This window comes from Leucopleurus acutus, assembly GCF_964270905.1.
Source record: "Leucopleurus acutus genome assembly, chromosome: 14".
NCBI classification, from domain to species: Eukaryota; Metazoa; Chordata; class Mammalia; order Artiodactyla; family Delphinidae; genus Leucopleurus; species Leucopleurus acutus.
Genome location: NC_139156.1, coordinates 27,299,472 through 27,366,864, shown reverse-complemented (window position 1 = coordinate 27,366,864; position 67,393 = coordinate 27,299,472). Strand labels below are relative to the sequence as shown.

Here is a 67,393-nt window from a genome sequence, read left to right as displayed (position 1 = left end):
TAGTTCAAAGAGCTTTGGTGATGGGGGAAGTACTTTTCCCTTCCCCCATTCTTGCTATTCCTCCCTGCACCCTCAACCTTCCTTTGTGCTTCTCTCATACGTCTTCTCACTGCTCCTTCCTCCTTTTGCCCCTTATCCCCCAGGCAAGCCAGGAAGCAGACAATGTTCTGATCCTGCAGGACAGGAGGCTGGTAACTGGGCCAGGGAAACGGTATCTACAGGTGTCCAAGAACCGCTTTGATGGAGACGTAGGTGTCTTCCCACTTGAATTCAACAAGAGCTCTCTCACCTTCTCCATACCACCAAAGAGCAAGGCCCGGCTCAAGAAGATCAAGGATGACAATGGGCTAGTGGCCAAAAAGCCCTCTTCTGGCAAAAAGGGGGCTGTGCCCCAGATCTCTGAGACTCACTCTGACCAGGCCCCCAACCCCAACAAGCCAGACCTCTCCAAGCCTTCAAGGTGAAGGCATTGCAGAGCTGGATGCTGAAATGAGCCTGCCAGGACAGGCTGGGGTAGAGACTCTTAGTCCTCTGCTAGGGCTGCCTCTGTCCTGTAGTTGTGACCTATGGGCCCTTCTCAATCTGAGGGGCCTAGCCTAGGGCAGGGTTTCATTGCAAGAGAATTCAACTTAGCAAATATTTGAGAACCTGCTGTGTGCCAGGTTTTGTTCTGCATCCTGCGAATATAGCACTGACAAGACAGATGAGGTCCCTGCTTCCACAGAGCCTGTAATGTGGTAGAAGAGACAAGATAAGCAATGAACAAATACATACAAAACATAGTTTTAGATAGTGAAAAATGCTCTAGAGGAAAAAATACAGTAATGTGATAATGCTTACAGGCTAGTTTAGATTAAGATCTGAAAAGGTGTCTCTGAGCAGAGGACATTTGAGCTGGGGCCTCTGAAGAACTAGGATTGAGCCATGCGAACATCTGGAGAAAGGAGTCCAGGCAGAGGGAAAAGTAAATACAGAGGCCCTGAGGTGGGAATGGGCAAGTTGAGGTAAAAGCAGTGGGGAAGCTGGAAAGGGGATAGGGGACTTCTTGCCAAAACTCCAGCCCAGGCTTTCAGAGCCAAGGGGCGACATGGTGGATACCAGTCTCCTCTGCTCCCCACTCTGGAGCCTGCCCTGAGGTAGTGCTTACTACCATTGGATCTAGGTGCTCAGCCCTTATAATACCAGGGACAGCCACAAAGGTGGAAGCCTGGAAGAGAGCCCTAGAAGGGAGCTGTTAGCCCAGGGTGCCTGCCACCTAGACACTCATTCCATGGTATGCTGCCTTGGACTGCTGGAGTGGCTGCAATCATGACGTTGTAGAGCCTTTTCCAGTTTTACTGAAGAAAGTTTCCATTGCCTTTGTTTCTGTGCTTTTTCTTATTTGACCACTGGGTGTCACCCCAGTCTTTAACTGGATTTTCCTCTCACTTTGAATTGGGAGCAGATAGGTCCCCTCCCCCACCCTGTCTGAGCTGCACACTCCCAAGAAAGCAGGGGTATTAAAGGGTCTTCATGCATGCACACCCTTACATCTCTTTGTGGCCTAGGGAAGACAGGATGGTGCTTCTTTATCTGTCTTCCCTGAGGATCTCCATGTGATCCCTGGCAGAGGTGTGGATCACTGGGCCCCATGCCTAAGGCTTTGCCTGACCAGCTGTACCTCTGTGACATGAGCCACTCACTGACCTCTCTTCGTGGACCCAAGCTCATCATATTCTTATCTGGCCACCCCCCACCCACCCCGTACATTTCCCTCCTCTTGTACCCTCTCAGCTTTTCTCTTATGTTAGTGTGTGTCAGAACTGGGGCTCTTGTTTAAAAATGCAGAACCTATTTTTTTAACATCTTTATTGGAGTATAATTGCTTTACAATGGTGTGTTAGTTTCTGCTGTATGACAGAGTGAATCAGCTATATGTATACATATATCCCCGTATCTTCTCCTCCTTGCATTTCCCTCCCACCCTCCCTATCGCACCCCTCTACGTGGTCACAAAGCACCGAGCTGATCTCCCTGTGCTATGCGGCTGCTTCCCACTAGCTAGCTATTTTACATTTGGTAGTGTATATGTGTCCATGCCACTTTCACTTTGTCCCAGCTTCCCCTTCCCCTTCCCCTTCCCTGTGTCCTCAGGTCCATTCTCTACATCTGCATCTTTATTCCTGTCCTGCCCCTAGGTTCTTCAGAACCTTTTTTTTTTTTTTTTTTTTTAGATTCCATATATATGTGTTAGCGTACGGTATTTGTTTTTCTCTTTCTGACTTACTTCACTCTGTATGACAGTCTGTAGGTCCATCCACCTCACTACAAATAACTCAATTTCATTTCTTTTTATGGCTGAAGGACTCCTCATTTTTAAGAAACCCTGCCAGAGATTGTAAGATAACTTACCCAGAGACCTGTCAGAAATATTGCTAAGGGACTTACCTGGTGGTCCAGTGGCTAAGGCTCTGGTGCTTCCAATGCAGGGGGCCCGGGTTCAATCCCTGGTGAGGGAACTAGATCCCACATGCTGCAATTAAAAAATAAAGATCCCACCTGCTGCAACTAAGACCCTGTGCAGCCAAATATATAAATATTTTAAAAAAGAAAGAAAGCTTCTAATGAAAAAAATTTTTTTAAAGAAATATTGCTAAATGGTGACACTTTCCCATCTCACTTCCTCTGATATCCTAAAGTCTGTTTCCCTTTAGATTTGCCTGCAAGCATGATGAGAATGCAAGATGTTCTAAGGGGGCTGGGGAGAAGCCTTTTGTAAAGGGTGGTGGGGTCAGTGGGATTCCTGCTTCCTGAAAGCAGGGCTGCTTTATCAAGGTTTCCCTGTCAACCTAAGAGGGGGCTCTGGAACCCTGTGGAATGGTCTGGGGTCTCTCTGGTCTGTGGTGTGTGAGAATTGTGACTACAATTGTCTCCTGAAACACCCTGGAGCAAAGTTGTTCTCTGGGGGGGAGGGAGGGGGGACCTCTTCCAGGACCTCCCTTCTTGGGGGTCTCTCCCAGACTGGCTGGAGCCAGGCCTCCTAATCCTGCAGTAATCATTCCCAGCCGCTGGCTGGTCTAGGCCTCATCCAGGGTCTATAACGTTGAACATCAGCCATGCCTTCCAGATGCACACCACCAGGTCAGTCCTACCTATAAGGATGTGGGTTCCATATTCTGGTCTCCCTAGGATGCCTGGTGTGTTCTCAGGAAATCCTTTAGGGATTTCCATTAGGGGACTTTTGTGAGGTGTCTGTGTGAATTGGAGTTAGAGGGATAGATACACACTTGCCTGTCTTGCCCCACCCTCCTAGCAGATACCCCCCACACTGCACAAACCAGAATGGGGGAGAGGGGAAGCTAATGTTCCCCCAGCCCCACCCCCTATACAAACACCTTCCATTCCACACCTGCCTTAAACTCCTCACATCAAAATTAGTCCAAAGTGTGTTCAGGAGTCCCTGGAACCTAGAAAGCAGTAGTTAATCCCTGGGTCCTGTGTAAGATCCCTGAGAATCACTGTCCCTGTACGTAGCCAGAGTGTATTGAGGCAAATTGCCTGTGCCCAGCTGGACATTAAGAATCTTCCTGAGAGCTGAAGAAGAGCCTGGCCCAGCAGAGTCCAGCTGGATTTGCAGCCTTGTCCTCGATTCGTTGTCACACTTGCCTGTGAGGGGCAGCCTTGGTCCTCCATCCCTTTACTGGGAATGGGTTTGAGAAGGGACTAAACTCACAGGACTCCTGCTCCCCAAGTACTCAGGCTGCAAATATGGCCCAGATACCTGTAGACATCACAGGCTGCCTGAGTGCCATGGAGGGTGGGAGCCCTTTGTGCCTCCCTGCAATACAGGTCAACTTCCTGTTTGTGCCTGTGGGTGGAACTTTATGAGCCTGAGAGAAACCTGGCCATACTCCGTAGGGGCCAGAACTGGCAAGCCTGCTCACCTGGGCAGACACCTACTCCAGGGGAGGGGGAGACGCTGGTTCTGCTCGGGCAGCCCCAGCCCCGAGGTGTGTGTGAGGAAGGGCGGGGTCTGTTTTGGTGAAACCCGAGCCTTCTTTGTCTGATTCCCAGGGGTTTCCCCTGTGTCTGGGGGGTGGGCTGAGAGTGGACCAGGGTGGGCTCCCTACAAAGCAGAGGAGGGTGGCAGTAAAGCCCTATAGCCAACTTGGTTAGCGCAGCCAGGTAGCTTAGCTTGGCTGTCGCGCCACTGGCCCCTTCGTAAGTCAAAAGCCAAATCCAGTAAGCTGTGAAGTCAGAGGCCAGAGGAGCAGTCTCGGGCCACCGTCGAGCCACAGCTGGGCTGGGTACTGGGTCGGCTGTTGAGGGGGTGCTGCGCAAACCACTCCCCTGCCGGGGTCGGGGGCGCGGCCTCAGCCGCCCCGCCCCGCTCCACCGAGCCCGGCCGGGCGGGCGCTGGGAGTCCGCAACCGGGAGCAGGCTTGGGAGCCGGCTGGTCCGCGGCAAGGAGGTACCGGCTCTGGAGCAGAAGCCGGGCGGAAGCTGGAACGGCGGTGCAGGTGGCGCTGGGTGAGTGAGTGGTGGGGCCGCGGAGGTGCAGGAACTCTCGCCTGCCGCACACCGCCCCGGAGCGAACTTTCCCGATCTGGGGAAGCTGGGGATTGGGGTTGAGGAGGGGGGTCCCCGGTCCGGGGGCCGCAGGGCAGGAGTCTGAACAGGGAACCTACACGGAAACTCACACTGACGGCGTACTGGAGACACACGAACACACGTGCATTCCGGGGCGGACGCGCCCAGTGAGTTAACGCTAGTAGTCCGTGGAGCAGCGCCACTGGCCCGCGAGGACCCCCCAGCGGGCAGGGCGCGCTGCTGTCGCGTACTTGATGGGGGTGGGAGGAAAGAGCCGCCCAGCGACCGCGCATGGGGGCGGGCCGGGTGGGACACCTCCGGAGGCTCCTGCTTCCCTGCCGCCCGCAGGTGAAGACTAAGACGTAAACAGGCGCTGAGCACGTGATCGCTTCGCCCACCAGCGGGCTGTCCTCCCCCCACCCCAGCCTCGGGGCGGGAACCTCCCTCCGCGGTACTCAGCAAGTTTGCCAGGTATCTTGCCGGGCTGTATTTCATTCTCCTCCTGGAGGTGATCAGCCCTCCCCCAGGAATGGGAACACAACGCCCCCTGGAGTTGGGGTAGCGCAGGAGGACCAGAGACTGTTGCGCTGGGGTGGGGTTACCTGGGTTCCTCGTCCTCCTTCTCCGGAACATGGTGCCCCCATCCCTGAAAGTATCCCTGAAGGGGGTGCTATTCTGGATGGCAGTGTACAGCAGCCCCCGCCCGGTCCTCCAGCCCAGGGAGCAGCTGCGGGAGCGCCTGTGGGTCCCCTTCCTACTACCACTCTTCCTTGAAGAACTGGGAGCTCCTACCCCCAAAGTAGAAGCAGAAGGCCCACTCATGCAAGAGTGGGAGTCCCCCTTCCCCAGAGGATGCATGAGCGTACACATCACCTCAATACCAGAGTGGGCCTATCTCCCTCTGGTAGAAAGGAGGACGGCCCCCCTGCCCCCAGGGAATGAAGTAGTGGGCAGCGGCCCTCGGCTTCCCTCCCTGCCCCACCCCCCACCTCTACACACTCGCTGAGCCCAGCTGCTGCCTGAGCTTCTGGGCAGGCTGCCAGAAAGGGGAGGAGGCTCTTGGTGTCCCAGGAGGCTGGGATCAGGGTAAGGCCAGCAGAGGGGGTCTCCACGGGGGAGGGGGGGCTCAGTCTGTTCTTGTAAGGCTGAGGGTCTAGGGTGAGCCTGAGGGTGGCTGGGCTATGTTTCCCTTTACAGGGAAAAAGAAAGAAAAACAACCCTTTCCATAGAGCTAAAAATAGAGCTGAGAGCCGGCCAGGGCTGTGGCCTGGAAGGGGGGGAATGCTCCTTCCTGGGGCGGAGGAGCTCCGGCGGGCCTTGGCCCTGGGGGGCGGGGTTAGGGGGCAGGAGGCTGTCCTTGCCCAGGGGTGCGGGCATCAGCTGACCTGACTAGGTCACAGAGACCCCTACGGGCAAGTCTATGTGTTAAAATGTTTGTGAAATACAACGTGTATGTGTAAGAAGTGGTCTTTGTGACTGTGAATAAGACTGTCAGTGTGAAACATACTTAGGAGACGGAGACGAAGTGTATTTAAGATTGTGACTGGGTGCGAAGGAACTCGAGCTGTGAAAGCTTGTGCACAACTAGGCGTGTGACACCGAGTGTTTGTGCACAACTAGGCGTGTGACACCGAGTGTTTGTGCACAACTAGGCGTCTGACACCGAGTGTTTGTGCACAACTAGGCGTCTGACACCGAGTGTATCTCTATGAGTTGGCCTGAAGATTATGGAAAGAAGGGACATGGAACCTTGTGATGGACGAGACAGACTGTGTGATTGTGGCTGTGTGAGACTGAATGTGGGAAAGATCGTGTGGGTGTTAAGACAGTGTTGTTTGCCAGAGGGTGAGAATATCCCTGACCCTGAGAAGACAGTGGAATGTTGTCGGCTGTGAGGCTCGTGTAGGCTTGGCCTGTAAGTTTGGACCAGCTCACCCCAGTGACTTTTGGGGGCTCAGGGGCTGCCTCTCGATCAATGACTTCTCTCTTAGCAAATGACTCGGAGGGAAGGTTGGGGAGCACAGAGCCGCGCTCGGGGGAGGCCTGGGCTCTAGTGGGAGAGGCCTGGGCTCTAGTGGGAGAGGGCACAGTGCTGGGGAGTCGGGTAGAGACCCCCCAAGGTTGGGGGTGACTGGGCGTGTTCTCCGAATAGGCCGCTAGGTGGCGCCGCCTCCGCAAATCCAAGCGTGCCTCTTCCAACCCGCTGCGGGTGGGGCAAGCACCCACCAAACCTCGGCCCCCGACTTGTGCTGGGGCGCAGGGCCCAGAGTGGGGGGCAGCTGACCCTCGGCCTCCCTCTCTGGACTCCGAAGCCGGAGTGTGTGTCGGGGGTGGGGGGGGGCGGGGTTGGCATCGACCAGAGGAGCGGAGGGGGAAGGGCGGCCGCCGCGGCGCCTGGCCCTTTGTGCTCGAACAATGATCAGCAGCCGCTGGCCCCGGGGCTCGTGTTGGGGTACAGGGTGACCCGCTGCCGCCTAGTCCTGAGCCGACCGAGCCTCCAGACACACAGCCGCGGCGCCTCGGAGGGAGGGAACCTGAGTCCCGCTACGTAGCCCCTGCGTGCGTGCGCCTCGCCGGACACGCGTGACACGGGGTGCCTACGCTTATCCGCGCCCCGGGGGCGGGGTCGCCCCTCGGACCCTCCCCCGCGCTGCACCGCCCACTTGGGCCGGGCGGGGCCTGGGCCGGGTCGGGCCGGGGGCTCCCCGGAGGCGGGGCCGGGCCGGACCGGGCCGCTCCGAGTAGCGGCGCGCGGGCTGGAGCCGGTCGGCGCGCCTGTGGAGCGCTGGGGGCGGCCCGGGGCTGAGCATGGAGCAGCGCGGTGGAGGTGAGGGGGGGCCGGGGCTGGGAGGCGACCTGGGGGTGACCCCAACTTATGCACGGCCGAGGTCCCGTGGGGAGGCGGCATTCTACAGCTGCCCCCACTTTATGGAAGCGGCGGGGGTCGGAGGGGGATGGATTCCGGAGGGTGGATTGGGGGCTCCCGGCTTCCGGTCTCGGAATGGCAACTCGTGATCCCAGACTTGATCCCGCTGGATGGTCCTTGGAGTTTGGTGAGGGGGAGACTTTCCCGAACTCTTCTGCCCTCAAAACAGGTCTGTGGGAGCTCGGACCTCGGCCAGACCTCCCTCGGACCCCGGCTGGACCCAGCCCTCAGTAGTCCCCACTGGGCGGGGGGAGTGTGTGCTGTGCCGGAGCGGTTCCTCAAGGATGTTGGGGAGAGCTGGGGGTTCCCTTCCTACAGCCACAAACGCACTTCTCAAAATGGAGCCTCCACTTGCCCCTCCTTCTCTCTCGGGCTTCAAGAGCAGGAGCCGGGCTGGCTGGGCCTGGCTCTCCAGACGCCTGGCGCTGGCTCCCTGGGTGTCTGGCTCTCAGGGCCCAGCTCAGTGTCTCTTCTGGGTGTAGGGGCTCCTGGCTCCGTGGCGCGCAGGGACCCCGGCTCACTGGGTCTGCCTGACCCTGGGGCCTCTCTCAGTCTTTGTCTCTTGTCTTCTGGGTCCCTGTCTGAATCTCTCTGTCTCCTCCCCTCAGTTTCCACTTTCTCTGTGCTCACAGAAGTGGGGAAATGGAGACAGAGATGCCAGCCCCCATGGCCCCCTAAGAAGCCCCTTCCCCACTGTTTCCTCCAGGCCCTGGAGTGGTCTGGGAGAGGGCAGAGGAGGGGGTGTTCCATTGGCTTTGCTCAGGGCTGGCGCTTGTGGGGTGGACTCAGCCCCTGCCCCTGCTCCGTGGACACCAGTTACCCCGGCCCCCAGCTCCCAGCTCCTCCTTCCTCAGTCTGGACACCTCCCTGGTTTCTCCAGATCTTCTGACTTGAGCGGGGAGGGGGGGTGGGGGCGGACTTAACGGAACACACGCAAGAATGGAGAGCAGATCAAGCAAAGACTCAACGTGTCTCTCCTCTCCCCACAATCCAGTGAGTGACAAAAACCAGGCTCCCACTCACCCATTTGGCCCTGCGTGCCACCCAAGCTCTCACCCTCTCTCTCACATGCTCCCATGCACACACGGTGCTCTATACACACTTGTGCACCCTCATTTCCTACTCACACACTTGTGTAAGATACATAAACTCATGTATATATGAATGGACATCTAACCAAACATATTCTCTCACATAGTCACAATCATACACCACAAATTCACTTATGTATGCATTTGTAACTTTCACATACTTTCTGAGAGAGACACCCTATTTACACACACTTTTGTAAGATATGCACATATGAGTTCACATACATACGCATGTATATCTGAAGTACTAATGCATCTATCCAAACATAAATACTCACACATTCATTCATGGTATTTTCAAACACAGTGCTCAGATTCATGCTCTTGTACACACAGTTTCACACACACAAGTAAGTAAGATGCATACACTCCTACTCCTACGCAATTCTCTGTCCACTTCTTGGCTCCCGTTCTGCATGATGACTTCAGCAGATGCCTGAGTCCTGGTCTTCAGCCTCAGGACTGGGGAGGGAGTTCCGGGTGGAGACTTGCTGTCCCCTTCCAGGAAGGAGCAGGGCCTGGGGAGGTGGAGCCCTCTTCCCTGGGCTCCAGGGAAATGAGATCTTGGAGCAGCTGCCAGAGGTGATGGTAGAGCTTCTATCCTCATCCCCTTGGGGTTACTCTGGGGAATGTCCAAAGCTAGAAGGTTTCATAGGGGTTGGCAGTGGGTCTGTGTAGGCTTCTCTAGGCCCGACTGATAGGGTGTGGTGAGGCTAGTTGTCATGGAAACAGGCATGGGCCTGCATCCACCTCTTGGAGGCAGGAGACCCCAGAGGGTACCTGTGGGCTCCCTAAGAGCTCTGAGTTCTTGTTTGACCAGCTCCACCCTTGCCGCCTGTCTGTCTGGGAGAAACTGAGGCCCAGCTGGGGGAGGCTGGGCACTGGCTGGCCTTAGCTCTTTGTTTCCTAATTACCATCTGAGTTGCTGACTGCACCCCTGAGGTTGCCCAGACTGCCTCTAATGAGGCCACCTGTCCCAGGGGACCAAGGACTGGTGCTGGGAGCTGGTAGAGAGGGCTCCCTCCCTAACTCGAGTCCTGGCCTCTGTGGGGCCCCATTCCGTCATCATCCCTGCTTGGTAGATGCAGTCCTCAGCCATGTTTAGACCAGAATTGGGCAGTGGCCTGGGGCCCAGGGATGATTGAGGTTATTGCCAAGACTCGGAGGGGATGCCTTGTGGGGAGGGTATCGTTGTTTGTTACTGATGTCAGGGGGCTGTTTGACCTGGGACAAAGGACCAGGAGGAACTCGAGACCTTATATAGGGAGGGAGCTCAAGATGGAGAGACTGACACCACTGCCCTGCTCACAGGTTTCCCTGGAGGCCCTTGGCCAGGCCTGAGCCTCTGCTGCCATGGCCATTGTGCAGACGCTGCCAGTGCCACTGGAGCCCGCTCCTGAGGCCGCCACTGCCCCACAAGCTCCAGCCATGGGCAGCGTGAGCAGCCTCATCTCAGGCCGGCCCTGCCCTGGGGGGCCGGCTCCTCCCCGCCATCACGGTCCCCCTGGGCCCACCTTCTTCCGCCAGCAGGATGGGCTGCTGCAGGGTGGCTATGAGGCACAGGAGCCGCTGTGCCCAGCTGTGCCCCCCAGGAAGGCTGTCCCTGGCAACAACTTTACCTACGTCAATGAAGACTTCCGGACAGAGTCACCCCCCAGCCCAAGCAGTGACATCGAAGATGCCCGAGAGCAGCGGGCACGCAATGCCCATCTCCGCGGTCCCCCACCAAAGCTCATCCCTGTCTCCGGAAAGCTGGAGAAGGTGAGGACCAGCCCTTTCTTTGGGGCCTGGGTGGAATCAGGGGTCCCCTGGAGAAGCCAAAATTAGGAGACCTATTTAGAGGGAGGAGTGTGGGCTCCAGATTCACCAGACCTGGGTTCTCATCCCAACTCTGCCTCATTCTGGTTGTATGACCTCAGAGAAGTCATTTAACCTTTCTGAGTCTCAGTTCCTATATCTGTAAAATGGAGGTAATAGGTCAACTCTTACAGGATTGTTGGGAGAATTACATCTAATAATGTGTGTAAAGTGTTTAGCCTAGTGCCTGGCACGTAATATGTACTCGATAAGTGTTAGCTGCTTAGAAATACTGTTTTATACTTAAAACAATGTGTTTGAATTTGAGCAAGGCCCGTAACTCTGCTGAGCCTCCATTTCCTCATCTGTGGACGAGATAGTGATAATATTTTGCTTGTATGGCTGTTGTAATGATCTGAGAGGAACGTTTTAAATTGCCTGACATAAAGCTGACACTCATCAGGAGGCCCTCAGCCAGTGGGAGCAATTGTTATTAGTATATGGGGATTGGGGACCCCGGATGGGAGGGCAGGGGTATGATAAGGGCTTTGAAAGATTGGGCGGCCTCATCCCCATTGTCAAGTGGCACCTCATTTCAGAACATGGAGAAAATTGTGATCCGCCCAACAGCCTTCAAGCCAGTGCTGCCCAAACCTCGAGGGGCACCATCCCTACCTAGCTTCCTGGGTCCTCGGGCTGCCGGACTGTCAGGAAGCCAAGGCAGCCTAACGCAGCTGTTTGGGGGCCCTGCCTCCTCCTCCTCCTCCTCCTCCTCCTCGGCTGCCGACAAACCCCTGACACTGAGTGGCTGGGCCAGCAGCTGTCCATCGGGAACTCTATCCGACTCCGGCCGAAACTCACTGTCCAGCTTGCCCACTTACAGCACCGGGGGTGCAGAGCCAGCCACCAGCTCCCCAGGCGGGCACCTGCCTTCCCACGGCCCTGGGCGGGGGGCACTGCCTGGGCCAGCCCGAGGGGCCCCCACTGGGCCCTCCCACTCAGACAGCGGCCGATCTTCCTCCAGCAAGAGCACAGGCTCCCTGGGGGGCCGCATGGCCGGGGGGCTCTTGGGCAGCGGTCCCCGGGCCTCCCCTGACAGCAGCTCTTGTGGGGAACGCTCCCCGCCACCGCCTCCACCCCCTCCACCCCCTTCGGACGAGGCCCTGCTGCATTGTGTCCTGGAAGGAAAGCTCCGAGACCGGGAGGCAGAGCTGCAGCAGCTGCGGGACAGTCTGGACGAGAGCGAGGTGACCATGTGCCGGGTGTGGTCAGTGGCAGTGACGGGGGTGGCATGGCAGGACATCCACAGGTGCTGGGAATACAAGAAGCATTTCTGTCTGTGCTGAGGGGCAGGTGTCGGGCTATTGCACTGTGACCCCCATCCCCACCCCAGCTGTCTGGCTTACACTGTAGAGTGGTTGACACAGCACCACCATTTACTGTCCTTCAGACTTGAGCAAGTTACTTAGTTGCACTGAGCCTCAGTTTCCTCATCTATAAATGGGGATATTCCTGGCTTCAGGGTTATCATGAAGAGTAAGTAGGGTGAAGGGTGTAAAGTGCTTAGACTAATGCCTGGCACCTGGGAAGTGCTTGCTGTTATTATTGTTGTTGTGTCGCTTTTCATAAAAGTAGCTGCTACTGTTGGTATTGTAATTATTGTAATTATTGAATGGAATCTACCTTCCCTGAGCCCAGGATGGGAGCCAGGGCAGTCGGTGATTGGGGAGCTGGGGGTGGCCAGGGCTTGAGGTTTGGGGGAGCCACCAGGACCCAGGCCTACCCTCTCGCCCATAGGTGTACGAGGAACGGCAGCGGCACTGGCAGCGCGAGGCCCTGCGAGAGGACGGCATGGCCCAGGCGCAGCGGGCGCAGCGGGCCCAACAGCTGCTGCAGCTTCAGGTGTTCCAGCTGCAGCAGGAGAAGCGGCAGCTGCAGGATGACTTTGCACAGCTGCTGCAGGAACGTGAGCAGCTGGAGCGGCGCTGCGCCACCTTTGAGCGGGAGCAGCGGGAGCTCGGGCCACGGCTGGAGGAGACCAAGTGGGAGGTGGGCCACACCAGGATGGGCAGGGAGCAGGGCCTTTGGCAGGGGGGTGGGGGTGGGGGTGGGGAGTGGGTAAGCCTTGAAAGGAGGGGCCCAGCCACACCGCCTCACCTGCCACCCCCAGAGGGCCTCCCCTTCCTCACCTTTGTGAGATGAGGCTCCCCCTTTGACCTCCCTTTCTGGGTGCGGGTCTTCTTGGGCCTCCACATTTGGTCTCCTCATTGGTCTGGTCTAAGTGCGCACGTAGCCAGTAACGTTCCTATCCACTGCCTTCCCGCCATAATGAGAATGAGAATGTAGTGCTTACCGCTCAACAGGCACTATTTTAAGCGTGTAATGTAGAGTGTATCCTCTAATCCTCGTAACAACCCTGTGAAGTGGGTGCTGTTAACATCCTCATTTTTTAGGTGAGGAAAGTGAGACCCAGAAAGGCTAGAGCCAGAGATCACACCTAGTCAGTGGCTGAGCTGAGGTCTGAACCCAGGCAGTCTGGCTCCAGTGTCTCTGCTTTTCACCAGGATACTGTAGTGCCTCTCAACTGGAAATGTGGGCACTGCCCTCAGTTGCTTCCACTCCTACCAAACCCGCCACCACCCAGTCCCCAGGGCGCTACTGCTTTGTGATGGTTTAAAGACCCCAGCTTTGAAAGCAAAACATCTGGGTCTGTATTCCACCGTAGCCAATTAATAGCTGTCTCATTATCCCCATCAGTAAAATGGGTATAATGATGAAACCACCTCTCTCTAAATGCCCAGCATGATGTCAGGGCCTGACACCCTGGGAGAACACTTCTCACCATCCTTTCTGACTATCTCCCACCCCCAGGTGTGCCAGAAGTCAGGCGAGATCTCGCTCCTGAAGCAGCAACTGAAGGAATCTCAGGCAGAGCTGGTGCAGAAGGGCAGCGAGCTGGTGGCCCTGCGAGTGGCGCTGCGGGAGGCCCGGGCGGCACTGCGGGTCAGTGAGGGCCGGGCGCGGGGCCTCCAGGAGGCAGCCCGAACACGGGAGCTGGAGCTGGAGGCCTGTTCCCAGGAGCTGCAGCGGCACCGCCAGGAGGCCGAGCGGCTGCGGGAGAAAGCTGGGCAGTTGGACACCGAGGCGGCCGGCCTCCGGGAACCCCCTGTGCCTCCTGCCACCGCTGACCCATTCCTCCTGGCAGAGAGTGATGAGGCCAAGGCACAGCGGGCAGCAGCCGGGGTTGGGGGCAGCCTGCGGGCCCAGGTGGAGCGGCTCCGGGCGGAGCTACAGCGGGAGCGGCGGCGAGGCGAGGAGCAGCGGGACAGCTTCGAGGAGGAGCGGCTGGCCTGGCAGGCGGAGAAGGAGCAGGTGATCCGCTACCAGAAGCAGCTGCAGCACAACTACATCCAGATGTACCGACGCAACCGGCAGCTGGAGCAGGAGCTGCAGCAGCTCAGCCTGGAGCTGGAGGCCCGGGAACTCGCGGACCTGGGCCTGGCGGAGCCAGCTCCCTGCATCTGCCTGGAGGAGATCACTGCCACCGAAATCTAGGGCCTTGGCATCCAGCTCTGCGGGGAGGTCTACTGAATGCAGATGGTAGCCTCAGATCCACTGAGGGCCCCGAAGTCGGAGGGCCCCAGGGCCACTTGTCCCCTGTGATCCAGGCCTCTGGGCCTCTTTCAAGGACTCAGGGCTGCCCTGTGATTTGGATGAGCAAGATCAGACTCCTTGAAGGTCCCTGTGTTCACTGTCACCCCGAGGCTCCTACTCACTCAGCCTATTTCACTCACCAACTACTGCCATTGCCACTCTGCCAACCCCGTTCACCCCCAGCATTCCAGCCCACCCAGCCAGGGGGCTGGGAAGAGGAAGGGGCTCCCTCATCTCCACATTCTCCCCATCACACAGCCAGAGCGAGCCAAACAGCGCCAGCTGCTCCAGATGTGCCTGCCCCCACCCTGCCCGTTTTGGGGGACAGGGCTGGGAGCGGGGTCTGATCCCCAGGTTCCAGCTCTGCAGCCTCTCTCCTGGGGTAAGGGGGCTATAGTCAGACCAAAGGAAGAACTCAGAAATGTCTTGTTTATTTGTATTTGTGACCAAGTGGCCCCTCCCCAACACCCAGGTTTATGGCCTTGTTTTCACTTGTATATTTTTCACATTGTAAATTTCTTGTACAAACCCAAAGAAAAAAATTTAAAAAAAAAATTTTGTTTTTAGAAAATGATGAGTGTGCTGGATAAAGATTACGGGAACTTGTTTGACCCCCACGCCCTCTTTATTTGCTGGCTATTCCCCTAACCCCTCATGGAGGTCTTCCGGGGAGAAAGGGTGATGGGGGAGGGACAAGTCCAGCAGAAAATCTGAGTTCCTAGTGGACCACAACATGAAATGGGCTCTTGGGGTTTGAGAAACTAGAAAAAACTCCCATCCTGTCCCTTGCACAGAACACTGCTTGGGGCTGGGGCTAGATACAGTGACCCCCTTGAGGGCCCTATCTGAGAGTGCCTGTCCCTCACTGGGGGAATCATGAGAAAGTGCACACCAATCCTAAGCCCCAGACCTTGGGTTTCCCAACCCCCTTCCTGTCTTGGGGGGTTAGGGATAGTGAGCTGGTGACAGAGCTGCCCAGTAGCACCTTGTCCTTGACACCAAGTTTATCTGGAATGGGCAGAGCCTTAGTGACAACTGGGGAGGGAAAATGTGGGGGGAGAGGATCTGAGCCACCAGTGTGGAGCTTTGCGGGTAGGCAAGGCAAGCAGGAGTGGCAGGTTCTTGAGGCCTGAAGAGGTTAGTAGGTGAGGTCCAGGGGATGGCAGGAGGATTCTCTGGGGTCAGTGGGAAGAGTTACGGGGTAGCCGGGGAGAGTCTGGGATTAGTATCAGGAGGCTGGAAGACTGGAGAGGGCACTGGGCTGGGGGTCAGCTGGAGAAGCCTGGCATCAGCGGGAGGGGTCTGGGTATGGGTGGGAAGGGCATTAATGGGAAGTTCTGGGAGCCAGTGGGAGGTAGCTGGAGTACCATCAAGGGGTCAGCGGGCAGGGGAATGGTCACCAGGAAGCCGCTGTTCAGTGAGGGCTGATGAGTCAGAGGGTAAGGGCAGTGGGTCGGGCCTGGGGACCCTGACCACAAGCTCCATGGGCTCCCGAGCCTTGTTTCGATAAGCCCGGCGGATGGTGTCTACTGCCCGCTGGTGTGTCACCTGCTCCAGGCTCTCTCCATCCACGGCCACAAGCTCAAAGCCAGCCTGGGATGGGGGTGGGAGAATCACAGACCTCCCTCCTCAGGTCAACCCCACACCACCACCCAACCTCTCACCTCCACCAGCTAGGACACTCCTCCCCATCTGGGCTCTGGGCGGAGGCGATGGACAATGGGACTTTTGTGTCCAGAGCCGGTTGGGGGCAGGGTGGGGTGCAGACAATTGCCTTTTGTCCCTTGGGGCTAGCGGTGTAACAGGATGGGCCACCCTCAGGCGCAGGCTGGCATGAGGGGACAGATTTTTCCCTAGGTCTGCGCATCCTTCAGGCCTAACCCCGCTGCTCCCAAGCCTCTTCCCATGACCTGGTCTAAACATGTCTGGCTGGAAGATGAGCATGTACCAGCCCCGCCCCCTGCCAGAATTCAGCTCTGGGCCTAGGGAGTGGGCCTGGGTGCCCTTCACCCACCTGAAGGGCCCCACTGAGGAAGGCGGCGCCCCCAGGGAAGATCTTTTCTATCTTCACCATGGGCTGCACCTTGGACTCAATGCCCCCAGAAATGCTGATGCCTAGTGAGAGGGAGAAACACTGGGTTACCATGCAGCCACACCTCTAAAGCCCAGAGCTCCCAGGAGAACCCAGCCCTAAATAGAGAGCCCCCAACTTCTCCCAAACCCCCAGATTCTATTACTACTCAATCCTCAACTCACTCTAGACCCCAAACCTCCCAAATATGGACCCTCCCAACTATATCCTAATACCCCGATTCTTTCCCTAGTCCCAGGTCCCCTAGTTATACCCCAAAACCAAGCCCACCAACCTCACCCACACCCAAGAGCCCCCGCCCCCCAGCAGGTGCAGTCCCGCCTGGACTCACCCAAGGACTGCTTCATCTTGGATAGTGTGACGGTCCTCAGCTCCCCACTGGGGACCTTCGTGGCTGCCTCCTCGGCTGTCCCACCAGTTCCGTTCTCAGAGGGCCCTTGACTGCCCCCTGCCTTGGCCACCTGCCCATCCGTAGGTCGTGGCAGAGGAGGCCTGGCCTTCCGAGGCTTGTGGTAGCGCCCGCTGGCTGTGCTGGGAGTGGGGATAGGTGCCGGGGATGGGGAACGCCTGCGTCCGGGGGACTTGCCTCTGCCCCGGCTGCGGCTGCGGCTGCGGCTCTGGCTTGGGCCCTGGCTCCGGCTCTGCCGAGGGCCCTCTAGGGTCAAGGGTTCTGTCAGCAGCCAGTTAGGCCTCGGGGGCCGGGGAGCCACGGGGGGTGGCTGGGGAGGGGGTGTGCAGGCGCTTCTGCGTGAGATGAAGGCATCTACTGGCACATCCTGGAGAGGGGGGATCCCTTTATGAGGGTGGTGGGAGGCAGAGGCACCCAGGGAGACCTGGAGGCCCCCCAGACGCTCCCTCAGCTCCCCATCATCTTCCTCCTCTGAGAAGCCGTTCACAGGAAGTAGGTAGAAGCCTCCACGACTGTCTGGGGAAGAGGGCCAAGGTCAGGCCGCCTTCTCCTCAACAGCCCAGACCACCTTACCAGACCCCAGTCCTTGCCTTTGTTGGTGTAGGGAGACCCAGGCCTGGGTTTGCTCAGGCCCTGTGGCAGCGTGCCCGGGTTCTATTGCAATAGTGTTTTAAAACTTTCTATTGTCATAGTTACAGTTTTATTTAAGTAACTATTACAATAGCAAGTAAAAATATGACTCCCACACCAAGCTGGTAATTTCTCAGAGGTTATTGCATAGAATGAGATGATTTAAAAAGTGAGTGGATTTAAAACCCAATTATTAAGGGGCTTCCCTGGTGGCGCAGTGGTTAAGAATCTGCCTGCCAATGCAGGTGACACAGGTTCGAACCCTTGTCCAGGAAGATCTCACATGCCTTGGAGCAGCTAAGCCCGTGCGCCACAACTACTGAGCCTGCGCTCTAGAGCCCGTGCGCCACAACTACTGAGCCTGCGCTCTAGAGCCCGTGAGCCACAACTACTGAGCCCGCGAGCCACCAACTACTGAAGCCCGCACTCCTAGAGCCCGTGCTCCACAACAAGAGAAGCCACAACGATGAGAAGCTCGCGCACCACAATGAAGAGCAGCCCCCGCTCGCCGCAACTAAAGAAAGCCCGTGTGCAGCAACGAAGACCCAATACAGCCAAAAATAAAATTAATTAATTAAAAAAAAAATTTTAATTATTAAGTAAATAATAGTACAGATGGTGAGTGGACATGATGAAAATGGTTCTGGCAGACGAGGGATTTCCTTCAGGGAAACACACATACCTCTGAAGCCGCGACAGCCCACAAGGGGACAAGGATGGAAGGTTCACTCTCCCTCCCCCAGCCCCTCTAGGGTGTGCCCCCTCCCCGGGCTCTGGGACTCTGACTGACCAGGCACAGGAGTGATGAGGTGACGCTTGGGCGGTGTGTCCTGCCGGGCTGGTCGCAAGGCAGGAGGCCAAACTGGTTGGAGAGGAGAGCAGGTCAGGAACAAGGCTCCCTGATGGGCCCAGCTGAAAGGGCCCAGGCAATCTCTGCCCCTCTCCACTGGGAGGCCACGCCCCCAGCCCCACCTGTGGCTCGGGATCCACAGTCCTGCCCCCTGGCTGCTGACCTGCCTGGCTCTTGAGGGCCTCAAAAGCCTCCAGCTCCACAGGCATCACCATGCTGTCGAAGCGACCCAGGTCTGTGGGGGCCACCACACCCCTGGGGGAGGGCAAGAGACGAGGGGTGGTCAGGGCTCAGTTCTGGAGGTGCCCGGAGGGACTTCAGCCCTGGAGAGGTTCGGGGAGGTATCGGGGATCCCCTTCCTGCCCCCAGGCCCTCACCACCTGATGTCCCTCAGCAGCAGCAGCTTCGCAGGCCTGTCCAGAATGGCCAGCAGGGGCCTCACCAGGTCCTCCACGCCGCCCTCGTGCACGTACTGCAGAGAGAGGCACCACAGGTCAGATAGCAGCGGGGACTTCCAGAGCCCGGTGAGGGGGCATGCCTGGGCATGGAGGGACCCCACGTTTTGGAGAGGTTCTCCCCACCCCCGGGCTGTCTTATCTTGGTGACTGGGTGGAAGCCTGCAATAATAATGACAGAGCTGTAACAGCAATAACAATAACAGCTTTGGGCCTTTTTCTAGGCCTCGTACACATGGTCCCTCATTTAGCAACCACTCTGAGAGAGACGTCAATTATTCCCGTTTCACAGATGAGGGAACTGAGGCTCAGAGAGAAGGACTTTGCCCCAGGCCACACAGATGAGGAAGTGTGAAGAGGGACTGGAACCTGAGAGCTCCGGCTCCTGCCTGCTGTGGTACCGGAAAAGGATATGCAGGGCGTGGACTCTCCTCCCCACCCCACCTCCCGGGCTGAAGGAAGGAATTTGAGCCAAAGTCTAGGCTGTGCGCCTGGCTGTCCCAGCTTGTGTCTGCACAGACCTACAAATTAGGCTTTGTTCAAGCCTGGAATGGGGACTCTGGGGAAGGGGTGGCCCTACAGAAAGCCACTCCAGTCAATACCCAGGGTGGTGGAGGCCTTTCTGCCTGGCACTGCCCCGATGCCACCAGCCACACCTCACCGACGCAGACAAACTGGCAAACTGTATACTGGGAGCCACCTGACTTGGACAGCACACTGCCCCGTAGTGCCATGAGGGACACACATACTGGTTCCGGGACACACACAGAGCAACCCGGGCTTGCACAGACACAGGGAAACAGCACACCCTGGTGGCCAGAGTGAGACATTCATAAATATCTGGAAATTCAACTGTGTGTGTGGCCCTAAACCACACACAAAATTACAGGGACCCACACTTACAAATATGGACAATACACCCCCTTTTGTCTGGAGAGAGATACACGTAATTGCACAGAACCAGTCACATATGTGCACACACTTCAGGTCCACAAACCTGTGTTCAGCTTCCACTAAGTGCCAGGTCCTGTACTGGGCGGTGGGGACACAACGTCAGAGAGCCACATGCTCCAGTAAACTACAGACCACTGGCGACGGGGCAGAGGGAGTCTCAGAGGAGGGTGGGAAGATCAAAGGAGGCTGCATGGAGGAGATGGCCTTTCACTGACTCTTAAGGATAAATGCAGGGAAACAGCATGATAGCTGGCAGGAAAGGGTAGTGTGAAATAATGGGTAGATAGAGGTTGAACTGGAACATGGGGTACATGGAGGGCCTCCATATAGGCTGTACAGTTTGTGACTACAGTGTGAGTAGTGCCCCTAGAGTTGTGCAATTCGTAGGCTGTATAAACCAGTGTTATATGTTATACCAAGGGAAGAGGATGTGATGTGGTGACCATGGGAAAGCAGAGGTTAGTGAATTGGGGAATCAAATCAGGGAGGGCCTTGAATGTGAGGATAAGGAACTTGTACTCTCTTCTGCCAAAGATATGAGGCTGCAAGGGGGCTTGGGGAGTGTCAAGTGATCAGAGAGGTGGTTTATAATACCTGGTCTGGCGGCTGTGGGGAGATGGCTCAGAGGGGGAGAGAGAAGGGAGGCTTAGGGTTCGGGAACCACACATCCAAGTCACTAGCGGAGCTTTACTAATCATTCCAGCCAGGACTCCACCCCGAGGGTCTGATCTCTTGGTGTGGGTGGGGCTTGGGTCAGGTTGGGTGGTAGGCATTGCTCCCTAGGTGCTCTGGGGCACAGAGAGAGGCCCTCCTGGCCTGGGCAGGGTGGGAGGAGCAGAGGGGTGGAGGAACAGGAGCTTACCAAAGAAACTGACACAGAGCTCCACCTAGTGGCCAGGGCCTAGAGTTGCAGGCTCACAAAGGCTTGGTACGCACAGCCCTACATGGCGCTCAGAGCTGAGCGTGACACTCAACTGAGTTTAGCCCAGAGGCCTTTAGCTGCCCCCCAGATGCACCCCCATATGTAGCTCTGATGTAAACCAAGCATTGGCAAAAGGATGCATGAATTAGTGTGCCTCAGTCTCCAGGTGACATACACACAGATACAACCGTACAGTTAAGTCAACACAAACTCAGGTACCCCAGAGATTAACAAATGCACATGTCACACAGACATAACACAGCCCCACCGTGACCAAGGTGAGGGAGTCGGGGGAACCACAAACAATTTCCTGAAACTCCTCAGCTTGCCCTGGTATACAGGATCACGCGTACACTGATGCAGATCGAGCACAAGGAACCCATCACAGGAAACCTGCAGGTTCTTGAGACAGAGGGATAGGAGAGGGCCTTCCAATCCTCCTGGAGGGCGTGGCCTGTGCCTCCTGCAGCCTCCCCAACACCCAGGCTACAAAGACTCCCTCAGATCTACCCTCTACCTCACCGTGGGGCCCTCTGCTTCTGTCTGAAGTTGAACGAAACAGAGAGCAACAGTGCAGGTGTTGGGGGAGGCTTGGGGTATGTTGGGAGGACAAAAGATTACTGACTTGGGTAACAGGGGAGGGTGCTTGGCATGAGGCGAGACCTGTTGGCTGACCCAGGAGTGGAAGGAGGCATGAGGGGTGGGGAAGCCTGGGTTTAGAAGAGAACAGAGAACAGAGCAGGTGACTGCAGGGACTCAAGTCCCGAACTCATCACCTGTCTGGTCTGGCTCCTTCTTCGCTCAGCTTAAATATCACCTCCTCAGGGAGGCCCTCCCAGACCACGCCATCTAGTTTGTGCCTCTTAGGTTATTTTCTCATGTTCTTTTTCTTCACAGTACTTCACATGATTTGTCAGTATGGGTGCTTAGGTTTTAGTTACTGTCTATCTTCCCTTCCTGGCTGTGAGCTCAGCGTGTGTGTCTGTGTGTCTGTGTGTCCATGTGTCTGTGTGTCTGTGTGCACTCACGAGTTACAGGGGTAACTTCTGCTTTTATTTACCACTGGCCTCACAGTGTCAAGCCCAGATACTTGTCAATTGATAGTGGCCTGAATGAAGGGTTGGGAGACTGAGTGACCATGTACTAGGGCTGGGGACGGGCTGGAGGCTCACCCGGGAACAGTGGCGGCTGACAGCCAGCACCTCGTCGTCAGTCAGCAGCCTCCGGGCCAGGTCCTGAATCAGGGGCCTTCGGCTCTCCCAGGCCTGCACCCTCTCATCCACATTGGGCAGCTGGCTGGAGGGGCTCCTGGACCTGGCAGAGAGCAGAGTCCGGCCCCTCTCCCGGTCTGCAGGGCAGGAGCAAAAGGGTATGATGAAGGAGCCAGGAGCCATCCAGAAGAGGAGGCAGGGGGGCTCCCCTCAGTGGGGTCAGACTCCAGAACAGACTGGCTAAGGGGCCCATGTACCCCCGACGGAATCCCAGTCTAGCCCAGATGCTCCCCACCATGGTCTCCCATACAATCTGCTCATCATTGGAGCTCCAATCCAGGCCCTTCAGCCCCCAACACAGACCCCTATCCCAGGCTGTTCCTTAGTGGAGTCCTAGCCCAGTGCCCCCTGGACCCCCTGAACGTCCCCACTGGAGTTCTAGCAAGGTTACCTCCCTCATCTCTCCAAAAATCTGTCTTTGGGGAGACCCAACTCAAGCTCCCATTCCTCAAAAATGCACCCCAATATCTGTCTGCAACCCTATCTTTCTTAGAAAGTATAGTCCAATTCTTTTAGCTGCCCCCTAATGTGTACCTTCCTATCTGTCTGATCCCCCATACTTGACCCCAACTGAGTTTAGCCCAAAGCCCCTAAGCTACTACGCCCAATATGCACCCCATCTGCAGCTCTACTGTAAACCAGGCTTGGTAGAGGGATGCATGCATTACCACGTCTCAGCCTCCAGGTGACAAACTTCTGCACGGATCCCACTCCCCCTGCTATGAAGAAGAAAGAGGCTCAGTTGCAGCCCTGGTCCCCAATCTAAAAATGGGGTTTGGGGGCTCAGGACTGGCTGGATCACTGGCTGGAATGGAGCGTTCAAGGCTGGAAGGTGGTAGGACTGGGAAGCAGAGGCCAGGCTATTGAGGAGGGTCTTGAAGGCCATGTTCAGGCCAGGGATTCATTCACAGGCAATGGGGAGTCAGTGAAGGCTTTGGATCAAGAGAGGGTCCAGTCTGCACCCTGCTCATGGAGGTTCATTTGGAAGCAAATGAATGGAGGGAAGAACCCCAAGGGCAAATCACCTACCTTCAAGGGACAGAGAGAAAAAGAGGAGCCTTTGAAGGAGAGGAGTGGCCAGAGAAGTAGGAGGAGAACCAGGAGAGAGCAGGGCCCTGGGGGCTTTGGAAAAAGAGATGGCTTTAGGGAGGGGGCTGGCCTGCCCTGATTTGAAGGGGTTGTCTCTCCCATGAGACTGTCACCTTGAGACCCCAGGGAGGGGCAAGGCCCAGCCCCTCATCCCCTGGTTGTTTTTGCCTACCCAACATCCACTCTCCCTTCTGGAAACAGCACCCTGATTTTACTTGGGGACCACCCCCCCCACCCCATTCTCAGTCACTGTACTCCAGGGTGGACACATGACCCAGGCTGGCCAATGAAAGCACCTCTCTCTCTCCCAGATGACAAGTGATGTGTTGGGCGCCTGATCCCAGCTGGGCCAATGAGAGCCTTAAGCTGGAACTATTTAAGGAGAGGCTCTTTCCCCTGGGTTGCTAAGCGACAGTGGCCTTCTTACCTCCAAGTGGCAAAGCGAGCAAGATAATGAAGCCAACCCAGGGGAAAGAGGAACCAGAAGATGAAGGGGGCAGATGTCTGGGAAGATTGTTTAAACGTTTAGACCCAGCTTCCACCAGCAGCTGAGCCAAGAAGCGCTTTTTAAAGCTAGCTTGAGTTGAGTTTCTGTTACAGGCAACCCCTATAGTCTCTACTCATCCATTTTTGGTCCAGTCTCTAAATCTCACCAGAGAGAGATGAGACACCCTCTGTAAGTGTCCTTAGGAAGCCCCTGACGTGAGTGAAGCCTGTCTAGGCCTTCCTGCCTGCCCCTTGATCTACAAATGGCCTTGCTCAAGGTGGTTCTAGAATTGGGTAAAGCCTGTGGAGCTCTGGCCAGGGGAGGTGAAGCCAAATGCTCTAGAAGAGGAGTGCCCTGCCTCCCCTCAGTGCCAAGAGCATGGGGATCTGACCCGAGGCTTTCTCGTCTATGCTGTGACTCTCATCAGTTTTCCCTTCTGTAAAATGGGAAGATGAGGCAGTATAACAAGGACCATTATATTTTCTGAGCACCTTCTGTGTGTCAGACCATGTGCTAAGTGATTAACATACACTAATTCACTTATTCCTCATTATTCCCAAAGAAATAGGTATTATTACTCTCATTTTACTCATGACGCTCGCAAGGTGAAGTGGTGGCTCACAGCTAGGACGAAGCAGTGTGGGATTTAAGCTCAGACCTGCTGGAGGCCGGAGTGGACTTTTCCTCTGTCCTGCTTGGCTGACCTGCCCAGTACTTACCTTTCTCCAGGTCCGGGTGGGGGCGGGACTTGGCTGTGCTCCCACTGTCCAGCGTCCAGGCCTCTCTGCGCCCGTCCCCTGTCAGCCGCCCCTGCCGCCCTCCCTTGAAGAAGAGGTTCATCAGGGTCTTGGAGCGCTGCAGGGCCCCCTTCTCCCCAGGGGACCCCGACTTCTCCTTCCTCCGCTGTTTCTTCTCCTCTGCAGACACGAGGGAGCACCCGGGGGGCTGGAGGGGTGGGCAGAAGGGAAGGACGAGGGGCAGGGGTGTGGGGAGGGGCAGAGAAAAGGGAGAGTAGGGGGCAGACGGGATCTGCAGCCATGTGGGGAGGTGGGGATGAGCACGGGGCTGGGGTTCCTCTTTCAGCTTTCTACCCCTCCCCCACCCACAGCTACAGCTATGTGAGGAGTGTGTGCGTGAGTCTGTCTGTCTGTAGACAGGGCTGGGAACTCCAGGATGGAGGGGCTGGGCTAGGGCTGGTTTGGGGCCCAGGGATGACAAGCTGGGGCTGGGGCTGAGGGTAGGTTTGGGGTCCAGGGCTAGTTTGAAATGGAGCCCAGAGCAGGGTCTGAGTGTATTCCGCAGCTGGCGCTGGGGCAAAGCCTGGCGCAAAGGAAGCTTTGGGGCCCAGGGCAGGGTGCGGGACAGGTTTTGGAGCAGGGGCTTTGGAGAGAGCAGCAGCCACCCATCCCCCACATACCCCACAAGGTCAGGTGGCTCTGGGAGCGGGTGATGGGGGGCCGGGGTTGGCTGAGGGCCAGGAGCAGAGCAGTTTTGGGGGACTCAGAGAGCGCAGAGTCAAGGCGGGGGGCAGGCGGGGGGCCGTTGGAGCGGATGGCTGTGTCCCTGAGGATGACTGTGGGCCGCACGCTACACCAGGTCTCCACGTGGCCCCCCGCGTCTGGCTCCGTCTGTATGGCCGTGTCTGCCCGCCCCCGGCCTGGCCCCCAGCTGCCCGGTTCCTCAGGCCCCAGGCAGACATCCATGTGGTCCGAGGGCAGGGAGCTCCAGCCATCGGCCGAGCTGTAGGGGGCACTGGAGGCGAACGAGGAGGCGCTGGAGCTGCTCTCCGAGGCGGGGGACAGCTGCTGCAGCACCCCGTTGCTCACTGCGGGCAGTGGGGAGGGCAAGGGCGTCTCAGTGATCCGGCCGGGTGGCTTTGGGGCCCTGCCAGGGCTGCAGGCCACCCGTGGGCTTGGCGGCAGCAAGGTTGTAAGCATGGGGTCTAGGGAACCAGCTGCTCAGCCGTCCTGCCACTGACTGGTTGAGAGATCTTAAGCAAGTCACTTCTTCTTCAACCACCCCCTGCAACTCCAGACCCCAGGAGAGCCTGTAAAGGAACGGCAGCTTCTCGGAGGAGAGCCCATAAATGGCTCTGGGCGTGTGAAAGTCCTGAGGAGATCTTGGTGCCCCTGCCCACTTATTCTTCAGAGATTTCAGCCCCTTCCTTCCAACCTTGGAGGCTTGGCTACTTACATCGATCCAGCCAACAGTATTCAGAAACCATCTCCTTGTAGGCAGGGTACCGGCCAGTCTCCTGGGGAGGGCATGGTGGGCACAGGAGGGCACAGGGGAGTGAGTGAGGAGGGAGGGTAAGAATGGAGGAGCGATGGGACAGGAGTCAACTTTTCAACCTGATTACTCTCCTTCGAGCTCATCATGTTCTAGCCACACCAGCCACTTGTTTCTGAACGTGCCAAGTTCCTCTATACTTTAGGGCCTTTGCACTTGCTGTCTCTTCTGCCTGGCTTCTCTTCCTTTAGCTCATCTTATGGCCAGCTCTTCAGGTGTCACCTCCTCAGAGCTGAAAGGTCCTGACCCCCTGGCTAAAAGAGCCTTCCCAAATTACCCCATCCCACCTCTCCGTTAATTTCCCTACAGCAGCTGTCACAGGCCGCATGCACCTAGTTTGTCTGTTTCCCTCCAGTAGCAGAGACCTGGTCTATCTTGTTCACTGTTGTGACCCAGTACCTGGCATAGTGGCTGCCGTGTAGTAGGTACTCAAAAATATTGAATGAATGAATGGGGGCAGAGTGGGAGAGAGGAGGAGTGTTTGGGACAATCTGAGAGGAAGGAAAGAGAGAAACGGGATGTGGGAGAGGTGGGAAATAGAGGCGGTGGCGGGGGGGGATGGCAGGGGAGGCACTGAATGGTGAGAGGGAAGAAGTCTCACAAGGGAGACGACGGGGGCAGGGGCCAGGGTTGGGCGCTAGGGGAGAGTGAGACATCACCTCCTCCGGGAGCCAGGGTGAGAAGGACTTGATCCTTAGGCAAGTGTGAGACCCACATGAATAATGAATCCAGGCATATCCCCTGAAACACAATCTCTGGCTCCAGCCCAGACCTCCCTGCCCTGTGCCCTGAGGATGCCCACTACCCAGGTCCTGCCCAAAGCCACAGCTACCACCCCCCATTCTGGGCAGGACTCCTTTCTGGGTGGAGGCCCCTAGACCTCCACCACTCATACAAAGGGACACTGGCCTACGCATCTGGTGGGGAGCTGGACAGAAACCAGGCCCTCCTACTGATCAACTGAGTAATTGACTCTGATTCCTGAGTTATGTCGCCTCTCTGAGCCTCAGTTTCTTCTTCTGTGAAATAGGTATGAGAACAATGCCTGCCCTACCTCTCACGAGGCTGTGGAAAGTCATAAGTTGCACAGCGATGGGCAACATTAAGTGCTAGAGTGGCCTGGGAAGTCCTTCCTAGAGTCTGGCCTCTCCCTGTCTCCCACAGCCCTGCCCACCTTGATGGTCAACATGATGTGTGTTTGGCCCTTCAGCACCTCCACGGCTTGGCTGTGGCTGATATCGTCGAACCTGACACCATTGGCCGCCAGGACCTGGTCCCCCACTTTGATGCCGTTCTCCTCGGCCAGTCCACCATGGTCCACTCTGGGGTCAGAAAGGAGGCATTCTGATAGGCCACCTGGCTGCTCTCCCTCACCCTCTTCCAGACTCTTCACTTGCATACAGGGATACACCAGTCAAACCCCTCGACCCTCCTCCTGGTGACCCCCGACCCCCTTTCCAGATCCCATCCCTGACCTAGGTCATTGGCCAGGACTCACTTGCTGACCCATCCCCAGGTTCCAGCCCAACCCCGTTCCACACCCTGCCCCGGCCCTCACTTGGACACATAGATGCCCAGGCCAAACTCCTTGCCCCCGCGGATGTTGAAGCCCAGGCAGAAGTCGTCAGAGGTTGTGTAGAGATGGACGATGCGCCGTGCGCCGTCCTCTGAGCCACTGTCAGAGGGTGTTGAGCTGCACTTTTCCACCACCAGCCGCCGATTGACCACATCCACCCTGGACAACAGCACGGGGCCCTCAGCCTGGGCCCTCAGCCACCACCGGCCACCCCCTCACCTCCCAGCAGCCAAGACGATTGCATAGGAAAGGCAGGCTGCCTCTGGGGGACTCCCAGACCTGAGATCTTCACTGGGACATAGATTTCATCAAGCCAGGGAAACCATGCAAATCTCTCTTTATTGAGCAGCTCTAACTGCCAGGCCCCATTTCAAATCCTCCCCGGGCCCTGAGGGAGAGGCCCTGTACTGGCCCCTGGCTCATAGCCGCAGCATGGAGGGGCAGGGCCACTGGGGTCTGAGACAGCAGAGTGTTGAGAGGAGGGCTTGGGGAAAGAAATGGCCTTTTCTCATTTCAAGGTCAGGCTGTCGGATCCCTGTGTTTCCAGTGCCAGGGGATGGGAAGAACGGAAGCCATACTAGCCAGGCCCCCGGCTGAGCCCTGTGCCATTGGCCTCTCCCTCCACGGCTTTGGGTGGTGGTGCTGGGGTGGGTGGGGTGGGACCAGGCCTGCTCACCATGTGGTCTTCTCCTTGGAGAACTTGATGCCTGGTACGCGGCCCATGCGCCTCACCATCATGTGCAGGCGGCTGCTGCCCGTCAGCACCTTCACGGCACTGCCCATCGTGGTGCTCTCCAGGCTCAGCCCATTCACCTCGGTGATCTTATCACCCACGCACAGACCAGCCCGCTCTGCACCAGGGGAGGCATGGCTGGCATGGGCCACTTGGGAGAAGTCCCCCAGGTTGAGGCTGAGCCTCTCCCATCAGACTAGGCTCCCTGGGGTAAAACCTCTTTGATGAGATTGGGATCCCCAGGTAGGGTCTGAGTATCTGCCATCAGACAGGGACCTACCTGTTCATTAGCCCCTTCCATCTCCCCATTGGATCAGGCCCTCCAAAGCTGAGGGCCCTCTCCTCTTATTCTTGACAACAGCATCTCCACACCCCACCAAAGTGGGGGTCACGTCCGAAGCCAGGACCTGGGCCCCACTCACCTGCACTGCTCCCCTTCTCCACTTTGCTGACGAAGATGCCCAGGCCGTGCTCAGAGCCGCCCCGCACACTGAACCCCAGCCTCCCAGCTGGACTCTTCTCCACTCGAACTGCATGGATGATGTCACTTTCATCGCTGTTGGCTGTTGGCGTAGGGACACAGGCATGACTCCCCTGCCCATTCTGGGCAGAGAGGGACCCTGGCCTCCCCAGCTTGGGGCCTGCGAAGGCTGGGTTGCTGGGCACCGGCACCCAGGGCCCTAAATGAGGGGGTAGGTAGCTAATTTCTGAGTCCTCTCTGGGTGATTTTGAGACCATGGGCCAGGGAGGGTGTGGGAGCAGGCAGGACAGGACTCTATGGTAGAAGACACGGTCCTCCTTTCCTCATAATGCAGGGTCTGTGTGTGTGTGTGTGTGTGTGTGTGTATGTGTGTGTGTGTATCTAATCCTTACTAAGCTACCCATGACCACAGGCCTGGGATAGCCCAAATTCTGAAAAATGCTGCCACTCTGAGAGTCAGATGGATGGGAAAGATGTTCAAGATTCCATTCTATGAGGCACAGTTGAGGGAGTCTGGGCTCTCCAGCTTGCAGTAGAGATGAGTGTGGTAAGTCTATATTCAAATAGTTGAAGAGCTCTTCTATAAAAGGCATTAGATGTTTTTGTCTGTGTAATCCATAAGGCAGAACCAAGCCCACACAGTGGAGTTATATGGAGGAAGATTTAATCAGGGAAAACTTTCTAAAACCTTCAGTTGGCAGACAATGGAATGAATTTTCCAAGGAAAGGTAGTGAGTTTCCCATCACTGGAGGCATACAAGCTGATACCTAGTAAGTCCCTGTCTGGGATATTGTGGAAGGATCCCTGAGGCCCCTTGTATCTCATAGACTCTGTGATCCTGGATGTGAGGGCTCTAGGAGCTAACTGACTACATGAGGAAAGAAACTCAAACCACCATGCCTCAGTATGTGCCCAGAGCACAGAAGTGGTCCTCTCCATCAGTGATGGGGAAAGTCAGAGGAGGGGGTCCTTAGGGACTGGAGCTGTCAGGGAAGGTTTCTTGGAGGATGGGATTTGGATGGGTGGAGGGGAAGGGAAAGGCACTGATGAGGGGATGGAGTGAGCAAAGGCTCAGAGGTGGCCTTTTGGTTAGAGAAAAGTGAGGGGACTGGAGGGGTAAGTTGGGTCCCAGTTGGGAAGGTCAGAGTTCTTCTTGGGGAAGGCTTACTCAGAGGTGTTTGAGAGGAGAAATATCACACACACACACACACACACACACACACTTCTATTCGATCTAAGAGAAATCAGGTTACAGTACATGATCAGGGAAGCTCAGGAAGTAATCCCCAAGGGCAGCCTGTAGGTGGGGACAGTGCAGGACAGAGGTGTGGGAGATGCTGGGGCTTCCTAGCTGATTCTATCTGCACAGGTCCCAGGACTTTCTCAGCCCAGACAAGGAGGCTTTTGCTCTCCTGACCTCCAACCCTTTCTCCTCAGTCTCTCCTCGGGGGCCTCCCTAGGGCCCTGGGCCAGGGGGATGTCAAATCTGGGGTTTTGAGCCTAGGAGCTTGGGGCCTCTGAGGAGGGAAGATCCTCTACCTCTACTGCCCTAGCCTGGGGCCACCAGGCATCCCTCCAGGCACTCGGCAGCCCCTCACTATCTCCTCCCCTCCTGCCTCCTTTAGTCCATTCTCTACACAGTGGCCAGAGTCAACTTTCATACTAGATCATGCCTTTCCCCTGATTAAAAACCTCAGTGCCTACCCCTGCTTCTAGAAGGAGCTCCACATTCCTTCCATGCCCAATAACGCCCTCCCTGGGCTTTCCTCTGCCCACCTCTCTACACTCACCTCTGGCCACCCTCCCCAGCCTCATGACCTTTGGCCACAGTGACTGCCTTCCTGTTCCTCTCACCGGCCAGTCCTTTCAGTGTTCCCTCTGCCTGTGATGCCCTTGCCCAGACCTTCAAAAAGCCACCTCCTATTTCCACTTCATCCTGGCTCAAACACCACTTTCTCAGAGAAGCCTTCCTGGACAACCCTACCTAAGAAAGTCCCTTCCCCCTCCTCCCAGGTAGTCTCTGTTCGAATGGTTCTCAAAGCGAGCTCTCCAGACCAGCAGCATAGCAGCACCTGGAAAGTTATTAAAAATGTGAACTTGGGGGTTTTACCACAGACCCACTGAATCAGATTCTCCGGGTGTAGGGCCCAGTAACCTATCTAACAAGGCCCCCAGGCAATTCGGATGTATTCTGAAGTTTGAGAACCACTGCTCTATCATATCATCCAAATTAGTACCTTCAAGATTCTTACCATCCTTTCTCATCATTTGCTTATTTGTATATTATTTATCCTTGCTCTCTTTTCACTGGACTGTAAGCTCAGTCATGGTAGGGCCTTAGTAATTCTTTCCACCAATGTATCCCCAGTTTTGTGCACTGTGCTTGATATTTGCTAAGTCTTCTTTTAATCAATGAAATAATAAGTGGAATAATGAATAAATGAATGAATTAGGAGAGTGAGGAGAAAGGGCTGGTTGGGATTAAAGATAATAATATTTCTCTGGGACCCACTGAGTTTGAGGAGTTGGTGGGAACTCCTGGGTGATATGGGTGGTAGTGTTCCCCTTCCCACTGTGTCTCCCTTATCAGTTAACTTTAGGCCTCTGGAAAGTTCTAAATATTGATAATAACATGGGGGAGGGGCTCCAGGCTGTGGTGAGTTGGCAGATGTTTGTGCTCAGGCAGAGGGGATGATTCTGAGCTCACAGGCCCCCAACCCAGACAAGCCAGCTGGCTGGAGCAATGCCCAGTCCTTCCATTGCTAGGGGATGCATCTCTCCTGGCTGCACTAGGGCACTGGGGTGAGGCAGAGGGAGAGAGCACTCATGGAACTTCTGGAAGAGGGACAGTGTGCATAGGCCTCGCATCACAGTTGGGCATGGAGTATGTGGGCATGTGAGGGGGAGGTATGACGTAGTTCTTCCAATACGATGGGACTTGCAAGGGCCGTGCTACAGTACCTCCTCTCTCCCCCTCTGTGTTTCCTAGCTTATCTGGCGACTTCTGCTCCATGTCCAGAATGACATGCCGCCCTGCTGCTCACCTGAAGTTGAGGCCGGGCTTGGTGGACGATGGGGGTGAGCGTGATGGGCCACTGGTGCAGGAAAGCCTGCTCCCTGAGCAACATGCTCCTCCCCTGCCCTGGTGCCCTGGGTAGGGGACAGAGGGACCCAGCTGAGTCAGCGGGAAGGAGCAGGCTGAAAAGTCCAGTCTGGGATCCAGCCAGGGGAGCCCTGCTGGCTGAGAGAGAAGAGCGGAGCTGGAGATACTTATCTGGTCCCACCTACGGAAAGCCCAGGCCCAGGGGGCCCCACTCCCCTGCTGGTATTCAAGGTCCTGCCTTGGTCACCGGCTCTTTGTCGCCTCACATCTGTCACTGCAGCCAGGCTGTCTCCTAAGTGCCCACCCATCATATTCCATGCTTTCCGTTTCAACCTTGTCTGTGATATCTCCACCCCACCACCAGCTGCTGTCATTGCTCTGTCTCTAAGTCCTGCTACACTGGAAATTTCTGGAAGGTGAAGATTGAGCCTTATTTCTCTGTAGGTTCCCACAGGACCTAACGAGAGCTGGTATACAATAGGTGTGCAATGAAACGTTAAGCAACTACATAAGATTAGGTGTCCCCCTCCCTCAGGGCCCAGACCTGGGGCTCCCTCCCTATCCTCAACCCTCCTTTTCTCCCCACTCTTTGCAACATCTTCCACTTTACCTCTGTCTCCGTCCTCTGCACCTGAAGCCTTTAATTCTGTCTGTCCAGCTGGACATTCACTCCTCACAGCCCAGCACTGAGCTGGGCTCACAATGAATTGGTTGATGAAGAATGTCCCTCTCCATCCTGCCCACCCCCCAAAGTCATACATGAATGGGTCTAGAGAAAGGAAGGGTCCATAGGAGTGAGGGGACAATTTAATACTCTGCCTTGCTTCCTTGGGGGCTGGCATACCACACCCCCCTTCTCTACCTTCATGCCAGACCTCCCACCTCTGACCTCTCCACAATCCTGGAACACTAAAGGATCGGCTTAAAGGTGAGAAAAGGGTAGATGAGGAAGAGTCTATGGGTTGCCAGAGGCTCTCTCTCCCTGCATCCCTGATTCCCATTTCTTGAGTTCCCCCACCCACACTGGCTCTGCCCTCTCCTACCTAGTGCCTGCTGTCCCCTACCCCCCACCCGCAGTTCCCGGCCCGGTGGCTGGGCTCTGCTCCCACCTTCGATGGGGGAGTTGATGAGGATGACACGGCCCATGGGCGATGAGGCTCGGATTCCACGGAGGGGCCCATTCAGCAGCCGCCGTTGCTTTCTCAGCAGGTATCGGGTTGCAGAGCCTGACTCGCTGCCCAGGTGGCCTCGGGAGGAGAGGGAGCTCAGAGAGCCAGAGCTTAGGTCTCTGAGGCCCACTGGGTCGAAGCCCACTGGGAAGCCATGCGCCATGGTGGCTAGATGGGGGTGGTGCACTACAGGTCCAGAGGGAACCTGCTAGCCCTTGAGAGGAGGGCCCCACGTGTCCCAGGCTCCATGAGCCTTCTGTGCTGACTGGGATCTCAGGGACCTGGAGTCCCTGATCTCTGCTGCCTCTCAGGAGTGTGTGCTCCAGGCCTGCACAGGGAGAGCAGAGATTGGGGAAGGGGTGTGAATGCTGCCTCCGCTGCCCCCCAGAACTTCCACCCCACCCCCTGCTTGGAGCATCCTGCCTCCCATGCCTTAGGCCTCTCACCTCTCCCACCCCCTGGCCAGAGAACTGCCCAGTTCAGCCACCATTGTGGACTTCTGGAGCCATTTATACAACAAGGTGGGTGAGAACCTCTCTTTCACCCCTAGTTCCTGCTCTCAGCTGAGTCATCTACTCCGGTAGGTCCCCAGTCCTCAGTAGAGGTTGAGATAGTGGAGATGGGATTATTGCCGGCCCTAGGGCTGCAAGCAGTGTGAGAGAAATTTGGGCCAGTACAGTTCGCTGAACCACCCCTCCTGTGTATGTGGGTAGGGGGCCAGCCCCAGGGACTTGCGCCTCGAGGGGCTTCAGAACCTGGGACAGCTGCAGCCAAGGGCCCCAGAGATCCCCAGGCCCCAGGCTGCGGTCCCCTCTGTCCCCCCTTCCCTCCCGTCCAAAGAGGGGCGTGAACCTCTCCCAGCCTTGGGGGAAGGACCTGCTGGCGAGAGCCCCCCAACATCCTGCGCAAAACCTGGGCCAAATCCCTCAGAGCAGCTCCTGGACCCAGAACGCAGCACCCTACCCCCGGCTCGGTCCTCCCGGCCCCCCTCACCTGCTCGCGCGTGCTGCAGCCGCCAGCCTCGCCCGCCCGCGGGCGCGGGCGACAGCAGCAGCAGCAGCAGCAGCAGCAGCAGCAGGGGGATCCCCGCCCAAGCCTCGCCGAGGCTGAAGGAATAGGGCCGCCCAGCGCAGCCCCGGGCTCCCATTGGCTGGGAGGGCCGCCAATCACTCCCTCCAGCCACCTCCCTTGGGTGCCCCGGTCGGCCGTTTGTAATCTGGGCTGGGGCCTCTGGGTTCTACTCGCTCCAGTTCGAGTTCTGGTGCCCCACCCCGCACCGCGAACTTAGGCCTTTGGTCTCACTCAGCTCGCCCGGCTCCCGCTACCGGTTCAGCGCAGGGGAGCCCAGAACCACGTCTTCTCCAGGCCAAACCAGCTACCAGGACTCATGGAATTGCCACCCCTCCGCGGTCACCCTTGAGGCCTCAGCGAGGGAATGCCACCTGGGCAGAGCGGGGCGTGAGCCTGCGGTGGGCAGGAGCGCGGGCTGGCACCTGGGTGTGCAGCACGCATGCTCTGTATGGTGACTGGGTGAGTGCGCTGCCCTCATGCATCCTCCTATGTCAGAAAGTGTCTCTCTGGCCACCCAGTTCTGGAAAGGACGCAAGGCAGGGAAGCTGGTTCCAGGACACTAGAAGGAGGAAGACTCTTTCTGATCCACTTTCTTGATGCAGACAGAGGTACCTTGAGCTTTCTGCCCCTTCACATCCGGGGCAGGGACTGCGGCCAGGGTCTGTGATGCAGGGGTAGGGATTGGGGCATAAGGAAACTGGGGACCCAGTAGAGCTAGAGGTTATAGAGGGGAGCATAGAGGGGACTAGGGAGGAGGAAAAGCCTGGGGACACCGAAGAGGCACAGGCGCGAGCAGAACCGGACTGTGAAGGGGTGAGAATGCCAAGGTGCTGCGAGAGGACCTTGAGGGAACCGGGGTAGGAGACCAGGGGTCCAAGTAGGCAGAGGCCACTGCCAAGGCAGCCATTAAGTAAACAAGCCGGGCGGTAACCCGAGTCTCTCTGGGCGTACCGTCAGAGGATGCCCCTCCACGCTGCCCGCCTTCGCCCCGGGCACCTAGACCCCCGGTTGCAGAGGCCGGGTGCCTCCCGAGGCCAGCCAGGGGACTGCAAGCAAATGGGGCAGCTCCTTCCCTCCTCTCTCGGGTTGGGGACGTGACCAGAACTGATCCCTGAGGTCGGATTGGCTCTGGGAGACAGCGTAGGGCCGGGTCTCAGTGGCCCGGGCTGGGGGCGTCGCCCTTAAATGACACCCATCGCCCCCAGGCTCTGCCAATCCCTGGCCTCGCCGGGCGGATGCGCCAAGGGAGTCCCCGCCCCTCAGGCTGGCGAGCGTCACGCGTGACGTTACCCGTGATGGGTGTGAGGGCGGGGGCGTCGCGCGGAGAGGAAGGCGGGACTGAGGGCTGCAGAGGACGGGAGTCCAGGAGCCTAGGAAATCGTGAGTGCTCATTGTGCCGGGCGGGGTTCGGGGGTCAGGGGAGAGGGGCTTGAGGGCTGGGAGTCAGAGAGGAAAGTTGCCTCCGTCCTGCGAGATTCAGCATCTTCGGCTCTAAAGCACGAGGGGAGGTTGGTTGGGGAGGGAATGTCGGGGTGAGACTCTGTATGGTCACACATTCAAGTGTCTGCAACTGATGGATATGAGCTGTGTGTGTGTGTGTGTGTGTGTAAGTAATGGTCTTTGTATGCAGGGCATGTCCACCCTGTTTGCAGGTCTGTGTAGGGCGTGTATGCTGGTGTCTTTGTGTGTGGGTATGTGAATGTAAGTGTGTGAGAGGGGAGGGTGTGTCTGCCTGTGAGGGAGGAAGTGTGGTTGGAGAGAATTAGTCATTCTGTAGGATATTGCCCAACATGGCCAGATGAATGCTTCAGGCTTTCTTCTCTGTGCCGAGTGGAGGGTTCACTCACTGAATCCTGCTCCTTTAGAGGTAGGTAGCTCAGGGAGAGGTGGATGTGTGTTCCTGCCAGCCCTGCCCAGCTAGGGAAGAAGGAGAGCCTTGGGCCATTCAGTGTGGGCTGAGGAAGATGGGTCTGGAGAGGGGACTGTGCATGCCCACGAGCACACCTGGCTGGCTGGCATCAGAGTCCCCTGTTTGAGATCTGGAATAGGTAAGCCCTGGAGTTGCCAGTGAACCCTTGCTGTCCTCCAGTCAGGGCCTGGGGAGTGAGATGGCTTATGCCATCTTCCCAAACAGCCTTGGGGGTTTGTATGTAGGTCTCAAAGCAACTGGGGCCTAAAGCTGACATGAACATGGATGTGTAATGCATATAATCTGCATTTCTGTGCATACAGAGCACAAGAGTAGCTGCATGGGATTAGTTGCTGCTCATGCGTCAACCACACACATGTAAATCCTCACTCATGAAAATCTGTACCAGGCCAGAGTGCAAGGACATCTGTTTTCCTGGCCATGTTCTCTAGTGGCCCAGGGGGGCTGGAACATTGCCTAGAACACAGCTCCTCCCCACATCCTTGCTTACCTATCTAGAGTCATCTTGAGCTCTAGAAGGATTGGCAGGGACCAGGGCAGCACCACCAAAGTCTCCCCCATGTGGACCCCTTGGACCCCTCCTTGGAGTCCTCTGACTTTTGTCCCTGCCCTGCAGAAAATGGGTGAGTTGCCTCTAGATATCAATATCCAGGAACCTCGCTGGGACCAGAGCACTTTCCTGGGCAGAGCCCGGCACTTCTTCACTGTGACTGACCCCCGAAATCTGCTGTTGTCCGGGGCACAGCTAGAAGCTTCCCGGAACATCGTACAGAACTACAGGTGACCCCCAACCCCATTTAACACAGGGGCTCATTCCCTGCTGTTAATACAGTACCTTTTGCACCTGTCTCCCCTAACTTGAGCGTGACCCTGTTCCACTCCTCCACCCCCTCACTCCCTTGCCCTCTCGGTTGGAATCACAGACAACTAGGGCACAGAACTTTAACTTAAAGGATTTCAGGGTGTTTGGGTTGAGGAGGTGGTGTCGATATTTGTGGGTAGGGGGCTGCTCTGTGTTTCACAAACCCTGTACAAGGACCTGTCCCACTGCTGGGCCATCCTCTGCAAGGACAGAGGGGCTCAGCTGAGTCCCAAGGAAGTAGGAGGGCAGCCTCCTTGTCTCCAGGAGGAAAAACTCATGCAACACCCCAGCCAATGAGCCATTGACTCATTGGAAACCACCATTACCCAGCATTGACCTAGCATTTGGGCAGAAACAGAAGGGCACCCCTCTTTGTGTGGCTAGAAGGGAAATAGAAATAGGAGCCCTCCTTCTGGCAAGACATGATTCTTCCCCAGAGACATGTATTTCCTTTGTTTTGAGATTGGGAGCCAAAGTGCCTGGTCCTCTGCCCAGACTTCCCCTGAGCTGGGTGGGCAGGGCTTGGGAGGGCAGGTCTACCCCCTAGAATTGCCTGTCTCCTCCTTGCCAACCTCTGCAGGGCCGGCGTGGTGACGCCAGGGCTCACCGAGGACCAGCTCTGGAGGGCCAAGTATGTGTACGACTCTGCCTTCCATCCGGACACAGGGGAGAAGGTGGTCCTGATTGGCCGCATGTCAGCCCAGGTGCCCATGAACATGACCATCACCGGCTGCATGCTCACCTTCTACAGGCAGGTCCTATTCTGTGTGTCTCCTCCCTGGGTGCTCTGTTCAGGGTACAGTGTAACTTGATGACTAGGCACTTCCTCTCTGGGCCAGTTTGGGCAGAAAGTAGTAGGTGGGTGAGAGCTTGCGTTAGAATCCCTTCCATTCCTCAGAATTCAGCCCCCGGGGTCCTCCCACCCCAGAGACAATGGGTGTGTTTGTGTAAGGAGGGTCATGTAGGGGTCACCAGAGCACGTTCTAGGGGCATCAACAGGGCCCCTCCTGAGGGTTTGGGGTTAACCTTTGGGGTTTTATTATCAGTGTCCAAGGATGTGGGACACTGTGGGAGTAAGCGTCTTTGTTCCCTCAGGAAGACCCCAACCGTGGTGTTCTGGCAGTGGGTGAATCAGTCCTTCAATGCCATCGTTAACTACTCCAACCGCAGTGGCGACGCTCCCATCACTGGGGGGTGAGAGCTTGTTCCCAGGGACTCTTCTCCCGGCCCTCCATTGCTCTCTCCTGTTCCCCTGGGCCTATGCAGCCAGTGGCTCACCGGCCTCCTCTCAGCCTGCCCCCCACTCACTTTCCTGGCCTGACTGAGGGCCTGAGGTCTTCTTGTGTATGCTTTGGGGGACCCAGTCCTCTTCAAGGGTAGGGATTGGGGCTTCCAGACAAGTCTGCACTGGAGCAGGGGAGACGTTTATCTGCACTGAGGCCACCCTCCCATGCCTCACGTCCCTGAAGCAAAGAGCCACATGCTGGACTGTTTACCTCCCACCTTGTGTCCTGGCTCTTCTGTCCACAGGCAGCTGGGAACGGCTTACGTGAGTGCTACCACCGGGGCTGTGGCCACGGCCCTGGGACTCAAATCCCTCACTAAGGTAAATCCCCCCCATTCCACTGCCCCCCCTCAGTTCGTGCTTTATCTGCCTCCTTTTTCCCTACCACTCCTCCACCCCAACCTACAGGCTCCCCATCTCTCTCCTCAGAGTTCCTTACCACCCCATGGCCCTTAGGGTCACTAAATCAGCGGTCCCCAACCTTTTTGGCACCAGGGGCCGGTTTCGTGGGAGACAGTTTTTCCACGGACGGGGGTGGGGAGATGGGTCAGGCAGTAATGCGAGCGATGGGGAGCGGCAGATGAAGCCTCGCTCACTCGCCCGCCTGCCACTCACCTTCTGCTGTGCGGCCCTGGGGTTGGGGACCCCTGCACTAAATGACATCTTTCCTCCCCCAGCATTTGCCCCCGCTGGTTGGCAGATTCGTGCCCTTTGCAGCTGTGGCAGCTGCCAACTGCATCAACATCCCCCTGATGAGGCAGAGGTGAGTGGCCCCAGCTCCTGGCGTGTGCACGCCCAGGGTGCACGTAGGCACACCAGCCAGCCACACGAGCTGCTGGGCCTAGTCTCAGTCTGGTGCTGGGATCCTGGGGTGGGAGAACCAGCCTTTGAATGTAGGCTGTCTGAGGGGACTAACTGCCCGTGAGAGCACGGCAGGTCAGATTTGGGGCCTGTGATCTGACCCCCACCCCCTTCCCTTCTCAGAGAGCTGCAGGTGGGCATCCCAGTGACCGATGAACAGGGTCAGAGGCTTGGCCACTCGGTGGCCGCAGCCAAGCAAGGAATCTTCCAGGTGGTGACGTCAAGAATCTGCATGGCGATTCCTGCCATGGGTGAGGCAGGGGCGGCTCTAAGAGAAGGGGGTACCATTATTCGGGGGGTTTGAGGACTCTGGGGGGAGTGGGAGGAGCTGCAAAGGGGGATCGCCCCTTCCTTAGGGTCCTGACTTTCACTCTACTAACTCCCTCCCTCCTTGCCCTGCTCTCCCCTCAGCCATTCCCCCAGTGATCATGGACACCCTGGAGAAGAAAGACTTCCTAAAGGTACATCACTCTCACCTCTCCCGTCCTAGAAATAGTGGTGACTGGGGGCAGAAGTGACCGGTCCCCAACTTCCTCTCCAACCTGACTTGAGTCTAAGACTTGCTACCTGTTTGCCCCACCCCTGTGCTACCCCTTCCACCTTCATTAATTCATTCAGCAAGAATAAATTGAGCTGGAATGAAGGAACACTGAGGGTGCAGGAGGAGAAGGGAAGGGAAGGAAAGAAAGGGCTTCTGTCCTGAAGAAAGCTGGTGTCACTCCAGAGACCTCTGACACACATAGGGCTGGACTATCACAGACACGCTTGATATCGTGCTCGTGCTGTCAGCTACAAAAAACATTGAGACACACACACAGGCTCACCCGCATGCGAACAGGATGGAGAAGCAAGGCACAGGGATACAAGCTGTGGCTCATTTGTTGAATCATTTATTCGCAAATATTTATTGAGTGCCAGCCATGTACATGGAGCAACAGATCGGTGGCCTCTAAGGCTGGAGTAAATCAAGAAGGGTGTGCAGAGCAGGAGATGTGTTTGGAAAGGGACAGATTCACGCAGTGGGATGGGAGGGAGGGAGTGGAGGGTTAGAGGAGGCTTCCTGAAGAAAGCAGCTCCTGAAGGAAGTGTGGGAAGCGATTCAGAGAGGTGAAGATGGGCGGTGGGACGCTAGGGAGGGTGTCAGCAAATGGGCCTGGCTGGAGTGGAGGGTGGTGAGTCCCTGTTATGGGACTGGGGGAAAGAAAAGGGCCACATATCAGAGGCTCAAAGGCAGCGCTGATGGGATAGAGCCGCGGTGGGTGAATGTGTAGGGGTGAGGGGGGCCAGGGGACACACACCATTACATTCTCTCTCTCTCTCCCCACAGCGCCGCCCCTGGCTGGGGGCGCCCCTGCAGGTGGGACTGGTGGGCTTCTGGTAAGTGTGCAGGGAGTTAGCTAGAATGTGTGGGAGTATCCTTTCTGTGGTGGATGTGGGGGGGTCTTATTGCTTTTAAGATAAGATAATTAAGATAATTTAATACATTAAATACATCATTCATTCATACATTCAGCTGGTAGGGGTCTTGGACACCTGTAGGGCATACTGTGTGTGTTAGGAGTGATCTCTGTTCTTGAAGGTCAAGAATCTAGTCGAAGGGGTTCTACATCCACCACAGAAACCATGGAAATATACCTTTTGGTACCAGCCCAGAGTTTCATGCACATTTAATTCCTGATTCTGTCACTGGCTGTGGCGCTCTGGGTCACTGCTCTGGAGGCTCTTTCCTCGGCCAGAACCTAATGTCATCATTGGCTTTCATCAGTCTCCACCCCTAGGGGCTGTCTCCAGAGATGGGGTGGGGTGCCGGGAGGGAACACTCTTAGATCAGAGCTTCACAAACCTTTCCAACACTCTTCTCCCTCAGCCTGGTATTTGCCACCCCCCTGTGCTGTGCCCTGTTCCCCCAGAGAAGGTAAGTGTTGCCCCCAGGCTTGGCTGGGGGCTTCAGACAGGTCTCCACGTCTCTGGGAGCAGCTGATTTAGGTTCCTTCAGTGTGTTCCAGGAGGAGCCCTGGCAGGCATTCAGCTTATTCTGGGGGTGGGGGAATGACAGTGATCTGGGCCTCTGGCAGTCGAAGGAGAAGATTCAGCAACCTGGGAGGAAGAGGGGTGGTGATTGGGGGGCACCCAGCTGAGGGCGTGGGCTCAAGGGACATTCAGCCTGCCTGCGCTGTTCTGTTGCAGCTCCATACACGTAAGCAGGCTGGAGCCGGAGCTGAGAGCTCAGATCCATGAGCAAAACCCCAGTATCGAAGCGGTTTACTACAACAAGGGGCTTTGAGGGGGCGTCAGCCCCTGGCCTCCTCTCTCACCTCCTTGGGCTGCTGCTTTAGTGGAGCCTTGCCGTCCCTGCCACTTTTCCAACTGCCTGGTACTGGGCGGGGGCCTGGTGTGGGAGCAGCCGTTGAGACCAGCAATCCATTAGGCTGGGAGAGGTGCCCCCGTAGCCTTTTTCTCTCCTCCGATTTCAAAGAGCAGGGTCACATGATCCCTTCTGCGCTAGTGTGTCTACATATGTACATATGTGATACATGTGTGTACAGGTTGTCCTGGGATGTCCTCATGTCTGGCTTCCCTTCTTGGCCTCCTGTCACCTGCCAGCCGGCCAGGCTACAGGACTTTCTCGCCTAAACAGTTCCACCAGTTGAGTCGTTCCTGATGGAACCTTGCCCCTTCTGGACACAGGAGGAGACCCAGGATCTCAGGACAGAGACTGAGGGACACTAGCAGGCTAAACTGGGCTGAATCCTTCAGATTTCTGCTTCCTGGCTTCCAAAGCTGACTCAGGAACTGGGCTGGCAGAGGATGACATGGCAAGATAAGGGAGGCAGGGGGCTTGTCGCATTCCCTACATCCTGGAATGGGTCATCTCCTCTCCTCTTCTCTGCTAGAACAAAGGAGTGTCAGTGTCCTGTACTGCTCTTGCCATCTCCCCATCTCCCCCACACTGTAGCACGGGCATCTTCAGGCACAATCTTAGGAGTTCTTGGGCCGCAAGACATCATAACCTTAAGTCTAGAGTTACAATCCCAACCCCCTCCCCTAACCAAAAAGCCACAAAGGCAGAGCAAGCATTCCTGTTTAAGAGCCCCCACTGCACCCTCTTACGGAGGGACACAGCGTGGGAACGGTGCTTAAACTCCACAGGTGTCTGAGTGGCTGTAACTAGGACACCTCAAGGGCAACTAGGCCCTGAGCATATGATCTCAAGACAGGGGATTTTGTGTTCCACTGATATTGCTGGACGTTCAGCAGGATCCTGATCTTAGTTCCTTCTCTTGAGGCTTTTTGGCCCTGCTCCCCCACACCCCCACCTCCAAGAGGAGGAAGGGCCCGGCAGTCAACGGCTGGTCCAAAGGGGAGGTGGACTTGGGGATGGAATATGTGCTGGTGAATTCACGGAGTGCAGAGCTGGACCATGACTCCAACTCCTGTGACCCCTGGCTGAAGTGGGGTGAAGGCCCCAGTGCGATCCTCTAAGAGCACTTTCTTGCTCCCCCAAACAACCGCCACCAGTAATAAAAGCTATGGTGCCACTGTTACTCAATAAACCGAAAACCTGTCTACTTCTTGATCTTCATTCAATTCTATGTCCTGAGTGTCCAGGAAGAGCTTGCTGCCTGCGGCCTTCCATTCTCTCCCTACAAAGTTCAGTTCTTAGTCTCTTCCCTCCCCTTCTGTAGGGAGCCTCAGCTCCCAGCAGAGGGAGCTCTGAGTATAGAAAAATCAGTCCTCCATCAGCACCCTGAGTACTAAAGTAGGAGGGATGTGGGTAGATGCCTCCACCTTCTATTCCCTCAGGAGATGGAGTGCTGGCTTCATTTCCTTCTTTTCTGGCCGGGGGCGGGGGCGGGGGATGCGGGTTTGCTGATCACACATGTACAAACCAACTCAGGCTCTGGGCTTCTTGGTTCCCTTCAGGCATTTGGCATGGGGTGGTGGCCTCTGGGAGAGGAAGGCTAGAGGGCTAAGGACTGCCTGGCTCCATCAGAGAAGTTGTTAGGGCGCCAGCACACCTCTACACCCCTACACACTCTCATTGATGCAACACTGGAACAAGCCTGGTCGGGACCATTTGCTAGTTAACACCCCTTCCCCCCACCCCAGGGCCCTCTACTCCCTCCCTGCTTATGACTCCTGCCTTTTTTTTTCCAGGAAAAATAAGGCCCAAAGTCCTGTTCATGCCTATGTAAAACTGGTGAGAGCTACTATTAAACAGTGTATAGCTGTGTTTTTTTTTTTTTGGCCCTGCGTATTGCGGGATCTTAGTTCCCTGACCAGGGATTGAACCCGCGCCCTCTGCCCTCAGCAGTGAAAGTGCAGAGTCCTAACCACTGGACCACCAGGGAATTCCCCCAATAGTTGCCTCTCTTACCCCAAGTCTCGGCTTAGGAAGATTCAAAAGAATAAACGTGAATGAATCTATAACAAAATCCATTCCCTATTCCCTGCAGGAAACACCCCTCATCTCCCTTTTTTTCAGCCTAAAGCTCTCACACTAGGTGGTCAGGAGAAATCTTTAGAGCTGAATGGTCCCACAACAGCCTCAAGTGACCTGTTACCCTGGCCTGCGCTCACTCGATCCTCTTAGGAAGTAGGAGTTTACTTGATGGGCAGTGGGGGTGACACCAGCTACTGCTCATTGAGTCCTTCCCTGTTGTGCCAGGCAGGCTTACTGAAGCCAAGTGCTTTAAGTTCATTGTCTCCTTCGATCTCCACAACCACCCCTGTGAGGCCGGACATGTTATGTCCATTCATAGCAAAGACACAGGCTTATTAAAGACATTAAGGAAGTTGCCCACAGCTATACCCTTGAAAAGAGGCCTTGCACTTTTACTGGAAAATCTAGGTAAAAGAAACCCACTTGGGGAGTGAGGTGCTGGAATCTCTGTAAAACAAAATCATTAAGAACATTTAATAACAATTATCTGTGCTCTGCAGATAATACTAAACCATGTCAGAGAGAAGGCTGGCCAGGGCACCAGTGGGCCAGTTAGAAGGAAGGCTTTCCTGCCATCTTTCATTCCTGGTTCCATACCAGCTTCTAAAAGAAAAAACGGTTGGTTTAAGCTAATTTCACAGGTTCTCTAGGGGCAAATCCTAGCCAGGCATGTTTTCCAGACTGCCTCCACATGCTTGGAATTTTCCTCGGAAGTCAGCATTTGGGTAGAGATAGCACTTTTCTCACAGTTAAATAATCGGCCCCATTCTTGGGCCTCCTCTCTTCCTCCCAGTGCTCAGACTCCAGGAACCCTTTCTGGGAACCTGCATCTGCATCCTTGGCCTTCCTCCCCAGCCTTCTTCCTCTCTCCTGGCCTATGTTCTAAGGGAAAAAATGGCTTGGACCCTGGCCATAGGGAGGGGACCAGGTGGCCATATCCTGCTCTTTTCCTTGGTCGCTGGGGCTAATGGCCGGCATCTTAAGGACAGGTGGTTTGGGCCAGCTTTAGCTCAGGCCCTGTGGACTCATGCCAGTCAGACTACCCTAGTTCCACCCTGGCTGGTGTCCAAAGAGCCAAAACCAAGTCCCATTTCCTCCCCGTCAAGCTGTCAGTCTCAAGCCAGCCCCGCCCCTGGGCCTGTTAGTCATAGGTGAGCCACGCCCCTCGTGGGGGACACAGCCAGTCAGAAGCAGAGTCCCGCCCCTGCTTGGCTCCTGTCAGTCAAAATTCGACCGGCTCCGCCTCCTTCCCGTTTCCCGGGCAGTGACTTCAGCGCCGCAGGCCGGGGATACGATTCACCTCGCCTACCTGATCCTGGAACCTACGTCAAAGATCCGCTTCCTTGATGACCTCGGTCCTGAACCGTTAAATCCGCCAAATCCCCTCCCTACTTTCCAGTTTCGAAATCCAAGAGCATCCCAGGGCCCGCCCTTTGACTTCCCGCCTAGAAATCCGCGAGGTTAGTGAGGAATCGCGCGAGGCCCCTCCTGGGTCCCAAGCCCCGATTTTTTTCCAGTGGCCTACGAGGCTGTTGGTCCTGCCTCTTGCGCCTGCCGTGGTCTCTCCGTCTCTCCACCCTTGTATCCCACAGTTCACTGAACTCTGCTAAGTGTGGCTCTGTGTCTGGCGCTGAGTAGAAATGGGCTGTTGGGTGAAGAGGGTCTTCCCATCTGCAGGGACGCAGCCCCGTGCAGGGCAGGCATTAAGGCACCTCTCTCGGTCCCCTCTTCCTCAGTCTCCCCGCACATTGCAGTGATCTCAGGTCCTGATGCCGGGCAACATTTTGCTAGGAATTGTGGAGGAACCTCGAACCAGCTGGATCAGTGTCCAAAAGACAGCTTCTGGGGCTGCTCCCTTCTGTCTTCTTTTATACACATCTTTTTCCTGACTGGCAGTCCCAGCCCAGCAACAGCAGCCTCAGCTTCAGGCCACAGCCTCCTCCAGCTTCCTCCTTCCAGTCTTCTCAGACCAGCGACATTTGGCAACTGAATAACGACCAGGAGAATGGGGGAGGAACTCGGAATAATTTAGGCTACTTACACAACTCTGTCCTCCTCCCATCCCCATACCTCCAGTAGGAAAATAACCCTGTGCCTGTAGCAAGCAATACACAGCTCCTTCAGGGTAAAGTGTTTGCTTATGCAACAAGAGTTTGCTATTTTAATCTATAAATCAACCACCCATGCTATTTTCTGACTGAAGACCTCCCCTCCCCTATCACCAGCAAATCCTCAATTGACAACTTTTATTTCCCAGAAGGAGCACCACTGGTTTGGGTTATAATTGAAGTTATTTGTAGAAAGCAACAGAGAATGATTGTGGCTAGCTTCGGTAAATGGAGGGATGTATTGGAAGGATTCTGCCATAGCTCTCAGAATCAGACATGGAGCTAACCAACCAGGCCTTGGAAAGGGCAAGAAGCTGGGCAGTTCTGGAGGCCTCAGCAATGGGAGTATATGGACACTGCCATGAAGGTAACAGCTTCAGCCAGCTTCAGTCTCTCCGTTCAAGTTTGAAAAACTGGTACAGCTTAGATCAGTTGTCTACCCCTAGGAGGTGGCCAGAGGTCAGGGTCAAGTTGCAAGGACACTACACATCATTACTTCAGGTCCACCTCTGTGGTTGGGGCTGTTCTCAAAGAAGGGCAGTTGTGAGCTGGGACGTAAGTTTTGTTTTGTTTTTTATAATTACTGTTCTTTATTTATTTATTTATTAACATCCTTATTGGAGTATAATTGCTTTACAATGGTGAGTTAGTTTCTGCTGTATAACAAAGTGAATCAGCTATATGTATACATGTATCCCCATATCCCCTCCCTCTTGCGTCTCCCTCCCTCCCTCCCACCCTCCCTATCCCACCCCTCTAGGTGGTCAAAAGGACCAAGCTGATCTCCCTGTGCTATGCGGCTGCTTCCGACTAGCTATCGGTTTTACATTTGGTAGCGTGTATATGTCCATGCCACTCGCTCACTTTGGCTGGGACTTAACTTGATTGGTATTTGCTACAACACGTATTCCTATTGATCCTATACAAATGATTTTCTCCAGCTTAAATGAAAAACCTGAGGGCAGGCAGCATTTTATTGTGATATTCACTTTTTAAAAAAAATTATTTATTTATTTTTTGCTGCGTTGGGTCCTTGTTGCTGCGCGCGGTCTTTCTCTAGTTGCCGCGAGCGGGGGCCACTCTTCGTTGCGGTGCACGGGCTCTAGGCACGTGGGCTTCACCAGTTGTGGCACGCAGGATCAGCAGCTGTGGCCCGCAGGCTCCAGAGCGCAGGCTCAGCAGTTGTGGTGCACGGGCTCAACTGCTCCGTGGCATGTGGGATCTTCCCGGACCAGGGCTCGAACCCATGTCCCCTGCACTGGCAGGCGGACTCCCAACAACGGCGCCACCAGGGAAGCCCGATATTCACTTTTTATTGTGATGAAAAACTCATAACATAAAAACCGTCTTAACCATGTTTAAGTTCAGTAGTGTTAAGTATATTCACATTGTTGTGGAGCTGATCTTCATAACTTTTTCATCTTGCATGTCTGAAACTCTCTACCCATTAAGCAACTACTCATATCTTCACTTTTATATGCCCACAGCACCTATAATAGTGCCCGAACCACAGTAGGTACACAATACATGTTTCCTGAATAAATGAATGTGGAATCCAGAAGTGCCCTAAACCCCACTCGTATGTTGGTCCTAGGTTACTAACCACTAACCGAGTGGTTCTCAATCTGTTTTACTCCTCAGCAAACCTAAAAGATATGACATATTCACAACAGAAACAATGGCTCACAGCTTCAGTGATTTTCAGCCTCGAGGATGGGGAGCCATGCCTAAGGAGGCATGTCAGAATCTTGGGGGTAATGTGGCTTGAAAAGTCCCCTAGGCAAAATGAAGCTTGTCCCTAGAGATGTCCCTACATATGATAGCCAGCAAGAGAAGGAGCTCAGCCCTCCCTCTTCTGTGTCTCCCTAGGAGTCCTAAATGCAGGGAGGTGAGGGAGAAAGTATCTAACATGTAATCAGAGCCACTGTCTCCAACTGTGCTGTCTGCTTCCTTGCACATGCCAATGCCTTTTCCTTTTGGCAGTTCCCGGGGGTACTGACCTGCCCTCCACCTCTGCCACTTCTTGGGGAGGGCACCGAGCAGCCATCATTTAAGGCATGCTGGAAAGGAGACACCTTCACCTCATTCTTGTCCAGTTCCTATAGAGTAGTCCCACGCAGAGTTGCTGGTCTCTGGTGATATAGTTTCATTGTCATGACCTCCTTTCCAGGGCACCAAGGTACAGTGGGGTGGAAGGTGGTGCTGGGTAACAGTGATGTAAGACTAACACCTCAACCCCCAGGCTGTCAGACTCCCCTCCTTATATCTGACCTCTGAGTTGTGGATAAGATTCAAGTTCTTTTCCTGTGGCCAAATCAGATGACCTCTGTTCAGCCGTCCCATCCTTTCCAAGACCACTAAGGAGGCTTGTTGCTTAAAGAAAACAGGTAGATTCCCTAAGTCTGTGGTTTCCAAACTGTATACTGAGACACAATGAACTCATAGGACTGCCAGACATTTAAAGTTTTTGAGGGAAATCCAGCAATACTCGACATTTGCTAGACACTGCACAAACTACTAGCTTGAGGTAGTTCACAGTTTCAAAATTAGTTTGTGCTACATCACTTTCAATGATGTCTTTGCAAAACTGGGTTTTTGATGGTTGCTGTGACAAACAGCAAGAATTACACAAAAGTCAGTGTGGAACAGGAACTGGTGGCAGTATCCAAGCTGATTCCAAGTTTTGAGAAGTTATGCAGAGCCCAACAGACACACATTCCATTCATTAGTAATCAAACTTAAGAATAATGTAAAAAATATTCTTTTTTTCTTCCAATTTATGTGTGTTCGTTTTTCAAATGGCTATGAAGGAGTTAGGATGTAAATATTTATTAAATTGTTTGGACCTAAGTACTTTTTTTTTTTTTTTTGGCTGTGTTGGGTCTTCGTTGCTGCGCACGGGCTTTCTCTAGTTGCGGCGAGTGGGGGCTGCTCTTTGTTGTGGTGTGAGGGCTTCTCATTGCCGTGGCTTCCCTTGCTGCGGAGCACAGGCTCTAGGCGCACGGGCTTCAGTAGTTGTGGCACGCGGGCTCAGTAGTTGTGGCTCACAGGCTCTAGAGCACAGGCTCAGTAGTTGTGGCACACGGGTTTAGTTGCTCCGCGGCATGTGGGATCTTCCCGGACCAGGGCTCGAACCCATGTCCCCTGCATTGGCAGGCAGATTCTCAACCACTGAGCCACCAGGGAAGCCCTAGACCTAAGTATTTAAAGGGAATTGTTAAGATATTTCTTTTGGCCTAGGGTACTGTGAAAAAATCACTGAAAAACTAAGGGCTCCATGAATGTAGAAAATCTGGGAACCCCTGCCCTAAATGAATGAAGGAATGAGGGAATATCACTGGGTTGCATTTGGGTCTCAGACCTGGCCCCTCTGTAAGCTCAGCAAGTACTGTGCCTCTGTAGGAAACTTTCTCTTATTAAATTCTTAATAATTGCTTCTGGGGAGTCCTAATCTTGTTTCAGTGATACAGGTGTTCACAATGTGATCAGAGGGTGGTAGAGCGTCCCTAGGGACTGGGGATGGTGGTGGTAACTTGGAAGTCAGAGCCGTGTTGACCTGGTCAGCTCAGAAGATCAGAAGCAAAGGAGAGAATAGAGGCTGAGGACAGTGGGGCGCCGCCTTGACGGCTCTGCTCTGCACCTTCAGCTGGGTTGCACCAGGTAGCCCAGTCTCCTTGGTAAAATCTCCAGAGACCTGCCCCACACTACGCCCCGTGGAGGCCACACTGGGTCTGCTAGACAAATAGACGCGCTATCTCTCGGCCCCCGGAAATCTGGGGCCTTTGATCCGCCCCCATCCCCGGGGAGGGAGGGGGTGGGTGCCGCTGGGCCCCCATGCAGGTCTATGCTTCTCTCTACTTCCCCGCCCGCATCCTCAGGTGACTGGTGGGCGCCTTCCCGGCGCGAAGACTGCAGAACTGGCGGGTCCCTAGCGCCCCGGCTCATATATTAAAGATGCGGAGGCGCCGGGACTGCGGTGCCACAAACATGAAGACAAATTTTTAATCCCGAGCAAAAAGATGCCGGGAGATGGTGGGCACGGGAGAAAAATGAATTAGGTTTTTATTATGTGTTTTATTATGCTGTAATTGAACAGGATTAGGTGAGAATACAATATATTTCTGATGCGGCTGGAGCGGGGAGCGGGCGGGAAAGAGGCTGACAGCGAGCGAGAGACGGCGAATCTCGCAGAGAAGCCGGGGCTCCACGGCGCGGCGGGCCCCAGGGGAGGGCTGAGGAGCGGCTGTGTGGGCGATCCCCTCCCAACCCTGCTTCCCTGGGCAGTTTGGACCTGGATGGGGGTGGGGGTGAGGAGGGCTGCCTTGGGAGGATTGGGTTAGCGGCAGGTCCCGCTAGCATATGCCGGAGGAGGGGACGCGCTTGAGAGTTGGAGGACTGGGAGCTCACAGACCCGCCCCAGAAGGGAAGGTGAGTCACAGAGGGGGAAGGGGCGCAAATAGGAAAAGACGAGGCGCTCTGGAGCCATGGGGTCATGGATGCCCGCGAATTCACACTTGCTCCTAACATCTACCCCCTGCACACGTCGGGCACAGGCCTCGTAGGTCAGCAAACATCGGAGCGCCCACTTTGTGCCCGGCCCTTGCTTACGGCAGGGAGACTCGGGCTTTCAGGCCCTCCACCTCCCCGTGTATCCCACCCAACTCCTGACACCTCTGAAAAGATCCCTAACTACGCAGGTCTAACCCAGCACCTTCCCCCCAGCCCTGCGCCCCCAGGAGGCCTCTTCAGACAAAGGGCGCCCAGGTGAGCCCCGGAGCTGGGATTTCGGACGGGAATGGGCGACCCGTCCTCTCACCCCCGGAACCGCCTCCCTCCCCAAGCTCCCTCTCGGTCCGCCGCAGCCCCGGCAGCTTCATTAAGGGCCGCCGCCGGCTCCGCGTCTCACCTGCTGCAGCAACCCCTTGCGCTCCGCCAGGCACCCGCTCCTGGCGGTGATGAAGAGGCCCATTAGCCGCTTCTACCTTTAGGGCGGACTGGGCCGCTCTCCCCACCTCCCAATTAGGACATTAGAAACCGTCAACCAAGATTAATAGTTGCCCAGCTCCGGGGCAGGGAGATGAGCCCAGATACGGCTGCAGCGCCGCTCGCTCCGCGCCGGGCCAACCTTGCGCGGGCCGGGCGCACCACTCGCCGCCGCCATCCCTCTTGTCACCTCCTTTTCCGCCGCCAGGCGTCCCTGAGGCTATCGGATGAGTCCCACAGTGGTGTCGGGAGTGTCAGAGACCGGAATTCTAGGCCCTGCTCTGTCTCCGACCTGGGCTTGTTCTGAGGCTAGGCGAGGAGGGGAGGCAGGTGCACCCTCTTCAGGGGTCTCCCCCACCTCCCCCAGGGTTTGATTGAAGGATTTCTGACCTTAAATGATGGACTGACCTTCACTTTCTCGGAGAGGCTTCCTTGACCCCCTCTCCCCCAAGTCAATTCCTTTTCTTATTCTTGCTCATTTCCCCGTGTCATATTTTTCAGTATATGTACCATATGTGTGCTTTCACCTTTATCTGTGTGATTACATTATTGTCTGTCTCCCCCACTGGACTGGGGGCTCCAGGGGGAAGGGACTATCGCTTTGCTCACCATGGGCTCTGGAGCACCTTCAGTAATTGTGTGTTGAATGGATGAGTGGGCAACAGGCTTGTTCCCTGTGTTTTTTGATTGAAATATCTGTTTCCTGTGTAAACTCCCCCACCACCTTCTTAAGCACCCTCACAGCACCTGCACTCTTTCTTCTAATTCGTATTATAATTGTAACTTATTTCTGTAATTATCAGTTTGATGTTTTCTCTCCCTTGAGGTCATAGCTCCCGGAGGGCAGGCAGGAGCTGGGCACACAGCTGCCTGCCAGCTGGGAGCTCAGCACTTAGTCGGTCAGATTATGGTGCCTGAGGACTCAAGAGCTTTAGAGCTCTTCCAACTCCATTCTTTTGAGGATTCCGTGGCCTAGAGTGGCAAAGTGACTTGCCTGAGGTCACACAACCAACTAGAAGCAGAGCCAGGATGAAAACAACTCTTCTCTCCAACACACTGTGATTTTTCTCCAAAGCTCACATCATCTGGGATCCTGAGGAAGCCCCTTCTGAATTCTGAGGTTTCTAAGCGTTGAGGAATGTGTGGGGTGGTCCCAGGTGTCTCTTCCTTGGCGATGGTGGTCACCCAGAACTAAGCCTTTCCCCCTCCCTCCAGGGGTTTGGGCGCCACATGCACCCTACGCTCTGTGTCAACAGGGGCAAATTCTTTCCATTAAGTCTCGACTCTAGTTTCTCTTCCTTGGATGTAAAACTAGGGGATTCTCATCTCTCCAGGCCTGGAGAGTTGTGAACTGTCTCTGATCTTCCTCTCCCATCCCCACACCTACTCCTCACCCCTCAGCTCCAGGGGGGGAAATGACTTGGGAGCAGAAAATGAAAGCAACTACAGAGGAAGTACTAAGACGAGAGAGTGGGGGCCTGAGTTCTTCCTCCACCTCGTCACACCCCTCGTGTCACCTCTCTAGAACCCACATACGCTAGGGGGGAAGGGCGGGACTGGGTTTGGGGATGGAGACCAGATCGATACTTCACTAGGTTTTGAAGACCGCAGGCTTTCACCTTGCAGATAATGGGGTGAGCGGCGGTAAACTCTCACCGACAGAAAGGGCTCCCCCGGCCTTAATGAGATAATCAATACTTGTTCTCGGCTTAATTTCCATCTAATTGCTCTTTAACGACGCCGGATAATGGGCCGCCTCCTGTGAAGAGAGAGCTGGCTGGGAATCCGACCCGCCTCGGACTCCCGCCCCTCCTCCCGCAGGCGAGGTGCCCTCGCGCAGGTGGTATGGGGCGCACCCCGCTCCCCCGGCGGGGCTGGAGCTCCCTCCGCCGGCCACCTAGCCCGGCGCTGCCATCTGCCTGCGGCGTTCTCGGCCCTTGCAGAGGGCGCTCCGCGCCTTGGATGCGGGACCCCACCCAAACCGCCGGGGTCAGGGCTCCGGGCCACCCATCTGACTGGGCCGCGGAACCGCTCGGTGCCCTCGCCCCCGGACGGCGCCTCATCCTCCCTGCTACCCGCCGGGCCAGGCACGTTGCGGCCCAGCCCCCAGGCCGAGCTGAGGCGCCTCTGGACGCGACCTTTCTTCCTTTCCCTTCCTACCTCCACGCATTGCACGTGGCCGTGGTCCGGAGGCCTTGGGTAACTTGCTGTGTGTCTGCATCTAAGGAGGGCTCTGATGCTATTTTTCCCTGTGAGGTAGCTGGCTGCCTCCTGCAGAGGAGCCTCGCTGGTCACCACAGACCGACCACTCAAGCAAGGAGGGGAGAGGGACAAGAATGAGGAAGGCTGGGGCGGGACCCCTAGGCCCTATGGCTCAGGGGCTCACGCTGCCCTCCAGCTCAGAGAGCCACCACATTTCCAGTCACCATCCCCTCCACCCTAGACACCTATAGCCAGGAAGATTCCTGCCAACTCTAGCAGTTCAGGTATCAGCTGTAACACCTGTCGCCTCCCACCCGCCTGTCTCAGCACCAGGAGGTGCTGGAGGTTCTCCCCAAGGCCTCTAATGGGGGACTGACCTGCCTCCCCCCTGCCACCTCCCCAGAAGCCCCAGCTCATCTCTGTTGTCTTCTCTTGATGCCAGCCCTGAAGCACTTTGGCCTCAGATGACCAGATGCTGTGACCAACGAGGTTCCCCACCACCTCCCCACCTCCTGATCTGCCGTCTGGGCGCACACTCACCTGTATTTCTACAGCTTGGCTCCTGAATATAGGGTGTTTAAATTATAAAACACCAGCTGCAGTTCTGGCTCCAGCTGCACTGGAGTTAGGCTGACAAAGATACAGCGATATCGTCAGGATAACGAACGTGATGGTTAGAATCGGGCCTTGGATGTTGGCAGCCCCAGGTTCAAGTCTTGGCTCTGTTGTTTACTGGTCAGTGTGACAGTGGGCAAATTTACCTACAGGTCCAAACCTCAGTTTTCTCATTTAAAAATTAAGGTTAATAATAATACCTTTGTAAGTTTGAAATAAGCTGATGTATGTAAATTGCTTGCCACAGTGCCTGGCACACTGGAACCATTTGATAAGGGGTAGCTATTGTTTTTGTATGTTAGAGCTGAAGTAACCATCTAGTTCAAGGATCATAAACTCAAAGGCCACATGGGCCAGCAAGAATCTTTCTTATGAATTTATTTATTTATTTATTTTTGGCTGCGTTGGGTCTTTGTTGCTGCGTGCTGTGCGCGGGCTTTCTCTAGTTGCGGCGAGCCGGGCTACTCTTTGTTGCAGTGTGTGGGCTTCTCATTGGGTGACTTCTCTTGTTGTGGAGCACGGGCTCTAGGTGCGCAGGCCTCAGTAGTTGTGGCAGGTGGGCTCAGTAGTTGTGGCTTGTGGGCTCTAGAGCACAGGCTCAGTAGTTGTGGAGCACAGGCTTTGTTGCTCTGTGGCATGTGGGACCTTCCCGGACCAGGGCTCGAACCCATGTCCCCTGCATTGGCAGGCAGATTCTTAACCACTGTGCCACCAGGGAAGCTCAGCCAGCAGGATTCTTATGTGAGGGAAGTAAGCCTGGCTGGGACTGTGGAGAGCTGGAGAGGGCCAGCCTTGCCTGAAACAGCAGCCAATGCTCATCTTCAATGGTTGCAGGGTAGACTAGATTCCCTGGGTTTTCTTTTTTCCCAAAAAATCTGGCAGCACTAGGAGCTTAGATATTAGCTCCAACTTTTCTCACTTCCTTATCTCAGCACTAGAAGCAGCTGGCCTTAGGCCTCTCTGAACATCCTGGCCTAATGACTCTGGCCCCTAAATTCTGGATTTTTATATAAAATTTCTCATTATTTAAATATTGGCAATTAAGAAAAAAGAACCCACTGTGCCAAATACAACATGTTTGAAGGCTGAATTCATCTTCGTTTCTCAGAACAAACTGAGGTTCAGATGGGTCACAGCTGCTGGCAAAGCTGACTGGAAGCCTGGATTCTATGTTAAAATAAGAACTTCTCAGAGGCCCTTCCTAGACTCTGGGGCATTTTAAGCTGCCTCCCACTGCAGCTACTGCCTGCTTTGCAGACAGCACCCGGCAGCTGGGCCAGTGTTAGCACTTGACAGTTCCCAACGCACAAGACTGATATACGGCAGCCTTCGCTCTTGTGATAAATCCAAATTCTTTAAAAATGTTGTAGGGCTTCCCTGGTGGCGCAGTGGTTGAGAATCTGCCTGTCAATGCAGGGGACACGGGTTCGAGCCCTGGTCTGGGAAGATCCCACGTGCCGCGGAGCAACTAGGCCCGTGCGCCACAACTACTGAGCCTGTGCGTCTGGAGCTTGTGCTCCGCAACGAGAGGCCGCGACAGTGAGAGGCCTGCGCACCACGATGAAGAGTGGCCCCTGCTCGCCGCAACTAGAGAAAAGCCCACGCACAGAAACAAAGATTCAACACAGACATAAATAAATAAATAAATAAATAAATAAATAAATAAATAAATAAAACAATGTTGTAGAGGGCAGTGTGACAGCAGGTCAAGTCCCAGGACCCCAAAGATTTCAGTCCCTTAACTTAAAGCGCCATATTTCTACACAATTCTTGAGCTCAACTTCCGTGTGATTCTACTCAACAAATTTCCCACTGGGGTGTCCCCCAGTCAGGGGACAGAACCAGCAGGAGGCTTGCCAGGCAGAGTTCACCTGATCGTCATCTTTTGGTACCTCTCTCCCTGTATCTTACTCCTGGGGAGAATGGTGGAAAATACACGAAGGAATTGGGGATTTGTGAGGCTGTGCATATCGACATGTAAGGTTTCTGGACTTTTTTTTTTTTTTAAGGTTTATGGACTCAATAACATGCTCAAAGGTTTATGCTGAGCCTCATGTTTCTTCTTTCAAGCCCATGTTCTTTCTAACACGTTTGTTCTGATAGCACCGAATTGCCCATACTGAACAGAGGTGGCAGTTGTTCTCTGCTCAGCATTATACTTACCATATTCTGATGCTCTCCTGGAGTCCAGGATCCTATGTGTGATTTGGTTGCCTAAACACCAGGTAGTTCCTGGCTTGCTGTTAAGTTCTCTCTATTTTCCATCAGCCCTTGGGAAAGCATCCCACCATTTTTTCCTTGGAATTCTAGCATGCATTTCCCAACTTCTTCCTTGGCTTCAAGGAAACAGCCAGCTCAGGAGAGTCAGAGAATATTAACCTATTGCCCAACTCCCCACAGAAGCCAACGCTAAACTGTGTTATGTCTTAAGAGCAAAGGTTGAAAGTGGAATGTAAGCAAGGATACTGTCACTAACAAATGTAGTTTGGGGTCCAAGAACTTTTCCTCGTCCATATGGTCTTGATGGGGCTCTCAGACAGATGGCCTCCTCCCTCTACAGAGGTTATCTTAATTTTGATTCCCCAGAAAGCAGAACCTAAGACAGGGATTGTTTGGGAGGTTATCCCAGAAAACACAGTGAAGGAGAGGGGAAGTGACAGAAGGGAGGAAAAGTAAATAAAAGGTGCATCAGTAAGGGGGAGCCCTTCTGCAAGCCTGAAGAGAATACAGCACAGAATTATTCCACTGAAAGGAAAGGAAGCAGGGGTATTTATCCTCCAACTCCTGGGCCTCGCTGGCTATGGCTTGCTCCTGAATTAACTCTGTGGCATTTTTAGACTGCCCTGCTAGCTGAGCTCACTCTAGGGGCCAGAGGACTCCCTCAGGTAGAGAGACCCATGAGATTGTACAGGAACTGTCTGCAAGTAACCTTTGTGGGGCGGAGCATCGGCTACACCTGCTGCAGGGGAGACGAGCTCCAGGCTGGTCAGGCCTCAGCCACGTGATTAATTCCTGTTGAGCACATCACCCCAGCAGAGTCAATAACATATTTCCCTGCAATTTGATGTACTGATGCTTTTTCTGGGAGCCATAAGTATAACGTAGGCTGGAGCTGCTTATGGCCTTCTTCCTTGGCTGCTTAGAAGAAAACATCAGGAGATTCATCAGTTTGGATATATTGGTGTGACTTTCAGGATAAAGGTCTGTGCCAGAGATAGAAGTTTGGCAATCATCTGGACATTATATAAAATAATGGTGGAAGGAATGAGGAGTCACTGTAGAGGTGTCAGCAGGAAGGTATCTCACTGGCCTCACACAAAATTGTCAAGTAAAAAGTCAGGTGGGACTGAAGAGCCTTCTGCTTTGGAGAACACCACTTGTCATCACCAAATCTTCCCTTCCAAGTGTGCCATAACAACAAGTAGACTTCAACCAGTGAACCTGGGACTCTCCCCATGCCCACAGCTGCCCCAACAGGTAGATGTAGAGTGAAAAGTGTGAGAGTATTAGCTATCCTGACAACTAGCCTCCCTTCCCTTCAGTGACTCTGGGTAATAATTGAAAAGGCAACTTATATATTAAATGACATTTTAGATTCTACTGGCTTTTCCCTTGGCATGAGCTTTAGCTTCTCATACGCCGGAAGACTCATTAACTCACCTCATGGTTACATAAACCTATGTATGTGATAAATTTTCAATTATAAACACACACACACACACACACACACGAATACATGTAAAAACAGGTGAAATCTGAATTAATGCCCATAGTTTAATTAATAGTATTGTAGCAATGCCAATGTCCTGCTTCTGATAATTATACTATATTACCATAGTAATTATACTATGGTTAAATAAAATATTATCATTGGGTCAGGGTGAGTGAAGGGTACATGGGAACCTTCTGTGCTATTTTTGTAATTTCTATACAAGTCTAAAAATTATTTCAAAATAAAGCTTTTTGAAAATCCAGGGGAGGAAATCCTTGTGGGATGAGTCATGTTAGAATCTTAGGCTCTAAAATATTTATTTAATGGCTAAAACTAAAAAGACTGACAATACCAAGTGTTGACAAGGATGTGGCATAATGGGGAAAAAATTTGGAAAAATGGTTTGGTAGTAACTACTGTTGAATGCATGCATATCATGATAAGCAGCAATTCCATTCCTAGGTGTATCCTAACTTATATAAAAGTCAAAACCAGGTAAAATGAAAATATAGAGCTTAGAAGTGGTTATCCAGGGGGAAAAGGAGGGATTAATCATGATGGGGGCTTCTGGGGGTGTTAACAATGTTGTATTTCTTGACCTGGATGATGATCACACGAGTGTTTATTTTGTAATAATTAATCAAACTCTATATCTACTTTGTGCACTTTTCTGCTTGTCTGTTATATTTCAAAATTTTAAAAAAAGGTTAAAAACAAAGAGAACAGAAATATAGAAAGAGTCAATGATTTTACATCACTTCTAAGTTTATCAATACAAAATGTGGCCACATTGTTAGGTCAGATGGAGCTATGATTTCCATCTCAAAGGTGGATGGGAGACTTCCCTGGTGGCGCAGTGGTTAAGAATCTGCCTGCCAATGCAGGGGACACAGGTTCGAGCCCTGGTCTGGGAAGATCCCACATGCCACAGAGCAACTAAGCCTGTGCGCCACAACTACTGAGCCTGTGCTCTACAGTCCACGAGCCACAGCTACCAAAGCCCATGTGCCTATAGCCTGTGCTCCGCAACAAGAGAAGCCACCACAGTCAGAAGCCTGTGCACAGCAATGAAGAGCAGCCCCCGCTCACCGCAACTAGAGAAAGCCCGCGCGCAGCAACGAAGAAGACCTGATGCAGCCATAAATTAATTAATTAATTATTTATTTTTTAAAAAAGATGGATGGGAAACTGGGATCCTGGGGGAAGGAGTTGCCTCCTGTGACATAAGAAAAGTAAGCTGAAGAAAATTTTCACCTGATTTCTTTCTGCATGTCACAAAGCTCATTCAGCTTGCCTTAATGTTTTGGTATTCCAGAGAGCTAGTCTGCTGGGTGTTCCAGCTTTCATTTCGTAATGCTTTTTGTTGCTGAATTATAATGCTTATCTTCCCACCTGGTTAGCCCAACGTTCTACATTTATCTCAACATCCTAATTTACCTATAAAAGTAGCCTCTACTTTTTTATTATGAAAAATAATTTTGCAAAATAAAGGATTGTGAGCATTATACTCAACCATTTGCCTTGTTCCACTCTCTTAGGGTGTTTGTTGATGATATATATAATATTTACACAGCTGTGATCAGTATTCATATACTTCTCCTCTTCACTTAACTCTACTTTCCAACATGTATTTTTCATTTTGACCGAGTTCACCAGTTTGTCGTAGTAGGTAGCTACAAGGTATTCCGTCTTAATTATTTATGTTGAGACTTTTTTGACTTAACTGATTCTAATGTTCACTGGAAGCACAATTTCTCTGTATCCATTTCTAACGGGTCAATCTGGACCATCTATTTCACTTCTGCTTTTTCCAAAGTTGCAACCCTATAATTTTCACTCGTTGTGTCAAAATAGGGTTCAAGAAGTGACAGGTTAGAATGTGTGTGTCCTCCCAAGTAATTTCTTACCAAACTGATCCTTTATGCTGTGTTTCATCTTAGGTTGTTCATTTGTCTAGGACCCATTTCATTCTGTCATTATATTTAACAATTATCTCATGGGTCAGTGGCTGAAAGAAAGTAAATGTATGATAACCGTGAACTGCAGGCTATGGCTCACAGTGGAAAGCAAACTATATTCTATACCCCATTCCTTCTTCAGTACAAGCATCTATAGGAAAGAGTAAGGAGAGGAAAGAGGCAGGATTATCTGTTCTTCAACAAATTTTAACTTCACCCTCCTCACCTGAATCTAGTCTCCCTCATGCCGATGCAAAGGATGCTGCCACCTGGCTTCTTTCCTTGCAGTAGTCTCATCATCTGAATTAAGAGAATCCTTTTCCTGTGGCCCAACAATTTTGCATGATCCGGTCAAACTGAGTCAACATTTTCAAAGTGTAAGTATGCAAATTTATTAAATTTATTTATTTATTTACTATTTACGATGCGAATAGATGTTACTGAATGTGTTTTGGAGCCTTAGTGGATAAAGTGTCAGATGATGGGGATCTGGGAAAGTATCTAAACTTTCAAATTGTGTCTTATGCAAAAAATTCCCTTCTAAACGTATTTTTACAATATGTTGAGTTTTCCTGAAACAAATCTTTACTTAATAAAAGAAGATGTCCTGTAGAGTCAACAACTTTGGTGCCTACTGTATGCATGGTCCTGTTCTCGTCACCAACCGCAAGACCACCAGAGGGCGCTCGTTCCCTGTCTATCCAGCCTTCGTCAGCGACTCCGAAAATCCACGTTAAACTTGACTTTCACACTCAGGAAAAGTCTTTCACATTTAATCCACAAATATTTACCGACAATTTATTGGGCTGCCAGGAGAGGGGCTAGGTTCACAAGATACAGTGGTGAGTTAGTCACAATTCCTAATACCAGACGTAAAGAGCACAGCAGAGACTGAAAGTAAACAACCGGCTACAACAAGGTGGGTAAGTGAAGAGTTTCTAGATCTGTGGAGTTTGTTATTTAAATATTGGCTCCTGGTTTTAGAAGCCGGTACCAATTCATTAAGAGATCCCGGATTGCTTCCGCTCTGTAACCCGGACATCGATCTCAGCCCTCATGGTACTTTGTAAACCAGAGCCAGAGACCTGTCCTTGAGTGGCTCCATTAGTCAGCTCCGCAATTTCAAGTCCCCCATCCCCCTTTTTTTTCAGGGCTTCCCGCAGTTCTCTTACAGTTCACTTCTGCCCCAGGTCGACACTCTCAGTTGCCCCCCAGAGCCAAGGACAAGGAATTACCCACAACTATCAGCCTTACCGGGCTCCACCCATTCTTTTTACGGTTTAAAACCCGCGGGCTTTTCCTGTTCTGAATTCCTAGACTTCCTTCCTGTTTTGATTCTCGCGACAGTTACGAGATATCGCGTGAAGTTTGCGTCCCTTCACTCTTCTGCGTTTTAGAGACTAGGGTGACTGTGTATCTGGCTACGGCCACCTCAGTAGAGCCCTTCGAGGGAACCCCTAAATGAAGGGGCCTGGCTGCGTTCAGGTCAGGAGAGAGAGTCTCTGACCGCTTCCGAGAGCTCGACTCCCCGGCACCCAGTGCGCATGCGGAGCCAGTCCTCCTGGGCGGTCCAGAGGCCGAGGCCCAGCCGCTGGCTTCGCGGTTGATGGAGAGGCCGGTGTCCACCCCGGGCCAGGTCCTTCCGGAGGGAGCCTGACTGAATAACGTCCCCTCCCTGGCTGCAAAGCTCAGTCTCCGCCCCCTACAAACTGGACTGCAGCGCGGTTTCTGTAAGCCGCTGGGGGCAGGCCGGGGCGGGGCCTGGCAGACCCCCGGTACGGAGGTCGAGCCTCCAGGAATGTTCTCCTCCCCGCCCCCAGCCCGAAGTGCCACGGTGGCGCCGGTGGCGGCCGCGAGACCGAATGCCTCTGGCCCTGCCGGCCTAGCAACCATAACCTGTAATTCTGACCCGGAGCGCTGCCCACTGGGGAGGCGCCCCGCCCACCTCTCCCAGCGGCCGCCGGTCGGCTGGGACCTCTATAATCACCCGGCTCCTCCTCGGGTTGGAGCACCTGCCGGATGTGGGGAGGGAGGAGGAGGCCCCATGTGAGGAGGCAGAAGTAAACGCCGAGTCTCTGGTCCGCGACTTGGTGGGGAAGTGGGGTGGACAAGCCTGCAATCGCCCCTGGGCTGCGGGGAGACAATGTTGGTTGGCTTTGCCCTGCAGGAACGCCCGACTTGGCACAAGAATTCCTACCTCCTTGTCATTTTTGCAGCTGCTCTAGCGGATTGGACTGTAAAGTCAGATGGGACAGGGCCTAGCCTTTCAACCAACTCTAACTTCCCAGCTACCCCACATCCTCCCATCCCCTACTCCGAACCCGCACTCCACCCCATCTCTAGTCCTTTCCCAGCTTGGGTGTCCGGTTACTACTGTGAGTTTGGACCAGGCTAGGGGGAAGTGGCCCAGGAGGGTCCCGTACGGCTGCATAAAATTGGCAGCTTCAGAACTAGGGGAGGGGGTGGGGTATGCAACGTCGAGGGGCGGGGAGAGGGGGCGGAGGAGCTGCTCTCTGAGTGCAAGTCCGTGGACTCTGTCAGAGATTTTCAAGTCGGAGCAGAGGTGGCTGGCGGGCCCACCCGATTCCTTTCCACTGCCTGCTTTTTCGGACAGGAGTCACGGCTGCTCTGAGGGGCATAGTCCCGGACACCAGGTGAGTGCTCTGGGCCCCAGGGCATCACCCCACCCCCACCCTAACACACACAACCTCCCCCGCTCCACCCCCTTTCCACCCTTATTAACAACTCCTTCCTCCTGGGACCGGCCATTCCCACCCACCTCTAGGGCAGGAAGCTTCGAAGTTGAATGGTTTGTGGTGGTGGTAGTAGAGGTGGTGCGCGTGTGTGCTTGAGCTTTATCACTCCCTCCTTTCACCTCTCCCCAACCCCCAAGAACAGCCCAATCAATTACCACCCAGCGTAACTGGATGACCCCTCCTATGACCCTTCGACACTTGACTCCAGGGTAGCAGGGGAGGGGGCAGTGCTAGGGTCCAAGTTGGTACGAGTAACAAGGAGGTTGCTTCTGACCTCCTGACCTGGTTTCCATCCCCGGCAGGGTGCCACGCACGCGCTGAAGCCGCTAGTGCTCTCGAGGCTTCCAGCTAATCATGCCCCAGCCGCCCGCAGCTGCCTTGCCGCTGCCCGTGCTGCTGCTGCTGCTGCTACTCCTGGTGGTGCGGACGCCGTCCCCGGCTGGCGCGCGGCCATCCCTAGGCCCCGATTACCTGCGGCGCGGCTGGCTACGGCTGCTGGCGGAGGGCGAGGGCTGCGCTCCCTGCCGGCCAGAAGAGTGCGCCTCGCCGCGGGGCTGCCTGGCCGGCCGGGTGCGCGACGCGTGCGGCTGCTGCTGGGAATGCGCCAATCTCGAAGGCCAGCTCTGCGACCTGGACCCCAGTGCCCACTTCTACGGGCGTTGCGGCGAGCAGCTTGAGTGCCAGTTGGACGCTGGTGGCGACCTGAGCCGCGGAGAGGTGCCCGAGCCGCTGTGTGCCTGCCGCTCGCAGCGCCCTCTCTGCGGTTCCGACGGCCGCACCTACGCTCAGATCTGCCGCCTGCAGGAGGCGGCCCGCGCTCGGCCGGACGCCAACCTCACCGTGGCGCACCCCGGGCCCTGCGAATCGGGTACGCACGGCCCACGACCCCCACCCCCGCCACTTGGGTTTCCAAAAGGCGTTGCTCCCCGGTCCCCGACGGCATTGGTCTCTGGCCAGCGGAGCGAAAAAGTTGACGCCAGGGAGGCCTCGAGTCCATTATAAGAGTTTGCTCTCGGGGCCGGTCCGCAGAAGCCACCGCCTGAAGGTGCGGGTCCGGAGCTTTGTCAATAAGCAGCGTGCGCTGGGGCGCGTGAAAGCTCCAGACCTGGCTGGCAGAGACCAGCCCTCTGAGAGAGCAGGCACATAGCCAACGCTTGGCCTCAAAATTGAGAGAGTGAAGAGAGACTCTCAGACTTTGCCCAGACCACTAGAATTCAGGCAGGGAAACTTGGGTTCCTGTGAGATGCAATCCGGTTTCGTTTGGGCGGCTCCGTAGAGCCAGTGCTTAGTTAACCTAGTCTCCGGGCCTCTGCCTGCGCTCCCCTTTCCTCTGCGTTTAGGGCTTAGTGGAGCAGGGGGACTCTTCTAGCTCCTCCTCCCCCATCCCAGCGGGCTGAGGGCTATTCAAGCCTCAAGTTTTCTTTGGCAGCTCTAGTAACCTTCACTTCCTGAGCCCCTTTGAGGGGTCTGGCTTGGCTGGGGCTGCTGGGAAAGTAAACGCGCTGCTGGAGGGTCCCCCCACGACCGCAGGCTTTCTGCCTGCTGCCCAGATTGATTTCAGTGTCCTTGCCTTTGCCACGTGGACTGCCCCGCCACCAGGGTGGGGTGGGGGAAGGGCTGATCTTCGAGACTTTGGCAGCAGGACCTGGTTAGAGAACGGGGAGGGTGTGGGGGAGGGAGGTGTTGCTTACAAGTCCAGCAGGGTAGGGGCCTAGAGGGTGGAATGAGGACAGGGGAGCAATCAGGGACAGAGTGTGGTTGCCAAGCTGAGGTGTGGGTCTCTGTGCTTGTTTGCGCATTTTGTCTGCCTGTGCATTTCCACCGCTGTGTTCCCACCCTTGTGTGTACCTGCAGCTACATTTGTGTATGTGTCATGTCATGTTTATGGATGTGTATTTACTTCAGCATATATGTATTCCCTCACAAACACATTCAAAATGGTTTGTATATGGGGTCCTTGCTGGGCTGGATGTGCCATCCTGTTCTTAGGCCTCCTATCTCCACCCCCAGAGCCCCAGATTGTGTCGCATCCATATGACATTTGGAACGTGACGGGGCAGGATGTGATCTTTGGCTGTGAAGTGTTTGCCTACCCCATGGCTTCCATCGAGTGGAGAAAGGATGGCTTGGACATTCAGCTGCCAGGGGATGACCCCCACATCTCTGTGCAGGTAGGGACAGGGAGCAGAGGCCTCCCCGGGGCAGCCCACGGTCCCTCTAGAACGATGCTGCTGACTCCTCCTGGCTCCAGTTTAGGGGTGGACCCCAGAGGTTTGAGGTGACGGGCTGGCTGCAGATCCAGGCTGTGCGTCCTAGCGATGAGGGCATCTACCGCTGCCTGGCCCGCAATGCCCTCGGCCAGGTTGAGGCCCCAGCTAGCCTGACAGTGCTCACACTGGGTAAGGGAGAGCCCTGAGCTCTGGGGGCTGGGGGAAGGTGGTGGATTCATGCCTTTGAATGTGTGTCCATGTGTGTATATGCATGTGGGTACACACACAAGCATGGCTTTCTCACAGACTGGGATACATGGGCACTGACAGCCCTCTTTCCTGTTCTCTCTCCTTTGTCCCCATGTGTTTGCAGACCAGCTGAACTCCACAGGCATACCCCAGCTGTCATTCCTGCACCTGTTTCCTGAGAAGGAGGCTGAGAGTGAAGAGGCCGAGGATTACTACTAGGTCCAGAGCCGTGGCCCATGGGGGTGGGTGAGTGGGGATAGTTTTCAACCCTGCTCTTGAAAAGATCTAGAAAGGGGGAGCAGGGCCCCTTCACAGATTGCTTTAATGCCCTTAGTAGGGGAGATGTGATGGTGGTGGGAGAGACAAAAGTTGGAGGGTAAGGAGAGAGGCAGCGACTAGGGGAGGTGGGATGCAGAGGGGCCCATGCAGGAGGTGCTCTGGCCAGGACAGTCTCTTGTGTGGACCAACCAGGCATTAGGCAATAGCTGCCTGCTGGTCTCTAGGCTGAGTGGGGGTGGGGTGGGGTGGGGGTAGGGGTGGGGAGGAGTGGAGCTGACACAAAGGGGTGCAGACAACAGGATCCTTTACTTCTTTCCAGCAGCCCTCCCTCCAGCTCTGCTCAGCCAGTCTTCTGAGTGCCCTTCTGCACAGCTCCTGCTGTTATTTTCCTAGTCCCCAGTCTTTGCCTAACCTCAGTCTACCCTTTCTTGAAACTCACCTTCTAGAAAATTTTCCTCTCTCTAAGTCCCAATTGCACATACTAACTGCAATCCTCTTTGCTGTTTGCCATCTGCTGTCCAGGAAGGCACGATGGAGCGTGGTTTAGCTCAGTGCAGTAAGATGGGCATTTGGGCATGTCTGATTTTCCTGTCGTTCTGGGAACTCCATGAGGGCAGTACCATATATTATACCACTTTGTACTGGACGATGCCTAGCACAAGACTAGGCACAGTAGGCACGCAATAAAGATTTATGAACAAACTGAGACAGATGGTTCATGCAGATTTGCACACAGAGACCGCATTTCTCTGGGAGGCCTCCCAGGGTAGTAGGACTCTGGCTTCCAGAAGCTGTAGGTCCTGCTCTTTAAGCACATGCCTGCCAGATGTAGAGGAAGCTTGAGCTGGGGCCTCCCCCAGCCCCAGGCAGGAAGGTTGGAGCCATCTGGTTGGGAGGGAGGGTATCCCCCCAGTCTGCACGCCATTGGGGCTGGTCTAGAGATAGATTGCCTGCCTCTCTGTCCCCTCCCCAGGCAGAATGGGAAACCAGATCTATGTGGGTAGGATCCAGTATGAAAGCATAAACTGGATGGAGGAGGGGAGAAGTTTGGTCACATGTATGGGCCACACCCTAGGATTTCCCTACGAAGCCGCCCATTTCCCAGCCGAACCCAGACAAAATCATGGTAAGCTTTTTTCTCGTCTGCCCCAACTGTGACTTGTCTTCTCTGGCTGGAGGTGCCTTACAGAGCCGTACTCTTTTGCTCCCGAAATCTCTCTCCACACTCCCCTTACCTCGCCCAGGGACACTGGTGAGGCGAACTGTTTATTGACTGACTAAAGGAGAAAATGAAAGCTTAAGTTGGCGAGGCCAAGACCCCCGTGTGTGGGTGTCGAAGGCCTCCTACGCACCTGGGTTCCACCCGAAGCCTGGCGCCATACAACGGGAGAGGTCGCAGTTGACTCGGTGTCTGAGCTTGTCCTCTGGGGCCCAACGCAGGGAGCCCGGCCTCTTGGGAGGGGCGTGGCCCGGACCCCAACCCAAGGGCTTGGCTGCCCCTCCCGCAGAACCTCAGGACTCGTCCAGAGGCTAAGTCAGAGGACAGCTCTCGTTGCCGAGTCCTGGCTGGAGTCCGGCGTTTCCAGGAGCAGCACTCAACAGCTCGAGCGGGTTGGATACTTGGGGCGAATTCTAAGTTGACCGCGAAAGTAGGGATAGGGATGTGAGCAGTATGGTGGGGGAAGGAGGGTCAGGCCGTTCAGCGTCCGGCCCAGAAGGAGGTCTGCTCCGCGCTGAAGGAGGGGACTGGGGTCTGGGTCCCCCAGCAGCCAGGGAATCCGCCACTGACTTGTTCTTCGCCGGCGACTCCCGGCCAGCTGGGCTCGAAGGCGCCCCCTGGTGGGCCCATCGATCCTACCGCGCCCACTTGCAGAGCAGAGGCTCCGCACGATCCTAGAGGGTCACACGCATCTCCCAGAACCCGTACTCCTCCATCACTTTTGCAGATATTACAGGATGTTCAGGTGCAGCCTCCTTATAGCCTCAGTTTCCCCCTCCGCGGTGCTACAGGTTCAGGCCCCACAGCCTTGAATAGGAGGAACCCCTGCTGCGCATACCCCCCCCCCACCTGCTCCAGCGGACCGGCTTTAATAACGTCGCTGGAAAGTGACACGCGATTTATTATTAAAGAATTGCTGGGACGGGAAAGGTTTAATAAACGCGCTGCAATGCCGAGGATTATTCTCCGCAAATAAATGAGAACGCGGGCGGCGTTTTAATAAATAATTTCCCGCCGCTCCCGGGGGAGGAGAGGGGAGGTGGAGGGGGAAGCCGAGCTGCAGCCAGAACTCCCGACTTCGCCTCCCCACGGGTTTCCAAGCCTTCCTCGCGTTTTTCGTCCTAGGTTGCTCACACCCGACGTATGAGGTTCCAGGGGAGCTGACTCGCAGTGGTCTAGGTCTGGAGGCAGGAGAGGCTCTGCCCCATCCTACTTCCCCCATCTCTGGGATTTTAAGTAGTTTGCCTAAGATGAGCAAATGCGCTTCCTTCCAGCTCTGAACCAGAGGTCTGAAGTCAAGACTGGCCCGGGGCAGGAAGGGTTAAACCGGGACCAGCCGCTCCCAGGCTGAGGGTACTAAGTCCCAGGGCCTAGCCACTCTCCTCCCAGCTTTTGGCTGACCCGGCTGGGCGTCCCAGGCAGGATGTGGGGAGTAAGCCGCCAAAGGGGGCTGTGTGTACCGGTGTGTAGGTGCTACAAGTGTCCAAATGTCCCCGACTCACTCCTTGGGCCATTTTGGGGAATAGGGCCACTGAAGCCGGTTGCTTGTTAGTTCGAAGGCTTCAAGGAAGGGTCCTTGAGCCGCGCTGGTCTGAGTCGAGGGAGTCCAGGTGAAGTCCAACCGCTAGCTCTTTGGTGAACGGGGTGTGTGTATGTGTCTGTGGATCTGAGGGCTGAGCAGAACTGGAGCCCCAAAGGGGAGTCCACTTCTCCAACAGAAGCCTGGAGGCCCAAGAGGATGAATCTGATTTCAGAGAGGGCACAGATTGCAGGCTTTGGGCACCAAGGACAAGCGCATCAGTCTTGTAGGTAGGGGACAGGGCAGTGCCTGGGGTACGCCGGCTCTGCAAGCTTTGGGCCTAGGCGGAGAGAGACATGTCTGGCGACACCTCTGGCAACACTTGGGAGAACAGGAAGTGGTGAAAGAGTGCCATCTGGTGGTTATTTCTGGTTGTAGCAGCCAAACCTGGGCCTAGGGTCTTGAGACAGTTAAATTGACTGGAAAAATTTGAGTAAAAAGGTGCTTGAGGGCTTCCCTGGTGGCGCAGTGGTTGAGAGTCCGCCTGCCGATGCAGGGGACACGGGTTCGTGCCCCGGTCCG

The 67,393-nt window shown here is 55.0% G+C and overlaps 5 protein-coding genes across 7 annotated transcripts in view; 4 read left to right on the top strand and 1 right to left on the bottom strand.

The window, feature by feature from the left end:
• TWNK (twinkle mtDNA helicase) overlaps positions 1–570 on the top strand; it is a 3,980-nt gene extending 3,410 nt beyond the window's left edge. The window contains exon 5 of the mRNA XM_082853944.1: positions 144–570. Within this exon, the coding sequence (XP_082710070.1) occupies positions 144–464 (321 nt within the window). The 3' untranslated portion in view covers positions 465–570. The remainder of the gene's footprint in view (positions 1–143) is intronic.
• A 6,762-nt stretch (positions 571–7,332) lies between these two features.
• LZTS2 (leucine zipper tumor suppressor 2) lies at positions 7,333–14,602 on the top strand. The gene is made up of 5 exons (XM_082853923.1): positions 7,333–7,396; positions 9,898–10,347; positions 10,983–11,630; positions 12,181–12,432; positions 13,255–14,602. The coding sequence occupies exons 2-5, from the start codon at positions 9,940–9,942 to the stop codon at positions 13,936–13,938; spliced, it is 1,992 nt and encodes a 663-aa protein (XP_082710049.1). The 5' UTR covers positions 7,333–7,396; positions 9,898–9,939; the 3' UTR covers positions 13,939–14,602.
• An 812-nt stretch (positions 14,603–15,414) lies between these two features.
• On the bottom strand, positions 15,415–32,726 carry PDZD7 (PDZ domain containing 7; the record flags this gene model as incomplete). Of its 2 annotated transcripts, XM_082853861.1 has the most annotated exons (17): positions 15,415–15,630; positions 16,052–16,152; positions 16,461–17,054; positions 17,959–18,030; positions 18,182–18,273; positions 18,399–18,490; positions 21,522–21,697; positions 22,289–22,339; positions 22,650–22,742; positions 23,916–24,113; positions 24,614–25,021; positions 25,390–25,450; positions 26,660–26,807; positions 27,044–27,220; positions 27,738–27,912; positions 28,217–28,357; positions 32,489–32,726. In XM_082853861.1, the coding sequence occupies 17 exons, from the start codon at positions 32,709–32,711 to the stop codon at positions 15,415–15,417; spliced, it is 3,018 nt and encodes a 1,005-aa protein (XP_082709987.1). The 2 variants fall into 2 exon arrangements, with proteins under 2 accessions (XP_082709987.1, XP_082709986.1); XM_082853860.1 differs by lacking the exon at positions 22,650–22,742 and having other exon boundaries at positions 32,489–32,711.
• Positions 32,727–34,868: 2,142 nt separating this feature from the next.
• Positions 34,869–40,841, top strand: SFXN3 (sideroflexin 3; the record flags this gene model as incomplete). 2 transcript variants are annotated; one of them, XM_082853829.1, is made up of 11 exons in its annotated part: positions 34,869–34,999; positions 36,166–36,329; positions 36,992–37,166; positions 37,511–37,605; positions 37,942–38,017; positions 38,374–38,459; positions 38,681–38,808; positions 38,969–39,018; positions 39,885–39,934; positions 40,425–40,472; positions 40,745–40,841. In XM_082853829.1, the coding sequence occupies exons 2-11, from the start codon at positions 36,169–36,171 to the stop codon at positions 40,839–40,841; spliced, it is 966 nt and encodes a 321-aa protein (XP_082709955.1). In that variant the 5' UTR covers positions 34,869–34,999; positions 36,166–36,168. The 2 variants fall into 2 exon arrangements, with proteins under 2 accessions (XP_082709955.1, XP_082709956.1); XM_082853830.1 differs by lacking the exon at positions 36,166–36,329.
• A 20,279-nt stretch (positions 40,842–61,120) lies between these two features.
• KAZALD1 (Kazal type serine peptidase inhibitor domain 1) lies at positions 61,121–64,139 on the top strand. The gene is made up of 5 exons (XM_082854260.1): positions 61,121–61,233; positions 61,638–62,203; positions 63,346–63,506; positions 63,587–63,734; positions 63,919–64,139. Exons 2-5 carry the CDS (start codon positions 61,690–61,692, stop codon positions 64,011–64,013), a joined length of 918 nt encoding a protein of 305 aa, XP_082710386.1. The 5' UTR covers positions 61,121–61,233; positions 61,638–61,689; the 3' UTR covers positions 64,014–64,139.
• The last annotated feature ends 3,254 nt before the right edge of the window (positions 64,140–67,393 follow it).

What these genes read in the sequence shown, in the direction of transcription:
- LZTS2 (XM_082853923.1), top strand. Translation starts at nt 9,940, where the DNA reads ATGGCCATTGTGCAGACGCTGCCAGTGCCACTGGAGCCCGCTCCTGAG. An exon ending in ACAGTCTGGACGAGAGCGAG is followed by an intron (nt 11,631 to 12,180) that starts GTGACCATGTGC and finishes TCTCGCCCATAG; the next exon opens with GTGTACGAGGAACGGCAGCG. An exon ending in TGGAGGAGACCAAGTGGGAG is followed by an intron (nt 12,433 to 13,254) that starts GTGGGCCACACC and finishes TCCCACCCCCAG; the next exon opens with GTGTGCCAGAAGTCAGGCGA.
- KAZALD1 (XM_082854260.1), top strand. Translation starts at nt 61,690, where the DNA reads ATGCCCCAGCCGCCCGCAGCTGCCTTGCCGCTGCCCGTGCTGCTGCTG. An exon ending in CCCCGGGCCCTGCGAATCGG is followed by an intron (nt 62,204 to 63,345) that starts GTACGCACGGCC and finishes CTCCACCCCCAG; the next exon opens with AGCCCCAGATTGTGTCGCAT. An exon ending in ACCCCCACATCTCTGTGCAG is followed by an intron (nt 63,507 to 63,586) that starts GTAGGGACAGGG and finishes TCCTGGCTCCAG; the next exon opens with TTTAGGGGTGGACCCCAGAG.